Source organism: Diadema antillarum, unplaced genomic scaffold, assembly GCF_040938485.1.
Source record: "Diadema antillarum isolate AM-2024a unplaced genomic scaffold, OU_Dant_1.0 seq00001126_RagTag, whole genome shotgun sequence".
Taxonomy (NCBI): domain Eukaryota; kingdom Metazoa; phylum Echinodermata; class Echinoidea; order Diadematoida; family Diadematidae; genus Diadema; species Diadema antillarum.
The window spans coordinates 485,408-546,355 of NW_027271940.1; the positions used below are offsets into that span (position 1 = coordinate 485,408).

A 60,948-nucleotide genomic window follows, 5' to 3' on the forward strand; every position below is an offset into this window, starting at 1 on the left:
GGTTTAGTCTGGAAACATTTTTTATTATTACTATTGTTCACATTTTGTGTCGGTAACAATACTTAACATTGATTATACGGATTCAGCGTTTTACCAGGGAGGTGGGATCTCCCACCTCCCTGGTTTTACAGTGCGTGTTTCTATCCCTAACTCATATTTTTAACTATTTTAAGAAGTAGTGCTGGCTTTTTGTTTCATCTGAAAATGGTAAATTATGCCTATAAAGAAAGATGATAGAAGTCAAAGTTCAAATCAAAGTTGTTCTAGAGAGAGACAAAGAGTGCAGAGGAAGAAAAGACTGTACCTGCAGAGATCGTCGACGTACACGTAAAGTTGATCATCGGGAGTTAAGAAAGGTCGGAAGGCCGTTCCATCTGGTTTGGGAATGAATGTTAAAAGTACTTGCAATCAATATTTCAACACAGGCTTAGGGTCTGTGTAATGATTTGACGTCTTTACCACGATTTGAGTACAAAATCCTCTTCATTATCATCATGTGGCCATGACGGTTCCTTTGCGCACAAACCTACAACACTGGCACCACCTCTATCTATTACAGACGTTGCGCATGAATTACTCGATGCAAAAGTACCCTCAGAAAGAAAAAGAGAAAACCTTCCAAACTGTGCCCAATTATGCCTGTTTTGTCTAATTTCACATTGTAAGATGTACTGTAGAATTCAGAGTTGTCGGTTCAATAAGGACAAGATCATAATCTCTGCAGCAATAAAACCCCAGGTTAATGCTCTATGAACATGGTGACACCATGCATAGAGAATGTGCTCGAGATATAACGCGTTGTCATAGCTTGACATTTTTGGCTTCCCATGCATTTGATCATAAATACTCATTGAAAACAATTAAAATCCCTTCTATTTTTGTCTCAGTTTTGCTCTTATTTATGCGCATTGAGCATCTCCACAGAATGGATTTGTCGCAATAGTCCTATAAATTATTCATTATCACCATCATTATTGTGATCATTACGATTATTATTATTGTTATTATCATTATCATTATTATCATCATCATCATCATTACGATTATTATTATAATTATTATTATATTTAGTTATTCATTTATCAATTTTTTCTCATATTGTTCTAAGTAGTCTCTCGTGGCTCACCCGTTCCATTGATCATATTAGCTTCGTCAGTGGACCACCATTCGAGAGAGGTTTTGCCATCCCATTCCTCCACCTCGCCTAGGAGGTTGATGTCTCCCTTGCCCGTGTTGACTGTCCATGTCTCTTCAAGTGTATCGTTGGACTGGTGCAAGAACAAATCCAACATAGAAAATAACAAAACTCTGCTGTAGCTTTTGAATTATGACATTTTGCTGTGTCTGCTGCGACTTTCTTTCTTTAAATTGTTTTTTCTCCTAAAATAATGACTGCTTGGCAACAAAATAACAACATCTGACTTGAAAGTTGGGTCGAAGATCAAATTACTGGAATTATGTCCGTTAAGCAACCGGAACACGCCGACAAAACCTTCTTCAGTGTAAGATGTCTCAGTGTAGGAATGGACTCATATGACCGTATGGCGACTGAACACCTAAAACGGCAGTGTTGATCAAGTTAATTCTCGTCATCCGACAGTATATAGCATAAAACTATTTCATATTTCACGTCGACTAGAAATAGCTCAAGCAATTAGTATAATTTACATCATATATTTGGGTTGTTTTTTGCTCAGCACAAAACTCAGCAGCAATTTTAACAAAATATTGATACATGCCGTTGTATCAGAAAACAAAAACCGTACATATTCTCAATTTTGTTTGTTTTGTTGTTTTCTCTTGTGAAAAGTGCAGGACGAATGTCTAGCCTATATTCTTTTGTATCAAAAACTTACGCCCATGAAAATGCCGAACTTGGTGCTGATACCGGAGTCCTCCAGAAAGGGTTCCAGGAGCTTGAGGTAGGCGTCCTCGTAACCCCAGATCATCCCGCCCACTGGGATCTCGATGACGGTGGACGCACCGGACAGCGTGTTAAGCACGAACTCGATCGCCTCCAGGGTGGGGTCATTCTCAGCCAGGTTCGCTAGCGTCTGACAATGACACATTGATTTTGTGTGAATACATTACAGTGATGGAGTTTGAAAAGCCTTATACAGTGCACTCTCGTTATAAAGAACACGGCTTTACGTCATTTCCGTTACAACAAAATTAAAATTCAGGTCCCAAATTATCATCTATGTTCGGTTATAATGAAATTTCGCCAAAGCGAAAGAAAACTGCCGGTCTCGAGGACTTCTGCATAGGGGAAGTGCACTGTAGTAACACTCATTGATGTTGATTTCGGGTGATCTGTGAAATTTGAAATGTTCATTGAAACATGCTGCGCAGATTTGGTGAATCTTTACTCAACATCTGGGTCAGATATAAAGTGCGTACTTGTAATTTGGAACAACGAAGGTTAGGCGACCGTTCTGGTCTGTAATGGAATTTGAATTCTCAATTCAATTCAATTCAATTTTTATTTTCCACTCATGGGGTGGAACACCCTCGTCAGCCAAAGGCTGGTTTTCAGAGGGGTCCACACATTGATTAAAAATACAAACATTATACGTACAGTATGACAAGGATATACATCACATAATATGCAAAGAGCAAGAAACAAGGTATATGCACCATGATAGCTTGTTTCAGATATACAAAAGTAGAAAAGGAAAGAAAAACATTATCTACAAGGCCTTAAATTACAACATAAAGAAAAAGAAGAAAAAAAAATAAGGGCATGTGACACTGAATTTCAAATACAGAAGAGAATCGGTATTGCTGAGATATTTTGACTGTGAATTGATAAGTAAAAAAAGGGAATGGCTTAAACTCCATCCGGTTAAGCATCCTATATTTATACTTATTTTATGTATTTATGTAATTGTTTTTTGAATGTATCAATGGAAACATCAGAAGAAACATGTCGAACTAAATCATTCCATAAAGAAGCACCTTTATATACAAAACATCTTTTACCATAATCTGTTTTAGGGCGTGTAATATTCAATTGCATGTGGCCCGACCTTGTGGCATAATGTGATTGACGTACTCTAAAAAGTTGATTCAAATACGGTGGGGCAGTATGATGAACACATCGATACATAACTTGAGCTAAATGCTTTGATCTGCGAATGTGCTATCGATCTAATTTCAATGAAGAATACAATAATCTACTTGGGAATAACTGGTTCACTTTCAACACTGCCCTCAAGGATCGGTTTTGTAGAGATTGCAACTTATCTAAATTTGTTTTGTTGGTGTTTCCCCACACCACAGAACAATAATCAAAATGAGCTTGAATGACAAATTTGTAAAATAATTCAGCTGTTTTCTGAGTAATGAAATATCGTATTCTTTTTAATAGATACAGATTCTTCACTACTTTTGATTTCAGATATTCAATATGTCTATTCCATGATAAATTCTCATCAATATAAACTCCCAAATATTTACAAACATTCACTTTCGTAATAGGTGTGTCATTTATATACACACAAGAATCACCACTTATATTGTTCCATTTCTTCAATCTTTGTTTACTACCAATTAACATATTTTCACACTTTGCAACATTTAAAACCAACTTGTTAACGTTCAACCACTTTGAAATAATCTTCAAATCATAATTAATCATGTCATATATTACGTTTGGGTCCTTATTTGAATAAAACAAACACGTGTCATCTGCATATAAAGACAGTTTACACTTTTGTACTTTGATAGGGAGGTCATTTGTATATAATAGAAATAACAGCGGCCCGAGGAGCGAGCCTTGGGGTACACCACAGGTTACATTTCTCACAGAGGATGAAATGCCATTTATACATGTAAATTGTTTACTTTGACAGCACAAATAATTTTCGAACCACTTTACTTCTTTATCATCAAAACCATACAATTTCAATTTATGCAATAATATTGCGTGATCCACAGTGTCAAACGCCTTTTTCAGGTCTACCATAACAACACCAACTAATTCCCCTTTATCTATCGCTGAGAACCAATTTTCTGTTACATTAAGAAGAGCAGTCTGTGTAGAAAAATTTCGTCTAAAGCCGGACTGGCAGTTGGAAAGTATATTATTCTGTAATAGATAATGTTGTACCTGGTTACAAACAATTTTCTCCATTATTTTTCCAATTACAGAGATAACCGATATTGGCCGGTAATTACCCAAAATACTTTTGTCACCACCTTTGAATATGGGGGTCGCTCGAGCTATTTTCCATTGATGTGGTAAAATGCCTTCATCAAAGGATCGATTTATAACATGAGTAAGTGGTGACGCAATAATGTGTGCTATGGGAGGGATAACTTTGGCTGGTACATCATCGGGTCCGGTCGCCTTATCACATGGCAGAGCGGTCAAAAGTTTCATGACATCAATAACTGAAACGGTATTAAAAACAAAATTTGATGTTACTTTTTCAAAATGATCAGCTGCCTTTGATTCATGACTTCCGTTCTGAACACTAGTACCAATGTTTATGAAGAACTCATTGAAAGCATTCGCCAGCTCTTTGCCGTGAGTAGGCACATTATCGATCATAATGCTATTTATAGGCTGACTATTTTTCTTATTTGGCGTTATATACTTCAGCGAGTTCCATATTTCTTTGGAACTGTGTTTAGCTGAGTTAATCTTCTTGGTTATGAATTCCCTTTTAGCTTTCCGAACGGCCTCAGTTACATCATTGCGTGCCCTTTTGTAAATATCCCAGTCATGCGTAGAATTACTCTTTTTGGCTTTAGCTTTAAGGCGATCCCGGGAGCGAATCGAAGTTAGAATATCTTTCGTCATCCACGGTGATTCTTTTGTTCTTACCCTCCGCTTGTGTGCTGGCGCATGCTTATCAATGACTTCTATCAACAAAGATATAAAAATGTCATATGCTTCCTGAGGGCAATTGCATTCATACACAGAGTTCCAACAAATATCACTTACATCACTGATGAATGCTTCAGGGCTAAAACGTCTAAAATCTCGATTTATCTTATATCGATGGTTGTCTTGAGGTTCACTGGTTGTTTTACCAATAATACAATATATCATGTAATGATCTGACAGTGATATTTCAATGACTCCGCTAGAAGAACATTTATCCGGACAATTAGTAAATATCAAATCTACTGCAGTAGTGGAGGTCGCAGTTACCCTTGTATATTGCGAAATTAACTGAGTACAATTAAACAAATCCATTATATCAAATAGTCTGGTAGTTTGCCATGACTTTCTGTCACTCAATGCATCACAATTTAAATCTCCAAGTAAAATATAATCCACATTTAGATTATCTATGTTATTGATAACAATTTCAAAATCATTAAATACCTCGGCTTTGGAATTAGGAGGGCGGTACCAATTGATAACAAAAAAAGGTTTGCTCTTACTTTGTTTGATTTCGATAATAATCATTTCCAGTTCTGAATTATGCTCAATGAGATCTTGCCTAGCGACAAAATTGATCTCATTCTTTACGTAAGAAGCTACACCCCCGCCATGGCGATTTCTATCACGCCTCAGTAAACAGTAACCAGGGACAACAAGTTCACCATCATCTATGTCCGCGGACAGATGAGTCTCACTAAGAGTCAGTATATCAATATTGGTTCGCAGTATAAAATTTCTAATTTCATCAAAATATTTTAAAAGTGACACACAATTTAAATGGGCTATCTTAAAACCCTTCACCTTGTTGAATTTACATTCAGTGTTTCCTGTCCCTTTTGATTCACACTTGAAAGAATCTCCATTTGCCCCCTTTTGACTGGCTTGCACGGGTGAACTGAGTGTGTCATGGAACGATGTGCACCTTCTGTTTTGTGTTATGGTGGGTACATCTGGAGATTCAAGAGGTGGTAATTGATCCCACAAACAGTTGTCACATATCCAATCAGCATTTGATGCGAAAAAATCTAATGACATGTCAGAACATTTCAGATGGCCCCAGTTATCACAGTACACACATCTCATAGCGTATTGATTATTTTTTACCGATTTTCTACAAACAACACATGGAAATTTTACGGGCATGCCTTGTATGAATGCAAAACAAATACAATAACTACAAAATAACCATTTAAATATGAAAAGGCAGAAAATTATTACAAAAGGACGTCGAGTATTGATAGTCAAAAAAGACAGCAGACTTATTTGGAGGCAAAAATCGACATGAAGTCAGCACATGGATGCAAATCATGAAAGCTTTAGAGGGAAGAAAGGTCAGATGCGTTGCGAATCATTCTGTTTATTGTTCTGTTGTTTGTCGCTTTGACCTTCGCAATCACTCGACCATCGCTTGTCCAAGCAGTTTCCACTTTCGGGTGTTTTTGTACATTGTTGAGGAGTTCGCGATTCACTTTCGTCAGATGTTCCTGTATGACGACACCAGAGCCTTTCAATCGACGGCGATTTGAGATGACTAATTGCCTGGTCCTGTATGACACAAACTTGACTACGATTGGACGTGGCCGTTTCATTCCGTGCGGTCCATTGATGGATGCGGGCGCTTTGTTCGGGTTCCCAATTCGATGCGAACGGTCTATGTCACTTGCTGTCATGGTAACCCCCAGCCGCTTGTTGACAATGTCGCAGACAATGTCATCTGTGGATTCCTTTGTACTTTCGGCGATCCCGAAGAACTGGAGGCAGTTTCTTCTCGAGTATTGCTCGAGCTCATCCGAGGAGTGACGAAGATTGCCGAGTTCGCTCTGCTGCCTGTCAACAATACTCCTGAGACTCTTGATCTCCTGCGCCAAAGTTGTGTTCTCACGTTCCAAATCCATGAGCTTGCTTTGCTGCTCATCCAGGCGATCGTGCAATTTGGAGAATTCCTTTTGGACTGAATCCTCAATTGTTGCTTGAATAGAACGAAGCATATCCTTGTTCTCGGCCTTAAAGCGCGCGAACATCTCCTCAATCAGCCTATGTGTTGATTCTTGTGTCGATTCGTCAGTCGCCATTTTGGAAATGGAGTTCCCGAATGTAATTGATGCAAATACAGAACTTTGATAAGCAGTACAGGATACAGTTACACTTCAGTGTTAATTGAAATCGAATTGTCAAATTTCTATTGGTCACGCACCAAATAGTGAAACAACTGCTGAATGTGTAATTTTATTCAGGAACACTTGTCTTCGGGGTCGGCACTATCCAAAAAGAGCATCAGTTTCCAAAGTGACCAGGTACTTGGGGTACAGCAAAGTTGCAAATAAAGTATGTGCGTATAGCATATATCCGGTATGAGGTTGCAAATTATGAGAGTCTCAGAAATAGGAGCAGAAGGCTGATGTTGCAATGAAGTCGTAACAACAATGTCAGAGTCTCACATGTAGGATACTCACAGAGTCACTGCTTTCTTGGAGCCGTTGGTAGTGCATGTGGGACTAGCAGGACTCCTCAGTAGACGACGGCACATTCATTCATGTTGCCGTCCTTCACAAAAAGGTCGCAAACTTCACGTTATTTCCAACACTAAGTTCTTCATGAGTTCACATTTGTTCTTCCCAGGAAAAATAGTTACTTATCACATATTAAGGTCGTAGTTTCCATGAAGAGCCGACATTTTTCTTTGTAGAGAAGCTTAAGGCGTTACATCCATGACGCACTACCCTCTCTTTCCTCTGCATCTCGCAAGACCTTTAAATGTTAACCTACTTTTGCCGTACCATCACCCATCTACTCCTTTCTTGTCCTCATTGAATTGAATTGAATTGAATCGAAATTGAATTGAATTGAATTCAACTGAATCGAAATTGAATTCAACTGAATTGAAAATGAATTGAATTGAATTGAATTCAACTGAATTGAAAATGAATTGAATTGAATTGAATTCAACTGAATTGAAATTGGATTGAATTCAACTGAATTGAAATTGAATTGAATTGAATTGAATTGAAATGAAATGAATTGCTTAAACTGCACCTGTCTTTCACTCGAGACTGATCAGTGGACAGTTTCAGACACATTTATTTTCATATCTTACTTCACATTGATTGTTGATATGATGCATATACTAAACAGACAACAAACAAACAAGATACGAAATATAATATACAGTGGATTATGACGAAAAAGCGTGTCAGCGTAGGATTTCTACCTAAAATAATATTCACAGTAAGATGTAAAATATGAAGGAACCGCAAAAGCATAGCTTGTAACTGCGGGTCCAAGGAAACACACGCTAATTGGAATACGTCTCGCAATGGAGATAGGACACAGAGTGCTAATGACATAAGTATTATGAAAGCTAATATAGCAAGGTACAAAGGGCAAAAGAAGTATAAAAGAAGAGAAAGAAGACGAAGAAGAACATAAATTAGGACCAGGTAAAAAACAAACAAACCCTGACATTATTTATTATACACAAGTATACGAGCATATCTATCATCAAGTTCATAACGAATTCAAAAATATGAGAACCGGGTAATTATATTGCATAGAGTACGAAAGTAATTATACTCAATACAGTAAAACGAAAATAATCATACTAAATAGAGCAAAACGAAAGTAATCACAATTATCATAAATAGAGTAAAACGAAAGAATGATAATAATTTGATTTGCTTGTCTTTTATTTCATTTGAAATGGGAAGGTATTGATCGTCTTACGGATCATAATTACGTCTTTTAAGCTCAAGCATAATATTTTTTCACTATTCAGAGACGATAATACAAACGCACTGGCACGGAAACTTACAATGGCAGGTAAATTGACGGTGGTGAAAAGATCCGTATCTGGTCCCACGGATAGATCTTCCCTGAAGACGTACTTGGTCTTTGGGTTGAAGGATACCGTGTTATCTTCATTCCACGTGATGTTCTCCTTGGCCCGGAATTCCCTTCACAAATTTAAAATTACGTCATACAAAAAGCATTTACACATGGAATTCATTTCTCTTTAGAGATATGAGGTTCAAGGCGTGACATACCGTAGAAATAAAAATGTAAAGCAATGTAGTAAAGCAATGTCCATTCCTTCGAATTGTCCTAATGCATGGATAACACATGTTTAACCTGTTTTTATTTGTTGTTGTTTTCTTTTTTGTTTGCACATTATCTTTTTTTTGTATTCGATTGTTGAATAGCCTATACCTAAGGCTATACAAGTACGTGAAGACTTTTTTTCGTTTCTGTAACTTCTCTCAGAAAAATACTTTTTAATAATCAATTCATGCATTCGCTATCTGTAAGGCAACTGAAATACTTCTTTCTATCCGTTAGCAACCGTATAAATTACTTGCAGTCACAGTCAGTATCTGTAATGCATGTACTACAATCAACCCAGACGTTCAGATCTCGAGGTTATAGAAGTATATGTAACGTACTGGTAGGTATAGGGACCTTTCTCCTCCAAGAAGGGCACACCGCCGTTTAAGAACTCTTCCGGGTTTGTCAGGTCCCAGAACCAGAACTGCATAAAGACAGGCGTTGGCGGCACCAGCCATGATTCGTAGGCCGTGGTACCATTTTCTATGACAACATCCTGTGTAAGCAAATTCGTATAAGGGGGATAAAGAAGATTAAAAAAATACTGCCAAAGAAATTGAGGAAAAAGTATGTCTGTGAAATTGCCATAATGCTGACACAATCGTTAACATACACGCACATATATATATATATATATATATATATATATATATAGTGAAAACTCTGAGCAAAGAAAATGGGTTTTCATCGGGATGAAAACCCATTTTCTTTGCTCAAAGTTTTCACTATTCATTATTATTTGTTTCTGGTCAGTTTTCCCTTCCTTGTTTCAATATGATATATACTGTTTTATAAACCGGTATAAATATATGGGTGTGTGGGATGTGTATGTGTGTTTACAACAAAGTAAAATGACCGCTCGAAGATAATATGTTGATTTTCACAGGTATTAAAGTGGACTACGCAAGAGCGCAGTTGTCAAGTATAGCTTTTCCGGTTCCCAATTCCATCAATTGTTTTTTTTTTTTAAATCAGCATAATTAGGTGCCTACATTGAATTGAGAAATTGCATTACCAGCAAGGTTACTTGATAAACAATGGTATCCGTCACAGCAATGGTAACTTCTAATCACTGCAACCAACGAATTAACAAATGTTGGTGTCCTTGAAGCTGATTGGTTGTTGCTAAGGTAATCGTTGATACAGAACTTCACTGCTTACTTACATAATTCTAAGCAATTAATGTATAGGGTCAAGACACTAAAAAGGTACCAAGTTTATTAAAGGTAAGGCCTGACAGTAAAATCGATATTGGTATTACTCTTCCTTTATGTTCTATGCAGAAGTGAGTTTCCATCCCCCTTCATTCTATAGCTGACTGCTTATAAGAGATATTTCTGATGGAAGTTCAGAGTTTAAGCTTACTGAGATATCTAACAGGAAAGCAATCCTACACTATAGACTATAGCACAAAAGTGGCCGCTCGTGTTTGTCGAATCTAATATTTTTAGAAACACTTCAGCCTGTATTTGCCAATGACCGACTTTCTTTATCCAACGAGACCTATCACATAAAATTGATACTTAGTGGGTCTTGGTTATGACAGTAATAATTATAGAGGAGTAAAGTTTATTGTTTTGGCGGTGATGTTTGATTTTGTGATACGAATAGGATGAGTGGAGTTCTTAACCTTTAACTTAGATTGAAAGAGTCCTCATGACATGCATGATGGCAATATTTGAAATTGCTTATAAATATGTTGTTGTTGTTGTTGTTGCTGTTGCTGTTGTTATTGAAAATAATATTCCTGCAAATTAGGATACGGTACAAAGTGAAGCTCTGGAAAATTGACACCTATACGGGCTCACACCCGTGACTGCAATGGACGAGTTCTCCATACATCATGTAGAGGACACAAAGTATCGATACACGAAAACCAAGTAAGGAAGAGTCATAAAGAATCAAAATCGTTAGTTTCATGACAACTGAGGAGATGCTATATCAATGAAGGTAAATTCCTGATGTGATTCTCAAATAATCTCCAATAAAAAAAAAATCCCCACAAAATAACAACGCAAAACAGGACTAATTGTGGTCAAGCTCGCAATACAAATAAGCAAAATTTGAACTAAACAAACAAACAAGCAAACAAGACGTTCCTCGCAATTTTTGGGATTGCAGTGAAACAGGTTACATTTCTTAGACGGCAGATACACGAAACCTCGTTTAGACTCCAGTGAAGTTTACAGAATTGACGTTTCTTATCAATATTAAACCAACGAGTACATTTAAATGTGGGAATATAGACATAATCGAAATGGGTTTTCATCGGGATGAAAACCCATTTTCTTTGCTCAAAGTTTTCACTATTCATTATTATTTGTTTCTGGTCAGTTTTCCCTTCCTTGTTTCAATATGATATATACTGTTTTATAAACCGGTATAAATATATGGGTGTGTGGGATGTGTATGTGTGTTTACAACAAAGTAAAATGACCGCTCGAAGATAATATGTTGATTTTCACAGGTATTAAAGTGGACTACGCAAGAGCGCAGTTGTCAAGTATAGCTTTTCCGGTTCCCAATTCCATCAATTGTTTTTTTTTTAAATCAGCATAATTAGGTGCCTACATTGAATTGAGAAATTGCATTACCAGCAAGGTTACTTGATAAACAATGGTATCCGTCACAGCAATGGTAACTTCTAATCACTGCAACCAACGAATTAACAAATGTTGGTGTCCTTGAAGCTGATTGGTTGTTGCTAAGGTAATCGTTGATACAGAACTTCACTGCTTACTTACATAATTCTAAGCAATTAATGTATAGGGTCAAGACACTAAAAAGGTACCAAGTTTATTAAAGGTAAGGCCTGACAGTAAAATCGATATTGGTATTACTCTTCCTTTATGTTCTATGCAGAAGTGAGTTTCCATCCCCCTTCATTCTATAGCTGACTGCTTATAAGAGATATTTCTGATGGAAGTTCAGAGTTTAAGTTTACTGAGATATCTAACAGGAAAGCAATCCTACACTATAGACTATAGCACAAAAGTGGCCGCTCGTGTTTGTCGAATCTAATATTTTTAGAAACACTTCAGCCTGTATTTGCCAATGACCGACTTTCTTTATCCAACGAGACCTATCACATAAAATTGATACTTAGTGGGTCTTGGTTATGACAGTAATAATTATAGAGGAGTAAAGTTTATTGTTTTGGCGGTGATGTTTGATTTTGTGATACGAATAGGATGAGTGGAGTTCTTAACCTTTAACTTAGATTGAAAGAGTCCTCATGACATGCATGATGGCAATATTTGAAATTGCTTATAAATATGTTGTTGTTGTTGTTGTTGCTGTTGCTGTTGTTATTGAAAATAATATTCCTGCAAATTAGGATACGGTACAAAGTGAAGCTCTGGAAAACTGACACCTATACGGGCTCACACCCGTGACTGCAATGGACGAGTTCTCCATACATCATGTAGAGGACACAAAGTATCGATACACGAAAACCAAGTAAGGAAGAGTCATAAAGAATCAAAATCGTTAGTTTCATGACAACTGAGGAGATGCTATATCAATGAAGGTAAATTCCTGATGTGATTCTCAAATAATCTCCAATAAAAAAAAAATCCCCACAAAATAACAACGCAAAACAGGACTAATTGTGGTCAAGCTCGCAATACAAATAAGCAAAATTTGAACTAAACAAACAAACAAGCAAACAAGACGTTCCTCGCAATTTTTGGGATTGCAGTGAAACAGGTTACATTTCTTAGACGGCAGATACACGAAACCTCGTTTAGACTCCAGTGAAGTTTACAGAATTGACGTTTCTTATCAATATTAAACCAACGAGTACATTTAAATGTGGGAATATAGACATAATCGAGATTGGAGGCTTTAGGGACTGTGCAGGGAACACTTCGGCTACCACAGGGCCATTCAGAGTAGTGGGGTGGCTTAGTGAAATTATCGTGACACGGCGGACAAAAGCATGATTTTTTCACCAAAGGTACTTCATGATGTACCTTTTCAAAAAATAGGGTGCTCCAAGAAAATTGATGCTGGGAAGGAGGTCAGAGGTCAAAGGTCAATGACCTTTATTTGTGAAATAGGTTTTTTGGCTATTTCTCAGGTCAGGAATATCCAATCTGGATAAAACTTGGCAGGAAGAATATTGAGAACAAGTAAAATATTTTGATGGAATTTGGAGTGAATTTTCAAAAGGTCAAAGGTCAATAAACTTTTTCTAAAAATCATGTTTTTGTTTATTTCTCCAGGTAGGAAGATTCAATTTTCACAAAATTTGATATGAACGTTGTATAGAAGGTACCAAGAGTATAAACCAGGGGTCAAATATAATTGTTGATTTGTGCGTTGCCATGGCAACCCAAAACTAGGGTTTTTAATTGAAGTTAGTTTACAGGAGGCTATTTTCCAGTTTGGAAGAGATTCCATTTGAATAGGTACAACTGATCGACGGGATGTATAGAGGTTTGAAATACTTTTCATTAGTGTTAAGTGGTATGTTGCCATGGCAACTACATATATAGATTTTGGTTAAACTTAAAGGAGACTTCAGAACTTATGAATTTGAAGAGATTTCCGTCAGGGTTGGTATAATTGATCAACAAAAAAGTCGCCAGACAAAGATTTGTCACCTTTATAGCATGTGGGTTGAGTGAATGCAGCAACAGTAGTAGAACACATCAGTGAGAGTTTGAGGAAAATTGGACAATCCGTTCTAAAGTTATGAATTTTTGAAGTTTCTGCTCATGCAGTCGAGGCTGGATGAGAAGACTACTATACCTTGTAATGTCACATGTGTACAACGATATAAAGAATGAATAAAGAAAATTCAACATAAATTATTTTCGCTTACAAAAGGATACTCGACTTCTCTTTCAGAAGGCAGGGGGATTAATATTACCCTTGACATACGTCAGTAGCAAGTCAAAGAAACTATGTGAACTTTATTCAAAAAGTATGGTTTTGTGAAATTCTCATTTTATTTTCCTTAGAATGTGCGCATGTGACATCATACACTGTAGTAGTCTTTTCATCCAGCCGCGACTGTGCAGATACCTTAAAAAATCATAACTTTTGAACGGATTGTACGATTTTTTCCAAGCTTTCTGTGATGTGTCCTACTTATATTGTTGTATTCACTGAATCCACGTGTGCATGAAGGTGGACTTGTCCTTTAAGGACAGATTCTGAAAGAGCAGACTGTAAGCTTTAAAATGATGTATCACACAATTCAAAGGGATTCCCCTAACCTATCTAAATAATATTACCGGTACTGGAAAGAAAGCACACACTCTGTATAAGTATGAACTGAGAAAAGAGGCTGCATTGTCTATTTTAGCGTTAAATCTTTACCAAGCTGTCTCATGTCATTATGTTCATCTTTTCTTCCCCCCTCCAATTTTCATTTGAGTTTGTCATTATTAATTTTTGATGATAAGAACGATGCCACAAGGCATTGTTTCTTAAGAATGCTTCAACTGCTCCTTCAGGTCCAAAATCTACATCAATATATATATATAATTTTCCTGATCTCCTCAACATTTTCCAAAAATAAAGCATTCCTATACACCTTTTATGCATTGAGTCCTCCTTTTTGTGGATAATTAAAGGCAAAAACTCAAAATTAGTGCTTGAAAATTATTCTTAACCCGTTGAGGACGAGTCCCGAGTATACTCGGGCAAGTGTCTATGGGAAATGCGTGTTGTAGCAAAATCAAACCTTCCTCAACGGGTTGAGTGTGAGTTACGGATAGAAAGAACCTCTGTAAAAAATGAATCTGTATAATCAATGTTAAGCTTTGTTAATAACACAAAATGTGAACAATATTTCTATGATAACATTTTCCAGACTAAACCGTCCGCATTTATGCTTTAATGAGAAAAATACTGATATCTCTTTATGTGTTTGCTTTGATTGCAAAAACTGTATATGGTAGGATGTCTTGTGATACAACAGGGGGGCATTTCATGAAGCAGTTTGGTCAGATATTTTTCTGACAAACTGTTACAAACTACAGAAATCCTTGCATCTGATTGGCAAAGAGCAAATTTGTCCGACAACTTGTCGGACAAAATGCTTCATGAAATGCCCCCAGACCTACACATATTATGCATAAAATGTGATATCCTGAACATTTTTTTCAAGTCACTCTCCCAAATGTGTATATATAGGACCTTCAAGTTTTTCTTGTGTTTGTTCCTGGCAGATTACTAGTACACAAATGCTCCAATCCATGATGACCTAACGGAAATTAAGGAAATTAAAATGAATATACTGAAAACCAAAACTACAGATACTAATAACTTACTTCATTCTTCTCTCCCCACCCCACCCCACCCCTTCTTTTTGGTTTCTTGATATACTAGTAGATCTAGCTGACTTTGATAATTGTCATTATGTAACATCATCTTCAATTGACAAGGCGATAAAACTTAACAATCATTTCATTATGCTGCTGGTGGACTAATGGGGTTAGTTGAACTATATTGTTTTTAATGTACTATACTTTTTCCTCCTATCAATCACAGGTATTTTGGGTGGAATGTATTTTGACATAAAGCATCATAGAATCAACCGCCTTTGGGGTCGGGAATTTGTCTATTATATTGTGATTTAGATCTATGCCGATTTTGTTTTATTTCTATCAACTTTTTAAACTTCCCCATAGACTTTGTTCACCAGCCAACTACATCCCACCCTCTTTGGATAATGTGAACCAATCAAACATTGCACTTACTTTTTAATAACATGTCTATACATAGCTATCAGACCAAAAATATTCAAACCGCTTTAAGTCTTTATGAGTGAAATTACAAATATCAATATATTTTTAAAAATATTCAAATTGTCTAAATTCAACTTCATCTATGAAAACAGACTTTTAACCTTTTTAAACATTTGAATAACCCCCATAAGAAATAAGAAACATATAGAGAGGGGAAGTGCGGACTATAAAAATCGCTTACGGGAACCAGGTAATCCCTGCGCTAAACCTATGGAATTCACACAATCTTGGAGGAAACGGGTTAAATTTGTTAGGAAATATGTACGGCAATACCCAAAACCTTAAGTTCTCAATGGAATATGCAGCTCTTCTACTGGTAAACTAGTAGTTCTGGGAGAAAAAATGAGCTGTGACATAGTCCTACACCTGGCTCAGTCATTGCCCAAGATTTAAAGTATCTGAGCCAGAGTCATATGTCACTCTTTGCCATTTCTCTACAGGAGGTAGACAGTACTAAAAAAAATCCTTTACCAGAAATCATATCAAATTATTTAATGAAAAGGTGCTTAAGAAAACTGGACTATTCCAACACACCTCCCTCAGGTCTGCAACACAGACTAACCACCTGTTACCATAGGAAAACCAGTAAAAATGGTTTATTACTGTAAACATGCACATAATATGTCGTATTATGGGTCTGAATTTTAAGACTAGCAACCATGTAAATTGCATTGCATTGTACAGAAACCTGGCGAATGCCCTGTGTATAGTCTTTGAATTCAGATATTATTGTTATGTACAAATTAAGGGCATTTTCTCATTTTTTCTGTTAGCGGATTTCTTGGAGCACCCCCTAATTTTGATCCTCATATATATACAAATGTCTGAGGAAAAAATGACACTTTTGTCCGGCGTGTCACGATTATGAGTATATTTGTCACTAAGCCACCCCACTAGAGGAAGTAGTGTCCATCTTTTTATTGACGGTAAAGTTGGCATCTATACTTTTAAATTTGCAATGAATTATTCTAGACAAGGAGACAAACTTCTGAAATGATTTATTTTTCTACTTTCCCTCCCATCAACGTGTAAGACTTCTAAAATAATGCATCAAATAGTGAACGTAAATGTGAGACTATAGTCCATGTTTTGAGTGTAATGTCGATTGAGATAAAACAGTAAATACCAGTAGGAACAAGCATTTACAATGTATTTCTATATGGCGTGCACTCAGCAGACAAAACAAACTGTTTACTGGTGATAGATGTATGTACCTACATCGACAGTCATCTAAGAAAGGGAAGATATGCTTGGATAAAATTGATGTAACATGATCGACGAAAAGTGAAACAAACTTTATCAATGTTTACTTGTGATATATCTACGACTTCATAAGTATTTATGTCTTCTGCTGCCTTCTTCTCGTGTGGTACCACGTGCATGGTTGATACCGTTAGGTGACTATTGTTAGTAAACCAGGGGTGGACTATGAGGGGTCGGCACTCCAGCTTGTTTTCCTTTGTAATTTTTTGATACACCACTTCAACGGGTTTGTTTTGTTTGTTTTCAATTATTTATATCTGACAAGATGGCTGGATAGCCCATAATCAGCTGCTCGATTTGGTCTTCCATTAGGGTCCAGTTGTGAGTACTGGGGGTGGATCACTCCAAAGAGTTTGTACCGTACTCTTTGCAATGATTAACTGATGCAGGATTTGACTGTACGATGACACATTAACATTGCTCAGCCAAATTCACTGGGACTCAAACCTGAGCGACGTGATTACAAAACAGACATGGTGCCAACTGACCCACCTCGCCGCCAATATTACCCCTTCAGAGTTGAATAGATACACCCGTATTAGCTTGTACCAGCACTTGCTTCGTCATACTGAACGCTGAACCTTCTATTTTCCCTGACATTAGAAACTGATTGCACAAGCATTAAAAAAAGACTTAGACATACTGTTGACATTATAAACTGGTCGAGACGTCTTCTGTAGCAGTCAATTGATTGAAAAGCGTGTAACAATTATTAAGTAATTCTTTCTTAATTTTCCAGAAACAATATTGCAGATGACAACTCATCAAAAACGTTCTGAATGATTTCCTGTCTTGCAAACATCCAATTGAATCATTCGTAGATAGAGGAACCTTGACCAGACACATAAAAAGAGCTCGTTGCCAGAGAGCATTATTTTGATTTCTTAATGGTTTTGAGGAATGAAAATGAATATTTCTAAATAATAAGTGTGTCATAGTAGTATCATATATTTATTTGTATCTGGTCAATTGTGTGAGTGCTTGTCCATGTGCATTTTGGCTAGTTCATGGTTTTTTAGTTTCCTAAGCTGTAACGTGTATAAACCATTGTGTTATAGTATAATCATAAATATGTTATTATTGTTATGGTTATCATTAATGTAAGTACATCACTATAACTATTATTATCATTATAAGAAGAAGAAGAAGAAGAAGAAGAAGAAGAAGAAGAAGAGTGAGTCTCGCGTGCGCCATTTTTAGTTCCAACATGTTTGTCTAATAATCAACAAAACATCATTGTACACACTATAAAATGACGAAAGCAAAAATTTTGTTAACAAAAACCCTTGTTGGACCTAAATATGGCTTATTCGAGACTCATTCTTTTTTGATAATGATAATGATATCCTAAGTCTTACACTATTCTAAGATGAACACCCCCATCCACCAAATAGGGACCCATATACGTATGTTTGTATGCATGGATATATATACATGTATATATATATATATATATGTTATGATACATTATGTTATATTGTATTCTACATATATATATTATATTATATTCTATTCTATTATATCATATTATATATATATATAATATTATATTATATTATATTATTATTATATTACATCATATTACATTATTTCAAATCATATTTGTATAGAACACAAATGATAGTTCAATGCCAGCCAGACCAGTGTGATCGTCCTACCGCAATGACGAATCCTCTGACGATGTCCTCCCCGACCGGGATGAGCACACAGCCGAAGACGAGGAGCACGGCACCCACAGTGCCGGTCACCAGCACCTTGGTCATCGTAGGCTTGCACATGGTGGAAGTCGAAGCGCTCGTAGATCGGAAGGAAACGGAGATCGATAGCTGTATCTGTTTATATGGACTGCGCAATAGAGAATTTATACCGTACAGGATGATAAACCCTCTTGGACATGTTAATCATACAGTGCTGAAGAATTCCTGTTTCAAATTGACTTTGATAGTACAATGTGGAACAAACTGTAGAATGCCTTTCATCAAATCAGATGTAAAGGTTAATCCGTTGAGGCCGAGCTGATTTAAGCACAATTATGCTGTAACACACATTTCTCGTAGACACCTGCCAGAGTATATACTCGAGACTATCGGGTTAATGAGACGGTAATAAAATGTTAAAGATTTACAGAGTTTCATGAGACTGTATACATCGTACACAATCACTAATTATGCAAATAAAATTGGGTGATGATGATATTGCCTTACAACACAACGCTCCCAGACCAATTTGCCAATTTGAGATGCGGCAAATTTATTCCAAAAAAAAAAAGAGAGAAAAAAAATGTCATCTTTTTGATCAGTAGTTTCCCCCGGGAAGTAGTTTAGTGAGGATTTGCGTGTGGGTCGATGACAGCATTCAGAGGCCTGTGATATACATTGATCTCTTTGGTTAGCGGCCTTTGAACGAAGTCACTTCTTGATGGAAAGCATGTGAACCAGAGAAAATAATCATGTAGATGTTCTTTTTCATCAATAAGATTTAAGCGTTCTTGGATCTTGCTTTTCTCGAAGTCATCTTTTAAGAAAAGTAAAATCAAACATAGAATAGAATGGAAGACATTCAGACATTCTGTGAAATATAATTCCGTGACGATTTCTGCTGATTTTTATGAATAAAACAATATTCACGTATTCAATAATTTAAAAATAATTGTTTGATCCAAATACATGTATGCCAATAATGTTGTTAATCACTTTATTTCTTTATTTTTCACGGACCAGTTTTTCATTTTTGATTATCTGGTCTTTGGAAGGTCATCAAGAGTAAAGTAAGTTGAAATATGCGGGTACCCTTTATGGGCAAATAGATGCAGAAGCTTACAATACCAAGACAGGTGTTCATGCACACCACAATACCACACATTTTCTTGGGGTACTGGAACATTTTCCACATTTTCCCAAATGTTATTCTGAGACCTACGCTTTCTATTGTCATTTTGTGCATCAGTTGAGGTTGATGAAAGTCAAGAAAAGTTGTCCTTAAGGGGCAGAGCTTAGTGGGTCCAAAAAAATACACATAGACATATAATATATACTATTTATATTTACATAAAACATACAAGAAATGCAAGCAAGTATAAGATGACAGTAATTGTATTTGGTCCAGTTTTAAGTGAAATACAAGCATTACTTTAATCAGACAGATGGCGAAAAATGAGGGAAACTATAGAGTCGACAAAAATAACTTCCTTATTAATAGTGATTTTTGTATCAAACATAAAAACCATGACTTTGATTTCAGTTTTGTCTGAATACGAGCAGAAAAAAAAATAGTGACAAAGGTGTTGAGGAAAGAACTGGTCTATCTGTACAGAAGGTTCAAATCTTATCTGGATGCAATAAGCAGGGCAATACACTAATAATTCATTTTCAAGTTTTCCTTTTTCAAATTAAGTACAAGGAATTGAATTTACTACGGGATTCTACTTGACCAAGACCATTGACATGCAGCTACTTTCAGAGAAAAGATGGGATGACAATGAATCTACTTACGAGTTTGAAATGAAGGCTGGTAATTCTAGGTATCCTGGTTACCCGTTGTGGTTTTCAGATGCAAATGACAACGTCCATGATAGTAGGGTTAATTCCAACCTCGCAGTAGCTTGAGTTCCTAAGACTTAAGGTGTGTGGGTTATCGTATAAGAGTTGGGACAGGGTCGAACGGAGCAAAATCTGAACGGTGTATGACAACCGCTCATTTACTGGGGACAATGATTATTTTGCTGATCGCAGATAGGAATGATCTGATGGTTCAGAAGTCCGAACTCTTTGGCAGTGGTAGATAATCTGTGTTTGTTTGTCTTCTGAGTTGTGAGCAGATCTCTAGCTGCTGCACACTACTACTTTTTTATTCTTCTTCTCTTCCTCTTCACGTTGATAAAGGCAAATGATAATATCATAGTTGAACAAAGCACTTACACAAGAAACATGTTCGACCCTGTCATATTATATCCATGTCGTCAAGATTAAAAAACAAACAAACAAACAAACAACAAGAGGCAACAGCAGCAAATACACCTTTGCATCAGCACCTACAATCACAATGAACCAAACGACTGAACATCTAAACAACGGCGCAGCATTGTAGGTAAATATGCAAATAGAAACAAAACCTGGTGTGATGAGAGGATAGTTCCTCACCGTTAGGATCCCACTTTTCACCTACATTCTTCAAAAATGTGCCATGGTAGTGTTCGAAAGCCTGGTAGCCACTATTCGCGATCTCCTCGTCGATATCACGATCCCTTCTGAATAAACAGAGCTGCAGTATTTGTCATTTTCATGATCGAGACAAAGTGGGCGGATCCAAAATGCCATACGAAATTGATCGAACCCGCCCAGTGGAAACATTTGGGACTCTCAGGCTGCCAGAAGAGAGAGCAGCTGCGTAGTCAGGGTAACTAGTAGTAACAAGTAACCAAGGCAACAGTCATAATTAGTCTCTAGCGCTTCTTCTTCGGCTTTTTACGTATAGCTGTGTGTGCTCTGAGTGTTTAACAACTTTTTATTTCACTTTCTACCCATTTGCCTTTCAAACAAGAGACCTTAATGGTGACAACACCTGAGAGCTCCTAATTTCGTTTCCCTAAAGAACTGCTAGCAGTTTTAACAATTTGCTGTGTCAAATTGTTGAAAGATGGAGAAAACACAGTAGATGACTGTCTGCTATCACTTACCATGTACCAATGAATCAGACATTTTCATAATTCACTGTCTCTGGAATTTGCGTAGCGGTATATATGCAGGAATTAATGCACAAGTCTATCACACTGGCTGAATGATATTCATTCTCATCACCAGTGAAGTGATATACTGCCATATACACAGACATAATATTAAACACCCCGTCTTATTGAAATCCCTAATATAGCCGAGGTAAATATATGTCTCGCTTTAAGACAGTGTTACCGCATATTATTGTTGTTGCGCATAATAAACGCCCTTGCGCAAGCCATTTAATCAGATGCAAATGAGTGTATTTTTTCCACTTTGCTCACTTGGATTTTGGACCCTTTCATTAGGCGTATTTATTTAGTTGTAGCTCCTTGGAGATAATGGGCCGTTTTAGACACTGCGCCCTTAGGCGGGAATAATTAAGCAGTCGATTAATCTTATCTGCGATAACACAAAGTTTGTATCTCCTGCAGACTACTGCATAGAGTGTGGGCGTATTTAACGGGGCTTGTACCAGGGAGATGGAGAATTGATACCCTTTAAAGATAACTTGTTTTAATACACGTTTGATTGGAGTACGACGTACTGTACACAATAAGAAAAGTTACTTCAACTTTGTACCTTTGAAGGTGCAGACCAATGTCAAACTGGGACCACTCTTAAAAGTGCTTCCTTTGTGACACTGGTCTGAAGGGTGCAAAATTGTACCGGTAAAGGTGCTCCCAGTAAGACATTGGTAAAGGTGGAAGGTTGGACATATTTTTCTTAGACTGTTATTCAAGCCTTGGTCTCTTGTTATAATTGATAGGATTTACACCATGCGGAAGTCCTATCAAAATATTATCGATGAATATGGAAACATTTTGAAAAGGGGGAATCTGACGGCTGGGTGAACCATGACTGAACAACAACAACAACAACAAAAATAAACCGACAAGTCTGTGATAGGCCTAGGTTTTGTCTTGACGTAATGAGTGAAGTATTGATATGTTCAATCCCTGAAAACAATCCATTTACCTCTCCGTACAAGGAATTTGACAATATATTTCATTTTCATCTTATTTATAGTTCAGATGAAAGCATATTTATAATGAGTTTTGCTGAAGTCCGAGACACACCCACCTAAAATCGATAACAGTTCCCATTGTCAGCCTCTATTTCGAAGGGATCAAAGTTGATACTCATTGTGATAACTAATCACTATTCATCAGTTCAAACCAGATACACTTCATGATAAGCACGCCACTCGAAATTACGAGCAGTATACATCATGATAGTACATGTACTATCACAAGTCATTCTGATTAAAATACACAGTGATTGTATACACTACCTCGAACATCATCATGCTAATTATATGCTAAATTGCTATAACGGTTATCATTGAAACACGTTTTGTTTTTACGTGATTGCAACTGAGGAACCAATATATGTTCGTAAGTAAGGAGGCATGGTATACCAACTGCCTTAGCTATTCACAAAATGAAGTGCAACGTTGAAGACAAAGCGCATTGCATATAGGGTAACAGACTCCCAACCACTGCATAGGGGAGCCGGACCAGGGACTTTGTTCAAGTTCAAATTCAAGTTCAAATTTATTCCGTTTTTCTACAGTAAAATAATTTGTAAATGATAGTCACTATCAATCGCAAAATTTGTGATTGATAGTCCGTGGATTGTCCTGTGAGACACAACAGCTCCTGTTATAAGATATCACTCTCGTTTATCCTCATTATTTTCCTTATATATCATCACTATCTTTTCATCATCATAATCATCACAATCTATTTGACATTGGTATACACTAACGAAGTGACCCAAGAATCATAATGCAACTCTTTCTAAATTGGCTATGGGACGTTATCGTTCACTTCAAAAGATATTGTGTACATTACGATGCTGTTTAATGTGAGGAACAATAAGGTGCGCATGAAAAAGGATTAGATATTGTATGCATTTCAATGCTCAAAAGTTATGGGCGATAACATGGCAAAAGAAAACGCAAAGGATCGCCGAATATACCAAAGCGACCATCCATTATTCATGTTATCACAGATTCATAGACAGAAAGACATTAATGTTCAAAATGTTTGATTTTAATAAAAATATTTTAGTCGAACATCTATCAAATCCATGCGTCATCATCCCTGAAAAAAAAGGCTACAACTATTCCAAATATCAAATTCATGAAACAATATAATGAAACGGCAAAAAGAATATACCCCTCTTTTTTACGGCATACGGAAAGAACGTTTGACTTATCTCCTGCATAAGGCAGAGGGTAATAACATTAGAATCTGTCCTTAACAAAATACATGTCGGGAACAAGTCATTGAAGTGTGTTCTGGGCATAAAAAAGGAATGTATATATATATATATATATATATATATATATATATATATATATATATATACATATATATATATGTATATATATATGTATATATATATTTATATGTATATATATGTGTGTATATATATATATATGTATATATATATATATATATATATATGATATAATATAATATAATATAATATATATATTCATTCGTGGAGATTGCGATGGGGAAGGGGATTCTCAGCATTTTCTTTTAATGGCACCAAGGAGATACTAACATACACCTTCTTGGTGGAATGACGTGCTTTGTAGTCGCCCTTTCCAGGGACAAAAGGATGGTCCGAGTTAACAAAACTTTTAAAAACTCCTTATCTTTAAGTGTCCACATTTTTGACTGGTATGATCGTCTATTGTTGAACACAGTGTGCTAGTGGTAAACGCTCCCTCTAACAAACTGGTCTTATATATATATATATATATATATATATATATATATATATATATATATATGTATATATATATGTGTGTATATGTATATATATATATATATATAGTCTATACCACAGCGTACATTTACATTTTTTTTTTCGTAAAACCGACACTTTGAAGAGCCATCCATGCTCACGTTCAACACGATTGACAGAAAAGAGTGTAGGGGGCGCTATGACACATAGTGTTTCAGTACCTTTAAAGATATACGGCACTATTAAATGTGCCTCAAAGCATGTTCATTTTCAAGCGAGAGATTACACAAAATCCATGTCCATTTCTGTCAATTTCACTTACGGTCAAAACCATTTTCTTCATTTTACCTTTGCATTCTACAAATCAACAGCACTCCTTAATGAGATATTGTTTGTTGTGTTTGTTTGACTAAAAGTTTTCTCCCTTTCTCAACTTGACCATGCAAGAGTGATTTTCCCTTTTTCACTTCAAAGCAAGAGGGGACTGATGGATGGCAAAACATCAAGCTTTCTTTTGAAATTTCCTCGGCAACCACCCGCTTCGTATAATTTCTTCGGGTTTAGCTTGTTGAATGAAACTGTGAATGTCACCTCGAACTCAGACGACAGAGGGACTGCCAAACGACATCCTGTGACGTAATAAACCAAACAATCTAACCCCAATCAATGAAAGAGTAGCGAAATAACTATCCCTACCCTCGTAACAAAATCCCTTGTCTTCACTGGTGTAACCCAAATTGGTAGTTCCCCCAAACCTCTCCTCTCCCGCTCGACCGAATGGGTGCCGTAAACGTTCCTAGTCAACTGAATCCTTTCAGAAGTCGAATACCATGCAAATACGTACAAAATTCCCTGCTTGTTGCTATGTGGGGCAAGGTTGGTCGACCGAATATGAATGTAGCACACGCAAATGTACGAGTGACAAGGAAATGATAACTGCCATCATCATAAAACTAATTCTTCGAAGAGTTCGTTCATCTCCCCCCCCCCTCAAAAAAAAATCATATAGTCATTCGTTTATTGACTGCACACGAAGGATATTTTTATCAGTTATCAATGTTTAACCACTTACATTTTCTTCTTCTTTTTCATTCAAAGAGAAGAATATTTATTAAAGACTTGTTCACAAGCAAACAAGAGATTATTGAGGTCGTGACATCACCCCAATCTAATTTGCCTATATCGACGTGACTGTGATTGACATTATAGTGTACATTTCTGGGAAAACATATGAAAAATTAGAATTCCATAGTTTTGCTATATTTGTCTGACTGTATTCAAACAATCTTTGTTGCGTTTGTTTGAGTTAGTTGTTGCTTTTATTTCTCTCATTTTTAAAATCAACCTGACCATGGATTGATTTTTCCCTTTAAAGCAAGAGGGGAACAAGAGATACTAAATACCTTGGCATTTCAGCCATTTCAGCCACCTTTATATTTATTTCCCCGGGTGTTTTTTTTTTTTTTTTTTTTGCTTGTTTTGTTTAATTGTTTGTTGTTTTTTTTTTTTTGATAAGGCGTGAAAGTCACATTCGACATAGACGGTACGATGGGTGTGCAAATAATATCAACGTCTTAAACTTCCTTGGTCTGACCAGGGGTGCTTTATAGTTGAATCCGAATTCAGAGCACTGTAACTTATGGCGGCCATAACTGCAGGGCTTCCAAAGAAGATTAAAAACATTTTCAAAGGGCTGTACAATGAGTCAGGTGCGTTGCTATGTCAGTGCACAAATTGTCTTTGTTAGGCGTATATATACTTGAAGTCCCCAGTTAGAAATTACCATAAAAACATACCCAACTCGAATTTGTCTATAGATGGAGTGACAACTCTTTGTAATCCATGCAAACACATGGTTAGGTTCTACGGCGTTACTCAAATTGGGATGTCTATACATTCCTTTTCGTTTTGAAGTCCTGCACGGCACCGGGCTAGCTCCAAGACGAAATCCGGAGTCGAAGAAAATGCTTCTCATTTCATTGAATTACAAGCTCTACTTCAACGTCAAAAAAAAAAGTAGATGAGACTAGTGAGAAATGTTTAGGAGAGATATCAAATTCATCAAAATGTATTTCTGTACTCCTAGTCCAATGCGCAAATCGAAATGAAATGAAAGTAAGGTCAACTATAAAAAAGTACATTTCTCCATAATGTGCCCATTTCCGCATGTTAGCTTTCTACCTTTTAATTTGGCATATTTGACCTTCATATAACATTCGTGTTCCAGCGTATTTTTCTGCTTTTGCTGTTAAAAGTAAATTTTAACATTGCATTTTGAATCAAGTCTCTGCTCCAAGTCAAAGAACCCATATTCACTAGTATATTGGCAGCACATAGAGAGAGCGAAGTGCAGTAGCTTTGGGGAGGTCTTTTCTGCTCAGTGACAACGCTGGTCCTGATTACTGATGCCCTCTTTTGTCAAAGCACCAGCTACCACTTCTTGGCAGTGCTGAACATGAGTTTTAAGAGAGCAGGAATTCTTAATCCATCTGTAGGCCTGCAACACCTCCATGGTATACAGAACAGGTAGGGGCCTACTTGCATTCCTATCTATTGCAAATGCAATGATGAACTATCAGTCTTGGTATAGTTTTGGTTGAGATGGGGCTTCAGGTTTCCAACTTTTTTGGTGAGATAATGAGAAACCTCGTATCAATTATAAAGAGGAATTCGAAGTGTGTGTTTTTTTTTTTAATGGAGATTGGTTTTGAAATGGCCGAGATATATCTCAAAACAAAGACGTCCTGATAAAAGGTCGGACCCACCTTTTGTTAGGACATTGTTAAATTTTGTTTGCTTCGTGTGGTCAAGAAGCTGTATGCACTCTATCGCAGGTGTTAATGAATTGCTGTGACCAAAAAAAAAAAAACAAAAAAAAAAACAACCTTTAGATCTGTTTAGGCCTAAGTACATAATTCCTACAACACCTTGCCAGCAGCATGCAGTTCGCGGTCCCGCTCAATATTTTCGGGAGCAATTGCTTAATAGTGCACAAAGAATATATAGGACACTCGAAGAATGTTACTGCATTTCTTTAAAATGCTACTAAACACGAAGAAGCACGCATTATACTCAATCATTTAGGCCTAATTCGGAAGATTTAACGTTACTTAACTTGGCGCACAATCATTTTATGCGCAAGTTGGTTATTTTGTTAACTTATCTACGAAAGATTAATACTTTTTTTAAACCCTTCTCTAACATCTCCCTGTCTAATAACTGCCGAAAATATTGAAGGGGACAGCAAACTGCTGATGGTTTGGTATGTGGTAGTTTTTAGGAATGAAGCGTTGTCTTTTGTCAAAGCAGTAAGAATTGTGTTACTTTCCAACTGACTAAGCCGGTGGCGCTATCTTGCGACCACAAGACTTGCGACCAGCGACGCGACGCGACGCGACGCGAACGAGTGCGATGAAGATGTGTTGTTGTTTGCAAAGATCCGTTGTTAGCAGTAGTAGCAGCGATCGTGTCTAGGATTGAAGGGCGCAGATAGGTGTTTCCATCCAGCAGAGACCATTGTATTGAGAGAAGCCATTCTGAAGGGTAAGATGCAGAAAATGATCCTCATAATCCGTATAATTTTCGGTGTTAATGACCGTCCAGGCACAGGGTTGTATTTAACGGTTAGTTGTATCTGGAATCTCCCTATTCATGCTGTTATACTAGGTAACAGTTAGGTGCCTGATCATAGTCCCACATGAGTATAATCACGTAGGGTCTACTTGAAGTACATGGATGATAAATGGTGGAATAATAACTCCACAGCTCCATCATCTTCCTTTGCTCTTGATTCTTGAACTACCATTTTGAAGAGCCCTTTAGCTCGAACTGCTCAAGTATTAGACCGAAGACGAAAAAACGCTCTGTAACTACCCATATTGCTCGATACGTTTTGATGTATTAAATTTCATAAATTAAAACTTACTGTTAGTGTAGAGTAAATACAGACAGTTCTGCAGTATGTTTATAGAACCTCGAGCAGAATCCCACTCCCCAACCAGCACAGCACAGCCACAGGACAGGCTTCTTTGCCTTCCTTTTGTGCATATTGAATGTAATGATAAGAGTCATATTGACATCAGTCTTGGTTGCATTAAATATGAATGGGCAATAGGAAAGAAAAACATGTCAAACGTTGCTCTCTCACAAGAATTCCTTCTGATTAAATAGAGGTGTCTACTTCAGTTATGGTCTGTGGCAGGGGGAAGGCCCAAGGTCTAGAGATCGAGCTACATCATCCACATTCTTGTATTTAACGTAGATATGTTGTAAGGTGAGAAGTAGGCCTGCTAGAAAAATTTGATAGATTGACTTTACTACTAGCATTCTTGTCAATTTGCAGAGCTCATTGTCATCATACCGTTTAGATCATTACTCATTGTTCTTTCCTCTATAGTTACGGCTTGTTTTTGTGACACTTAAGTTCAGTTAAGGATTGGCTAGCATAAGACATATTTTGTGGCTTTGATCATTTATTGTGCCTGAACTCGTGTGCAGCAGATAATGGAGCCCTGTTGTAATAGAGCTTTTCAAACCAGAGTTACCTTGCACAGAGACAATATCCAGGCAACCTTTTTAGCTCACCTGAGCCAAAGGCTCAAGTGAGCTATTGCGATCGCCCTTCGTCCGGCGTCCGTCGTGCGTCGTGCGTCGTCCGTCGTCCGTCGTCCGTCGTCCGTCGTCCGTCGTCCGTCGTCCGTCGTGCGTCGTCCGTCGTGCGTCGTGCGTAAACTTTTTACATTTTCATCTTCTTCTTGAAAACCCCAAGACCGATTTTCATCAAACTTGGCAGGTAGCATCCCTAGGGGGTTAGGAACTCAATTTGTTAAAATGGGCACCATGCCCCACCCAGGGGGCCCCCAGGGGGGCCCAAACCCCCCAAAATTAAGGAATCTGTAAAAATCTTCTTCTCTAGAACCAGAAGTGATAGAGCTAAGTTAATACTATGAGTTAGTACATTGATGACTGTAGTTTCAAGTTTGTTCATGGCAGAATCAGGGGTGCCCCCCTTGGGACCCAGGGGAGGGGGGTGGGGAAGGGTTCTAATGGGGCCTAAATTGTACATTTTCATCGTCTTCTTGAGAACCCCATGACCCATTTTCACCAAACTTGGTAGGTAGCACCCCTAGGGGGTTAGGAAATCAATTTGTGAAAATGGGCACCATGCCCCACCCAGGGGGCCCCCAGGGGGCCCAAACCCCCAAAATTAAGGAATATCTGCAAAAATCTTCTTCTCTAGAACCAGAAGTGATAGAGCTAAGTTAATACTATGAGTTAGTACATTGATGACTGTAGTTTCAAGTTTGTTCATGGCAGAATCAGGGGTGCCCCCCTTGGGACCCAGGGGAGGGGGTGAGGAGGGGTCCTAATGGGGCCTAAATTGTACATTTTTATCTTCTTCTTGAGAACCCCATGACCTATTTTCACCAAACTTGGCAGGTAGCATCCCTAGGGGGTTAGGATTTCAATTTGTTAAAATGGGCACCATGCCCCACCCAGGGGGCCCCCAGGGGTCCCAAATCCCCCAAATGAAGGAATCTTTATAAATCTTCTCTAGAATCAGAAGTTATATATAGAGCTGAGATAATACTATGAGTGAGTACATTAATGACTGTAGTTTCAAGTTTGTTCATAGGAGATCCAGGGGTGCCCCTCTTGGGTGGGGGGGGGGGGGGGGGGTGGTGGTTGGAAGGGTCCAAATGGGGGCCTGAATTGTACATTTTCATCTTCTTCCTGAAAACCTCATGATGGATTTTTGTCAAACTTTGCAGGTAGCATCCCTAGGGGGTCAGGATCTCAATTTATCAAAATGGGCACCATGCCCCACCCAGAGGGCCCCAGGGGGCCCCAATCCCCCCAAATTAAGGAATCTTAAAAAAATTGGGCCCTTATTGTACATTTTCATCTTCTACTTGAGAATGCCTGGTCAAATTTTGGTAGAGCTGTGAATAATTTAGATTAGTGACTGCGTGAAAGGTGAACTTGCGATACTCAGGTGAGCGCTAGACCCGCGGGTCTCTTGTTTGTTTACCTTGCCTGTTCAAACGTTCTCGCAAAATGTTGCTCGCATCATGTTGTCACTGTAGCTTTTAGGTTTTCCAAATTTCTACCATTGCCAGCTCGGGTAATTACCCCAACATTGCCCTGATATTACCCCGAATACGCTTCTGTTAAAATGCTGTCATGGTAACATTCCTGTGATACCCTCATCATGCATGAGCAATAGTCCAAACGGAATGACACTACGCTTGCCAACCACATGCATGGATTGTAACCACCCCCTTCATGCATGAACAGGTAAGAGTATCGGTTGTTATGGAAACCTTCCCGAATGAGGATTTTGGTGTTTGTCTGTTCAAAATGGCACCCCTCGCTCTCTCCTGTAGTTTTATTGCCAGAGGCCAGGAATTTTATTCTCTGGACATTGTCTCGAAGTTCTCAGGGCAAGGTCTGTTAAAACAGGGCTTGAGACAGGTTGATTTGTAGTGCTGTTAGCCAAGGTTTTAGTGGAAATGTTTGACACAGTATGCCAACTGCACTTATCATTCACCTGGTAGACCATGGAGCTCCCTACAACTTCTGCCCCAGTGAGCTCCCGGCCAGAGTCTTCAACCAGCATCACCTCTGGCCCCGAAGCTGCCACAGCATCTCAACCCACAGCATACGCCACCACCAGTGGCAGCAGTGTGGCGACAACAGTGTCTCCCGTGAGCGCCAGCCAACCAGTTACAGTGCTCGGCAAACAAGTGGTAATCTTACATGTTGCTCTGTTTATGAATGCTTTAATTTTGCTCTGCAATAACCAGTTTGTTTGTTTGTTTGTTTGTGTTTTTGTAGTTCATTTATTGTTTTTTGCTCTGCTCTGTGAAAGTGATTCCATTCTGTGTTGTAATCCCCAGTTAACCCGTTGAAGACTAGTCCCAAGTATACTCAGGCAGGTGTCTATTGGAAGTGCGTGTTACAGCAAAATCAGCTTGTCTACAACGGGTTAATGTTGGTCCTCACTTGTACATATGCACAGTGTTTGATTTGCAGCTCACATTCTTTGAAGAGTCACATAGTATTGTGCTAGGAAATGTAGCTTGTATTCCTTCAAAGATATTATAGTCCTTATGAGAAATTACGAATGTGTAGAAACACATCAAATCTATTTTTGCATGCATTCTTGTACCTACATTTCTGCAATGATGTCATCATAGAATGCATTGGACATTATTTCCCTTGTCTAACAAAACTGTTTAACAAGAAGAAAAAAAAAAGTAGACTTGCGAATTCTCAACAGTTTTAACAACCTCATTAAAAGAAATCAACTTATTTAACATGGGGCATACCTCAAAACAGTTTCCATGAACACTTTTTGTACTTGACAAGCCTGGAAAAAACTGAGACAAAAGTAGTGACTATGAATTTAAAGGTCCAGTTTACCTCTGGGAGTAGTGATTTCAAAAATGTTCAAGATATCACATTTGGTGCATATGTGTAGGTCTGTTGTATCAAAACAGTTCCTACCATATAAAATTTTCACAATAAAGCCTAAAATATAAGGAGATATCAGCATTTTTCTCAATAAACCATAACTGTAGACGGTTTAGTCTGGATTCATTCTTATTAGAACTATTGTTCACATTTTGTGTATTTAACAATACTTAACATCGATTGTACGGATTCAAATTTTTACAGTGGTTGTTTCTATCCCTAACTCACATTTTAGAACTATTTTAAAGCACTAATGCTGGGTTTTTGTTTCATCTGCAAATGGTAAATTATGCCTTTAAGCAAGATGTCATCAGGGCATTGATTTTTTGTTCTTATGTTTAGCTTGTTTGTTTTTCCTCACACCTCATTTCCACCTGTTTCCCTCTTCTACCACCCCATACCTGGCTCTTGTCAGGACTTGAACCCAGCAGCCATGGCCGGGCTACGCTCAGCCTCCCCATCCCCGAGCGAGGCCAGCACTGGGTCCAGCAACCACTCCCTGGACCTGATGCGCTGCAAGAACTGCAGTGCGGAGGGCTGCCAGGAGGTCCTGGTGGTGGCGGGCAAGAGGCGCAAGGGACCCTGGATGTGCAACTACCACCGCAACAAGACTTACAAGGCCAAGAAGAAACAAAAGGATCAGATCGCCACCTCCATGCAGATCTTCAAAAAGAAAGTAAGTGCAGGGCAGATATTGGACACAGATACACACTTTTATATGGGCTGTGAGTGGGAAATTAGGGAGAGATTGCTGGCTATGTCTTTTCAAGAAACCAGGGATTGTTTTTTGTTTGTTTTGGGGTGTGTTTTTTTTTTGTCTTTCTACAAATGTCCTTTGTAGCGCCATCAATACAAGAATTTTGTTTCTAAGTTCCACCTAATTGAACACACCATTCTCTTTGAGATTAAATTCAACCAGTTTTCCAATGCTAAGAAAATTGACATAGTGCATATTCCATCAACGCTTTGTCTACAGGTGTTGTTGTTGAACAGCTTTATTTTCTAGGGATTGTGCTTGAAACTTGGGAAACATGCCAAAATATTTCAGTTGCTCCAAGGAATCTAGTATTTGTGTAGGCATGCAAAATGTGTGCTCATTTTTGGTGTAACCAATTACTGACTTTCATGTATTAAGATTGAATTTGGAATTCTGTGTCTGTGGGATTTCATTTTCTGTGGCACACATGAAAGGGAATTATTACACTAATCATTGAAGGTACTGAACTTGTCTGCACTGTAACAGAAAAAAATTCCTTCCTCAAGTTTGAGATTGATAGTTAAGTTTTTGCTGTTAAGTTTTTGATAGAGAGGAGGAATTCCCCACTAATATGTCATCACTAGAGACCAGTACATATTGCTCATGCCTGTGTTTAATAAATTTTATCACACAGCAAGAAGACAGCATCCCCAGGTCTGCCAACCTCCAAGCCCTCTTGAATGGAGACCAACCCCCACCTAGCGATGGACTCCCCAGACTGGATCAAGTCCTCAATGAGAAGAAATTGGTAAAGATACAGTGCATTTGTAGGGCCTATACAGGTATTGTCTGTAGCCAATATAGCACTGGTAAGAATCCAATGTTTATAATTGATCTATCTGCTGCAGGTTTTTTTTTTTTTTCTTCTTCTTCTTCTTCTTCTTCTTGTACTTTCTGGGCGGCATGAGAAAATAATTGCTGGGCAGTGAGCTTGAGATGAGTTGCTGGGGAGTGAGACATTTGTCCATTGTTTAAATTCAGTCCATTGACTAAAATGAGCATGAAATAGGCATTCCTTTTACATGTGGGTGTCAGTGCATGTTCATCATTGGATATCTGTTGGTGTATGTGATCTGCCATGCACATTTATGCAGACAGGAATTTATAGCATAATCCATGGGCTCACTTTAAACTGCCTTTGTGAATGTGGGCCAATAAACCCAAGCTTCACGATTCATCCAGGATTTCACTCTTGTGACACATCCTATTCAGGCTCTCCTGCGCTCGCCGACCATCATCAAGTTCCTGAAGGAGAGTCAACAGCAGCTGTCCCACAGCCACCAGGCCAAGGCCCAGGCCACGCCTATGTTGCCAGGGGAGAGGGGGGATCATGTGCACCTCATGTCTCCTCACTGAGGGGGATGAGGAGAGGTGGTACAGGTGTTTGACAAGATGCTGCCCATAGAGGGCATAGTCAGACAGGTCACGTTTTGCAGCAGGATTTGAACCCAGATCATTTGTGCGATGTGCCTACCACTGCTTGGACTGGCTGCTATGAAGAGAGGGCTGTGTACCAGTCAGAGATAGAGCGAAGCCTGTTTTCCGCTTTGTATCTCAGTCACAGGCCACAGGGATGAGGACAGATGGTAGGTAGTGTTGTGCTGTTATTGCTAAGCTGCATCACCATGGCTGCAGAACCTAACTTGTCATCATTACTTTATTTCACCTGTTGGTGGGCACATCATGAGAATGGGTGTCTAGAGTCAGTTTTGGTAGGATCCCTCGTTCCCAAATTGAGTGTGCACTTACCACGCTGCTCTTAGCAAAGATCTTGGCAGAGAACATCTCCTAGACATCATCACTTTTCCTGTGAACAGTTGTCCCACCCCACAGTGACAAGCCTTCACCAGTGTGTAAAACTAGAAAAGCACTCGGAGAGCGCAGACTTCCGCCAAGGCGGTAACTCATTTCCACCTACACACGCATGCAATTTTCCAATATAGAATCCTTCTTGTTTACATTATCAGCTTTGCGGTGCCTCCCCTGAGCAGAGCATGTGCTTTAGTGCGCATATGTAAACCTCCAGTATGCACAGCTCGAACTCCCAAGTTCAGTGACCTTGTATGCCAAAAGATCAAAAAGTCATTCAAAAATCCATAAAAATTCCCACATCACTATCAAAATTTAAATATCTGTTTCTTGTGTCATTATCAACTTTTCCTGTAAGTTTCATCCAAATCTGTGTACAAGTTTTTGAGTTATTTTGCAGACAGACAAACTAACGCCAATGATCACTTAGCCTCTTCCTTCCTTGGTGGAGGTAATAATGGAGCATTATAGAGTGTTCTACCTGCTTTTGATGCCAGTCTGCCTGGTTGTGCGAAGAGTCTCTTTTCTTAAAAAATTCCCCATACAGTGCTTGCTGTACATGTAATTACATTCTGATATTTCAGTATCAGTTCTGTTGTAATATCAAGTGTTGTTGACTTTATATCCCAATTGTCACAATTACAACTAGAAAAGCACTCTGAGAGCGCAGACCTCCGCCAAGCAGCTACTTTCCACTGATGATCTTGTAAAGAGATTTTTCTCCTCTCCATCACTGGGGAAGTTCAATGCTCTTTGGGCTCTTCCATAGAGATGGGTGATATCCACCGATAGGTATACATACATGCTGAAAAAAAATCGCCCAATTTCCCAATATAGAAGCCTTTGTTACGTCATAAACCCTCAGCTGCACGGCGCCCCTCGCCCTAGCAGAGACTAGAGCACGCACTTTAGTGCGCGCATGCAAACCTCAAATACGTGCAGCCTGAACTCTGAAGTTCATTGACCCTACCTGCCAAAATATCAAAAATCCTTCATAAATTCCCCCAAAATTCTCGGATCACTACCAAAAGTTAATCGTTTGTTAGTTGTGTCATTCTCAACCTTTGCTGCAAGTTTCATCCTAATCCGTTAACTACTTTTTGAGTTATTTTGCACACGGACAAATGAACTAACGAACTAACAAACAAACCAACGGTAACGAAAACATAACCTCCCCCCTTGGCGGAGGTAATGAGAGGAGAGCACTTCTATTTCACCATGTAACCGAGTGACCTTTTGTGCAGACCATGATTTATTAATGATTAAGTTAAGATGGCTGTTACTTGACAGGTCATGCAGTGTATCTACACATAGGGGACTGTCATCATGATGAGGTTGAAATTTTAAGGATGTGCCAGGTTATACATGTATTTCTTATTCGGTTCCTGGTCAGTTATCATTGCAAAAGTAGAGAAAAGAAGTGTGCTAATGAAACTGCATTTTTTTTTCACTCCCTATTATTGACATCTTCACAGAATTGCACATGTATATGATAAAGGGACAACCCTTTTATAATGATGTCATCAGGACCGCCGATTTCACCTCATTATACATGTACCCTGTTAACATACATGTACATTTGTACTGGAAATTATGAGATCAGCTGTATGCAGTACCATAGTGGAAAATGTGGACTGCCAAATACACCTCGTTACAAGCGATACTTTTTTGTAAGTGAGCTCTTTATGGTTTCCCTGTACCCTGATTTATGTTCTAAGCTGGCACAATATCTATTGCATAGGCCATATATGTAGCGAGTCTAATGTTTTGCAGTTCGGGACTCCCAAACAATTTCCCCCGAGTGGTTAAAAGGACATTCCAGACGATTTTCATAATTTCACATCATGTAGTACATAAATCGACAACTCCATGTATAGATTTGTGGAATTTATTGTGGTTCTTGAGCAGAGAAACAATACTTTGAAAAACCTTAGACAAATTACACTGAACAAGGATGACATAGCAGGTTAACATATTTCAGAAATGTAGCAGTGTAATTCCATTACAATACTGCTTGCTTGCGAGTTCACCCGTGTATAATCTATGCATGCCTTCTTCTTTTGTTCTGCTTCCTTGAGCCCCAACTCATGCATTCTTATGGTGACTCTGCCATGTCATCATCCTTGTTCATTGCAATTTATTCTAAATTTTGAAATTATTCTAATTCTTCATCCCAATTCTCATAAATTCTGAAACTCTGTCCTTAGTATAACTAATATATAGTTCTTCAAATGTAAAAATCTGAAAATCATCCAGAGGTCTCCTTTAAATTCACAATCATAGAGTACAGTTATGATTTGAGAAAACGTACATGTACATGTTGTATTCATGTCAAGATGAGATCATTTTGTGTGATTTTTCATTTGCGAACAGCACCAGATTTGTGAAATATATGGGTCAGTCAGTATTTGAGTGTCCAGTTCCTGATTAATCAGGCGAATATACAGTACTTCTTTATAAGTTTACAAGCCTAACTTTGCAGTGGAAATGGCTCCTTGCAAAAATCATTCATGCTGATGGCATACTGAGTAGAAAAGAAACATCAAAATATGAAATAAGGAAATATCATTGAGGGAAGTAGAATCTTGTTTTGGGCCCGAACACCCACCGTTTATTCAAAATAACTAGAATATTCCATTCTAGTCACAATTATTCTGAGATTCTGTACAGGGACAAAATAGCAACTTATTCATACAACAAAATGAAAATTAAGTTGACACATACACATAACAATCTCACATTGGTACTGAACTATCTAACTGAACAGACCAAATTTCCAAAGCTGTCTCATGTCCCCCCCCCCCCTTTTTCATGGTAAAATTCTTCATACGCTCAGCACCTTTCCCTCATGATAAATTCTTGACGCAAAGAACACTATGTATCTGTATTTCCCACCCATTCAGTGCACACTCCTTAAGTTCTGTGTGTTGATCCCTGCTGAAATACAGGTTTGGAAATCAAATCAAATCAAATCAAGAAATTTGTAAGAAATGGTACACCATGTACCTGTGGGATTCAGGGATTTATGAAAACCGGACAGGGGCCTCCATTTTAATGTTCCTCTCATGAGAAAATCACAAAGAATCATGCCGAAGTAGGAACACACTAAAAGAAAGAAAGGAAAAAAAAAAACCCAAGTAGACCAAGACTGCAAAACCATGAGTCGTCTCCAGAGACGTTAACAAACTGTACTGAAATGACATTACCTACCATAGGATGTGGTAGAGAACAGTCATTGGGGTTCATATTTGATGGTCACGAAATCCACAATAATGGCGACAATTATTAAAAGCCATGGAAATGATCACTTTGATTTTATCCTGTCATCAATTATTCAGTTGAATATCTAAATATTAGTGGGAAATGTGATAGCCCTATGAGACTTAATTTAAATATCTGAAGGGTGATACATGAAGTCACTGGTAGGGGCTTCTCATAAATATATAACTTTTATCAAATGAAATTAAACAAATTTCCAGTTGAAATGCCATCTCTGTACATTTCCACAGGTGATATTCAAACACTGTTTTACAGAGTTAGGTGCATACATTGCAAGAGTGCCCACATTCTAATAAGAGTATCTGGCTGACAACTCCACAGACTTCGCACAACATTCAAGTGCTTAGCTCTTCAATTTTGAGTCGTAGCAGCTATTATTATTTTTTTTTTTTGGTCTTAATTTCTGGACAGGTTGATGTAACAGAATAATTGTAATGGATAGAATCTCTGTGTAAATGCAATTGCAATAAATTTGTTCGCATCAAACCGCAGCCGAATTAGGTGTTGTTTTTTTTTTTTTGTCCTTGCTTTGTATCTTGGTGTGCAGAGACAAATGTATCTGTGATGGAGACTACAGTTTGTCATGACCTTGTCAAGGAGACAATTGAAGACAAAGAGCTACATCTGTGTGTATGAAACCTGCAGTAATGTTCAAGTGCATATCAAGCAATAATAGAACCACACAAAAAAGGAGTGGGGATTAAACTTTGAAGGGAAACCTTTCACACGCTTTGGAAAATACAATGCGTATTAACTAATTTTGTTGTTCTACTGTTGCTTACCTTTAAAATATTTGGGCCAGAAGTCTTACCATCATTTCATATTCTTTCTATGACTTTTTTTTCTTCCAAATGTCCAGTTATATCTGGTTCCAAATTTCAAACTTCCCATGTACACAAGAAAATACGTGTATGGTATCCTGAGGTAACAATTTTACAATGACACACTATCACTTGCCAGTACACATTGTCTCCCTTTAGCGACAAACATCACTAGGCCCATCTGTGTCACGATGTGAATGGTTTCTATTACATTTGTGTGTTTACTGTGTGAAATGGATGTTGCTTTATTCAACTGGGTATGAACCATGTGTCCGCAACTTCACATACATGTGTGATGGAGAGGTCAATGTGTATTTTGCATGTATGCTGAAAATTGTTATCAAATTCTCTTGTAGTGACAATTTATTTTGCTAGGTCCAAGCTGTTTGTAGTATCACAATTTGCCTGTATTCACCAAGGAATTGATTCAAAGGACTCCACGGAGCTGAAGGAGTTTATGATGTGATATTAACAGTCCACTGTATCATCTCGTGAGATGTGTCATCCAACTGTATCGCTGAAGCCCTAGCTTCAAAATAATAGCAATGACAACAGAACCACACTCTACTGACATGTCATTCCTGAAATGAAATGTGTAGCAGTCATTTAAATGCACTAAGACTTGCAAAAAAACAACAACAGAGCAACAAGAATAAATAAAGAATGAAATTCTGAATATAAAATATCCCCCAATGAACTTGACTGCAGTACAAACTATTTTGATCTGGAGTACAAGTGCACAGTGCCTACACAAACTCCACAATGATGACTATTAACGCTATAAATATCAATTGGCACCTGCCTCAAAACATCCCTTCATTTACATATTTTACATGACTTGTTTTCTCATTTTCTTTAATGCATGGTTTGGCTCATGTTTATTGTGCAATTTCTCATCTTCTCCCTGTTCAAAGGTTGCAAACCTCTGCTCTTCAACTGCACAACAAAATTCCTGGTGTAGCACGTAGTCAGCTCTGCTTCATACGACAACAAATATCCTCTTCAGACACACACTTGCCAAAAACAAGCAGAGTGGATACTTGAAGTGCATACACTATATTCCTGACATTCAGACTGGGTTTCTGAATACATGATAGTGAAAACCATGCCCATCAGTGCCATCAGTGTTTATCATTACATAAGTGTTCAACTCACACAATCTTCATGCAGAGCATTATTTTTGTGGACATCAATGATTTATAAAATATGAATATTTCGCCCCAGAAAATGGCTGTGGAATGCTAGCATGCACATACATATGTAAATTACAGGTGTAGTCATCTTGATGTAAAGCAAGACCCATCTTTCAATGAAGCATGACCCTGAGAATGTCCAACTAGTACAAGGTTTACACCGACTTTCAAAAATCAAAATTCTAATTGAATGAACAATTTCAGAAGCAGATTTTCCTCATAGCGTCACATACCCACTAACTTGAGTTCCAAGAATGGATTTTGTGTGTTATAAGACAACCTCAGGACTAAAATAGAACACAGTTTATAATATCCTCATCCTCATCTCATGCATTCCCATCACTAAGTTTACAGTTTTTTATCATGTTGTAAACAACAGTAGATCTTCCTGGTTAAACAGCAGCCCCTTTTTAAACTCATTTGCAGCCCCCTTATTAAACTCATTTGCAATTGCATTACTTGAAGAAAAAAAATATCCTCATCCTCATCTCATGCATTCCCATCACTAAGTTTACAGTTTTTTATCATGTTGTAAACAACAGTAGATCTTCCTGGTTATAACAGCAGCCCCCTTTTTAAACTCATTTGCAATTGCATTACTTGAAGAAAAAAAACGTAACCTCAGAAACCCTATTAAGTGGGGTTTTGGATGGATTGGTATTTCTTCCAATTTGATGGCATGACTTCAGTAACATTTATATCCCATTGACATTGTATATGTCTCTTTGTAAAATTTTTCATTTTTGTCTGTTTATTTCTAATTTTTTGGCTGTTGTTTCTTTTTTTTTGAGGGGGGGGGGGAGGAAATGAAACTAAAGAAATTCTTTACAACTCTCCTTCATCCTCCTGTTTTCCTGCTACAATTCCTTCTATCACCAACATGGGTCCATTATGTATTTACATGATGCCATTACAGAAATCCAAGTAATTGTCATTCTATCAAGGTACCAAGGACAATAATTACGCATGCAGTGAGAACAGGAGGGGAGTGTAACTGTCACGTGCAGCCCAGTTTTGGTGAAGGTAGAGTTGTGAAAAATTCCAACACTTGGGTCTTAATTCCACATGGTTCGAGGAGCAACTATTGGTTGGGGGAAAACTCTCTTCAATCTGACTGGTATGCATCTGCCACCAGTGAAGAGTTGATGTCGTCCTCATCGGCGCTGGCAGCATCGATCACTTCGTACTCCTCCCCCATGTCGCCCGACTTGTCGCGGTCACGGCGAGAATGTCTGCTGCTGCTGTGTCGGTGACGGGAACTGTATCGGTCGTCCTCTTCGTCTCGCCTCCTGGAAGTCAAAGCACAAACATCATGGAACCCACATGATAACACTACTCATGGTAAGGAGTTGGGTGTATCAGTACTGTGAATACTATGAAGAATACACATCCAGTATTATTAATCACATGCAACTGCTGCTGAACCACTGGCTTGTATCAAAGGACAACCATATGTCAGAGACAGATCTATTGCAAGTGCTTCCCTGGGAAAGAATTAGCTGTTTCCATTCTTTTCTTTTTAATTAAATTTCCAAGAGAGATGGTATTGCAAGCATTCAAGATGGCTCTTCAGCATGCAATGGTACACACTGACCGATAGAAATGATTCACCAAAATGATTACCATTACCTCTTAGAGAAATTGAATTTCATGTAATTTGTAAGAGATGACGTTTTCTAACTGCTTCCTGAGAAGTCATTAACAAACGTGTCACAAGATAATCCAAGAAAGGACAGAATGATATTGACAAACCTTTTATCAAAGCTCACCTCCGTGATGATCTGTGCTTGTCATCCTTGTACCGGTCCCTGCTCCTACTATCCCCCTTGCTGCTCCCCTCTCTTTCCTTGTACCTCTTCTCCTTTTCCCGCTCTCCACGGTCCCGTTCCCTCTCCCTCTCCCGATCCCGGTCCCTGTCTCTGCTCCTGTCCTCCCGTTCTCTCTCCCTGTCTCGATCCCGGTCCCGGTCCCTCTCCCTGTCTCTGTCACGATCCCGGTCCCGATCCCGATCCCGATCTCGGTCCCTGTCCCTGTCCCTCTCCCGGTCCCGGGTCCTTTCCCTGCTGCGGTCTCTGCTGCGGTCCTTGTGTTCCCTGCTTAGCTCCCTGGCCCTATCTGCTTCTGCCTCCCTGTAAAGAGCCAATACAAGTCAGATTTCATGTCATATGGTAGACGATAACGAGTTTCTTCTTGTGATTATAATATTAGTAACAACAACAATGACAAGAACGTAATTTTACTGCTTACAGTAATGACACAACCAATATCAAGAACAAAAATAGGTCATTAATGCAGGCAGCAACTTTCATAATATCTACTTTGTGTAACTGATTTTCATTTTAGTGATGCACAACTCCAGACCTCAAAGAAAAGACAAAGATAATTTACATTTTTGATATCATCAACTGAAGTACTACAAAGCAGGTTGGGTCCACACTTATAAATATAAATGCCCAACTACTGACAAACAATTATAAACAAGCCTCCACACATCCTCATGACACCAGATGATGAAACAGAGTAGAGGTTCATAGTCTTGCATCTAGCCTCTCATTATATAATTTTCCTTGAACGGCCACATCTCTTTCAAATTACACTCTCTCCATTATTATTTCATGTTCCCATTTAGAAACCTGCACAGCTACAAAGATGGGTATTCACAAAATGAATAGAGAGGAATCAGTGTAGGAAATTATCACGCTTCAATAATTCTTTGTGTCACTGTATGGAGTAACACCTGATTCTGCTTACCATAAATAGCAGTGTATTAACCACACTTTTTTTCCCGCTGAAAAAGGTCAAAATTCAGGGTGCGGTTTCTACACCATTACAGCCAATACCTACCAAGCGTTTGCATAAAGTGTGCAAACAATGTTCAATGTCTGAAATAAGTTTCTTTTCAGTCAGCATTCTAGTGTATATTTCCTTTTCTTTTATGGCACAAAAATCCACACTTTTTCTCCCCCTAACACTTCACTCAATTCAATCACCATGTTGGCAGTATCTCCACCCGTTGCATGACAGTATCCACGCTCCTTGTCCACGCTGTCAGTGAACTGTCATTTTTTCTTTTGATGGATGAAAAAAGGGGATGCGGTTAAAACATTGATGCAATTAATACACTGTTATTTACAGTACTGTACTTGTTTATGCAATGGCGGGAACCATTGGTGTGGATGTGACGGGACCTAATACCCACCTGTTGAGAAACCTGCTGAATTCCCGGTAGTCCCTGTCGTAATCAGACTCCTTTTTGCCCTCCTCCCCTCTGAGGATCAGACGAGGAAAACAAAACTCGGGTAAATCACTAACACAACACCACTCTTCCTTTTCAGTTTCATTTTTGTAAGGCTCTACTTTGTGCATTCTTCAACATAAAAATAACTCTGGTCTTCATGTGCTAAAAAAAATTAAGATATTCAATTACAGTAGACTTTGCCTGAATTGACCTCGCAAAAGTGATATCATTGCCTAAGTTGAAGGTCTTTTCAAGTCCTCTTCTCTTTATATTCTATTGATTTTAATCCCTCGTAAATCAAGTTTTCTCTACGTCAAAGCTATTTCTTCAATCTAAACAGATTAACTTAGGCAAGGTTGACTGTATTTCAGATATTCAGACATAAAAACAAGGTTTGCGACATATGCTTGCTAACCATAATGCGCCATCTGAAATTTAGTTCGAGGCAACAGTGGCAAAGAACAGGAATTCGGAACTCGTCTCCAATATCTCAGACAAAGATCTACACATAGTGACTCTCATAAACCAAACACAAACATGCAGAGACATAAGGACTGCTTTAAATGCTGTACTACTTGATGCTAACAGTTTTTTTTTTCCAAAATTAAACTTGTGTATGACCTGACAGGAGATGTGTGAAGGAGTGAGCCAAGAGAATTACACACTTACTGCAGGAGTACATGTTGCTTTCTGCCTTGTACATGTAGACATTTATTCCTACCACACATTTACCTCTGTCCTTGTGTGACATATACTTGTATGCTATCACCCAATTTGGATTATATGTCATTCTTACAATTCAGCAAATAACAAATAAACAGTTTTTACAATGGAGTACCAAAGCGTGACATCATAGACATTCATTGCCATGGAAACTAGCTGTAAACAACATCACAGAACCAGAGTACAGCTGTATATATGAACACAGTGGTTGCTAACCATGCTCATACCCAGTTCCAACCCACTGCCTGAAGCCTTGTGCAAGGGTATTTGGTGCAAACCAGCACTATGCTAGAACAAAAGAATGTGACATCATTACTTTGGTATTCTCTTTAAGATGGAAGAAGCAAGATTTACAAAATTGGGACTAAATTTTCAATTCAGCAAACAAAACTTACGAGCTGATGTCACTCTCTGAGTCACTCCTGTCCTTGGCCCAGTTAGACTTGAAGTGTGCGTAAGACTTGTTCTCATGCACTTCATGGCCCCTAGATGAGTCCATCGGCATGGGCGATGGGGGCGGTATGGGTCCTGAGCCAGGCGGGTGAGGAGGAATGGACATGGGCCCTGCTCCCGGCACTGGACCGGGGCCTGGACCTGGACCTGGGCCTGGCCCGGGCCCTGGTCCTGGACCCATGGGAGGCTGGTTGTAGAACGGAGGAGGTGGACCATCTGTATAACAAAAGCACAAAACATATATTGTATATATAGCACTTCAAGAAAATACCTTGCCTTAATAAAAGCAATGTAATAAACTGGCCGATTAGCTATGTTTGCATACTTTATGTGAAAAAGTCCTCAAAACTGACAAGTATTAGTCAGCACAGAGCACAGCTATTTTAAAAACTAACCTGGCCTCCCAAAGGGATGTGGTGGTCTATTCCAGTTGTTGCCTGGTGGTGGTCCCATGGGCGGGGGACCATGAGGGGGTGGCCCACCCATTCCTGGCGGGGGGCCGTGCATCATGTTACCCGGAGGAGGGCCAGCCCCCATGGGCATCTGATTGGGTGGCATGTTGCCCATGGGTGGAGGCGGGCCCATGTTCGGAGGCGGGGGACCATGCATCCTCATGGGGGGAGGAGGCCCCTGCATGGGTGGAGGACCCCCGGGCGGAGGCTGCGATGGTGGTGGGTACCTCACATCTGTGGAAGACAAGACAGAGTTTTGGTAGCAGCATGAGTTCAGTATCCAGAAATAAACCACTGAAAAACACATCTCTTTGCTAGATTTTGGTAACATTCATTTCATTCAGTTGCCTCATAATCAGCTCTCACGCCTTCAGAATACAGCTGCCCCTATAACTCTCACACACCCACACACACACTCACCAGATGACAATACCCCTGCGCTTCAGTCATTACATTTGTTGCCCAAAGATGTACAAATTCCATTCACAATACTATTTTTCATGGTTTATTGTGTCCATAGAACTGGCCCCTGACTATATTTCTCCCCAAGCAATATATCTCTTTTTAGTTTTAGGAAACTATGCTCATCAGACTTCACTTCATACAGTTGCACCAAAAGTTCAAACCAAGTACTTTTTTTTTGTTCTATATTGTTTGACTCTTTACTATGTGATGTTCCCTATTAGTATCACCTTCCATTTTACCTTCTGTTCAGCACTTTTGTGGATATATTGATATATAAGTAACCATTATCATTATTCAACAAATCTGTAGAATAGTTTGTCATGCACATCATGGCTTACCTCCAAACCTTGGGGGTGGTCCTGAGAAGTTTGGAGGGGGTCCACCCATGGGTGGAGGTACATTCATGTTGGGTGGAGGACCGGACATGGGAGGGGGAGGACCAGTAGGAGGTGGGGCTGGACCTGTGGGAGGGGGACCTGTAGGGGAAAGGGGAGAAACAAACAGCAGTTTTAGGTCTGTACAAAGTGCTGCACATTAAAGGGGATGGCTAGTAACTGATTAGTGGGAATCAGTGGGAATGCCGGGGGATGATTGTTCCGATCCTTGTGGGATTCATTTAAGAGTACATTTTATATCTATTCTTGTGTGAAAATTATTTGCTTCAGAATGGTCTCATATTCAAGTAATGTGCAGTTTAATGCTTCCAGGTAAGCGTCCCTGGTCAGTGACGGGGCATTAATCTGCACATTACTTGAATATGAGACCGTTCTGAAGCAAATAATTTTCACACAACAGTAGATATATAATGTACTCTTAAATGAATCCCACAAGGATTGGAACAATCATCCCTCAGCATTCCCACTGATTCCCACTGTTCGGTTACTAGCCATCCCCTTTAAAGGGGCGTACCAGACGTTTTTTTATAATTTCACATATGTAGTACATAAATTGACACGTTTCATGTATACATTTGTGGAATTTATTATGGTCTTTGAGCAGAGAAACCAATACTATGAAAAATCTTAAACAAATTACACTGAACAATATTGATGACATAGGAGCCTCACAAATTTCAGATATGTAGCAGTGTAACTCCATTACAATACTGTTTGCTTAACCAGTTCACCTGGGTAGAATCTACGCATGCATTCTTCTTTTGCTCTGCTTCCTTGAGCCTCAACTCATGCATTGTTAATGGTGAGGCTGTCATGTCATCATCCTTGTTTATTGCAATTTGTTATAAATTTTGAAAACATTCTTATTCCTAATCCCAATCACTATAAATTCTGAAACTCTGTACGCAGTATAACTAATTTATAGCTTTTCAAATGTATAAGTCTAAAAATCAACTGGAGGTCTCCCTTAATATACTAGATTTGCAATATATCTTACACTTTCATTTACTGGATATATGACAAATATATACGGTAACATTTCATGGTATACATCCAACAAATTTGGTGGCCTAACCTCTACTTGTACACCATCAAACAGATGACACAGAGCCACTTTTTTTTAACACCTGTTAGGACTACAGACCAACTATTCAGACTCACAAAACTTATCCTCATGACCATGATCATCGCTACCCTACAAATGAATCATTAATGACTTATTACCCACATTTTTCCAATCTCAAATGTTCCTGCTTCCTCACAGATGAATATCTCTCTGTGGGATGTGAAAATCAGCTTGATCCATAGCTTTCACACTGGCAATCACATATTCACATTTTCACATAAAGGCAGCTTAACATGATGTAACCAGACAGGTCTACTCAAGTGCAAAATTCTGAAGTCAAACAGGAAGGCCACTGCTACACTACATGGACAGGAATATATTCAATCCCTCGTGTTTGATAGAAAGCTTCAAGACACCTGTGCCACTTAGCAAACAGACCATAGTAAGGGATAAGGATAACTGATACACTTGGAGAGCATCTCATTTGTACTTCTTTGTTTGATGAGGAGTGGAGGGAAACTCACCTCTGGGTGGTAGACCTGGAGGAGGCTGGGAAAAGTCTGGTGCATTGTGATGCATCATACCGGCCGGTGGAGGTTGGGACATGGGCGGGGGCCCCGCGCTGACTGAAGTGGGGGTGATAGGCGGGGGCTGGCTGTAGGTAGACTGGATGGGTTGGCCTGTTGCCATGGTACTACTAGCAGAACTGCTTCCACCACCACTGGTGGAGACTCCTCCACTGCTACTGCTGTTAGTGGAGTTAAGAGTAAAACCAAAATTCTCACTGTTTCTGGCACACACAATTTGCAACTCATATGTTTACATATCGCACAAGTCACATATAAATATATCGCACAAGTCACATATACCCTCACAGCATATTCTAGTTCTTTTGTACAGGAGTGTCATTTCTTCAATCTTCAATGCTTCTATTCCCAGCAGTGAAGTTACACCAAATCTGTGACACATCACAATCATAGAACTACTTTACCCAAACACAGTTAATTCTAACTGCCTGATTGATTTCAGTCCAATCAAATCAATTCACAACTGATGACTTATCTTCTGACATTCCAGTATGGTGCCCTGATTAAGCTTGTAATCATAGCAATCACCAGAGGTACATTTGGGTCTGTTTCAAGCTGAACTTCCAAACTTAGACCGATGCCATTACTCACAAATTTGGCACTGAACTGCTGGACGACCCAAGAACTGTGATGGCGCCACCCATATTTTCCTTGTTGTCGCGCTGCCGAACTCCCCTCCCTCCGACGGTTGATATCGTTGAGCCCACGGTGGGGCTTTTGTAGCTGGATGTGCTCCCGGTGCTTTCTCGCCGCCTAAAGGACTGAGGCGGATGTGACGTCTCTGATGACATCAAAACAGAAAAAGGATAAAAGATGAATCAGTACCACATTGCCTACCAAAATCTAGTGGGTTATATGCAAATTCTAACGCGTTTTCAGGATCTCAAAACAGATTGACATACAATCTTTTCAAACACATACAAATCTCATTTATGATCTTGTCAGTGAAGTATGATGGTCATTTGTTCAACTGTTCCTCATAACTACAACTTTTCATTCATCAAAATTCCCCAAAGAGCAGGTAAGCTTTGGAAGCTAAGCTGAGTTTGAGTCATCAAGATGTGCTGTGAAGACTGCATCATGATTGTCTATCAAACGTATGAAACACACACATTATCCCAGGTAAAGACTGCAGCTGCATAACGCCCTCTGGATCCAACAATGCTTAATTAACCTGTTGAGAGGACGAGCTGATTTTGATATGACACGCATTTCCCAGAGACACCTGCCCGAGTATACGGGGAACTAGTTTTCAACAGGTTAAGAAAGGAAGAACAGCGAATGTGGCACAGTGAGGATACTCCAGACTTACGGCTATCTGGGGTACTTGGTTCTCTGGATGGCGCTGAAGGAGATGTATACTGGCCCTGCAAATAAAACAGGCACAATTATTGAGTAAAGACAATGAATTTGCTTTCTGGGCTCATTATAAGTAAGACAAGATGCGAGAGGATAGCAACAATATCACCAATGGACTAATGGGCTAGGGAATAGGATAGAGTGAAAGTTTAAGTTGAAATTGTTATGTGAAAGATCATACAGCTGCATATGAAGTATAGTAAACCCCTATTACATCTACATACAACATACTAGTTGTGTTGATCTGATTACTAATTCTTCACTGATTATATCTGTTAAAGGAGAAACCACACAGGTCTAGAAACATATGACATACAGGGCATGTGACAGTTTTCCCTTGCCAAAGCAATTCCTTACAGTCAACATTAGACAGCATACACCAACTTCAAACATACGAACCATTCAAACATTGCTACCATAAAAATGACAAGGGTGAACCATGTTCTGCTTCTATCTATAAAGGAATTCCCATAATGAAGCCCTATATCTAAAATACATCTTAACTTATTGACACTTGACAGACAGCTTCAACAATTCAAATCATATGTATCTTTTTGTCCAAAACACAAGCTTGTACTACAGATTTTAAACAGCACATTCACAAACAATTGACTCGAGTGCCAATCCGCTGAATGTTTTGGTCTGTCTATCATGCATACAATTTTAGCATCACAGATCACGAGGTACTCACAAAAGGCTTTGAAGGAATGTTCAGACTGCCTGTTTCTGATCTCAACCTCTTCTGCTTCTCACAGTACTGTCTCCACGTATCCTCGTTGAACCCATAGTTGAAGTAGTCCGTCAAATCGGCACCTAGGCGAAATTCACAAAATACGAGGACTTTGCTGGATGAGCACTGTAAGGGACATAACGTGTTGATACCCATCAAAAGCAGTGTGACATTCACGACACCCATGACTGGTATATCCCACAACTACACAAATTTAGCAGGCTGAATAAATTCAGGTAATTTCAGACTGACCTACTCCTTGTTTTGTATACATTATCATTTAGTCAATTACTCCATTGCCTGTCACCTGGGATTCATAATCCATCATCCATCCATTAAGTCGAAAATATATATATATGTTTTTTGAAATATCTGCTATGGTAAAGAGATTCAGCATTTGGCAGTCAAGATATATTGTCCCATGTAAGATCTGAAGTGAGATTCTTATGACATCTAGCAGCTATGAAAAATCATCAGCAATGAACCATACAAAGAATAACAAAAAATGAAATAAAAGAATGCATTGGACTAAGAAGATACGTGTAGAGCATATTTACATAATCTGACAAACTGACTCCAGTATTTTCCAGCCTACCTGGTTTTCTCCATGGCTTGTCCTCCACAGTGTCCAGGTCAAAGGAGTACGTGGGGACGCCATTGATGGCACTCTCAGCCTCAATGTCCAGTCCCTTGCTGACCGGCTTCTGGTGGGTCGCCGCTGGTGGGGTCACTGTGGGGAGTTTTCCATGAAATAAGCCATCAAGGATGGTACAGATTTTCACGATTTATCAATCTCTCTTCAATGCTAACATATAATCACCACAATATCTGCCAATAGTGTGTTTCCCACACAGAGGATAACTAGGTTAATATGTTCATTGATTCATTTCTAAAGCAACTTCAGCATAATTCTGATTGAACGCTATACTCATGTGGTATTCTTGCAAACTTTGCAGCAGATGAAACAAGGAAAAGTAGAAATTACGCGGTGCGTAATATATGTCCCCGCCGGAAGTAGCATTTAGTAGCAAAATGTACAATATAGGTAAAAAGATCAAGGTCAAAGGTCAAAGAAGTCAAAGGTCAAAATTCTATGTAGAAGTTTTGAAGCCCTCACCTAGTGCCATCACATAAAGCAAACGGAATCGAAATCGGGTTAGAAATGGCGAAGGAGTAGCATTTTGTAGGCAATGTACAATATAGGTCAAAAATCAAGGTCAGAGGTCAAAGAAGTCCAAGGTCAAAATTCTGTGTAGAAGTTTTGAAGCCCTCACCTAGTGTCATCACATAAAGCAAACGGAATCGAAATCGGGTTAGAAATGGCGAAGGAGTAGCATTTTGTAGGCAATGTACAATATAGGCAGGGCTGCACACTGGCGCCGGTCCGACGGTCAAAGACCGGTGAAAGTCACTGTCGGACCGGTAACTTTTCAGGAAATCCACAAGTTACCGGTCCGACATGACCAGTAAAAAAAAAAGCATTGGTGGGGTCAGTAGAAAGGAAAAGAGCAGCCCCGATCAGGGAGAAACAGAATGCAAGATATCGCACTGTTCAACAAGTTTTACGCAAGTTTTCGTTTATGTCTACCGGTGCAATTTGTACAGTAAACATAGTTTTGAGCACTAGCAGTCGACCAGTTACATTCGCGCTCGCTTGCGCATTTGGCGCTGCTCACGCACTGGCGTGCAATGCAATACATGCAAAGCACACGATACAAAGCATGTACAGTGTAACTGCTTCTCGTTTGCTTGCGATCGGCGGTCATGCCAGACAAGAAGCATTGAAAGAAGCGCACGCATTTCTGGGTCATTTTACTCATGATTTTTTAACTCAAGATCGATCCGATCCCGGCTTCGCAGCAGCGTGGCAGTTATGTTAGAACTAATTTACTTGTGTCGATTTTTAGAAAAAGTAAAAACACATTCGATATTCAGCGATACAGTAAATGGATCTGATTGCGTTTATTTTCACTTTGCACAGTCATTTCACAAATTAATATTTTCATTCGCTCAGAATGTTCTCATAACGAAGATAGGCGCAAAGAGGATCACGAAATCGGCCCTTCCGTGTACTTTTTAAGAACGCATGCACAAAATGTGAAGAGATAATACTTGGAAGAAAAAAAAATCATGAAATCATGGCAGTCCCGCTTACATATTTCAGGTGGAAATCGTCCTAAAAAGGATCATGAATTCGACCGGCCGCGTCGTATCTTCCAAAAGATTATGTACGAAATGCGAAGAGATTATAGAGGAGAAAAAAAAAAAAATAAAGGACACATTTTGGTGAGTGCATCATAAACGATTACAGCCGAATAACAATTCATGAAATCAACGCAATCCCGTTGAAATTTGAGGAAATCATAGGCGCAAAAAAAGGATCTTGAATTCAGTCCTGCATGCCGTCTTGGTTATCAAAAACTCATACACAAATGCGACGAGATTATCGGGAGAAAAATAAAAAAGACATTTTTACCCTTCTGGTGCGTGCATTACAAAAGATTACATCCGAAGTAATTCATGAAATCGCCACAATCCCGCTGATATTTGAGGTAGAAATAGGCGCAAAAAGGATCGTGAATTCGGCCGTGTCGTATACCTTGTAGATAAGAACGCATGTACATGTACGAAATGGGAAAAGATTAGCAGGAGAAAAATAAAGGACACATTTTCACCCCTTTTGGCGCTTGCATCATATAAATCACAGCCGAATAGTAATTCATGAAAATTTCGCAATCCCGTTGGAATTTGAGTAAACAATAATAGGCGCAAAAAGAATTTCGAATTCGGCCCTGCATGCAACGTATAATTTTGAAAACGCCAAATACGAAGAAATTATCGGGAGAAAAATAAAGAACGCATTTTCAACCCTTCTGGTGAATGTATCACAAAAGATTACAGCCGAAATAATTAATGACATATCGCAATCCCGCTGATATTTGATGTAGAAATAGGCGCCAAAAGGACCGTGAATTCGGCTGTGACGTATAGGCATGTACGCAATGCGAAGTGATTATTGGGTGAAAAATGCAGCACACATTTTCAACCCCTTTTGGCCCGTGCATCATAAAGATTATAGAGCCGAGTGATAATTCATAAAATCATCTCAATCCCGTTGAAGTTTGAGGAAACAATAGGCGCAAAAGAATCATGATTTTTGGCCGTGTCGTGTATCTTTTAAGAACGCATTTACAAAATGCGAAGAGTTTATCGGGGAAAAATAAAGGACACATTTTCAACCTCTTTTGGCGCGTGTATCATAAAAGATTGCATCCGAAGTCATAAATGAACTCATCGCAATCCCGCTGATATTTGAGGTAGAAATAGGCGCAAAAAAGATCGTGAATTCGGCCATGTCGTATACCTTTCAAGAACGCATGTACGGAATGCGAAGAGATTATAGGGAGAAAAATAAAGAACGCATTTTCAACCATTCTAGCTGGTGCGTGCATCACAAAAGATTACATCTGAAGTAATTCATGAAATTGCCACAATTCGTCTGATATCTAATGTAGAAATAGGCGATAAAAGGATCGTGAATTCGGCCGTGTCGTATACGCATGTACGAAATGCGAAGAGATTATTGGGAGAAAAATACAGGACACATTTTCAACCCCTTTTGGCCCGTGCATCATAAAGATTACGGCCGAATAATAATTCATGAAATCATCGCAATCCCGTTGAAGTTTGAGGAAACAATAGGCGCAAAAAGAATCATGATTTTTGGCCGTGTCGTATATGTTTAGAACGCATTACGAAATGCGAAGAGTTTATCCGGGAAATATAAAGGACACATTTTCAACCCATTTTGGCGCGTTTATCATAAAAGATTACTGCCGAAGTTATTCATGAAATCATCGCAATCCCGCTGATATTTGAGGTAGAAATAGGCGCAAAAATGATCGTGAATTCGGCCGTGTCGTAGAACGCATGTATATGGAATGCGAAGAGATTATGGGGAGAAAAATAAAGAACGCATTTTCAACCATTCTTGCCGGTGCGTGCATCACAAAAAGTTACATCCGAAGTAATACGTGAAATCGCCACAATTCCGCTGATATTTGAGGTAGAAATAGGCGCAAAAAGTATCATGAATTCGGCTGTGTGGAACATCTGTAAGAACGCACTTACGAAATTGGAAGAGTTTATTGGGAAAAAATAAAGGACACATTTTCAACCCCTTTTGGCGCGTACATCATAAAAGATTACAGCCAAAGTAATTCATGAAATCGTCACAATCCCGCTGATATTTGAGGTAGAAATAGGCGAAAAAAGTATCATGAATTCGGCCATGTGGTGCATCTTTTTAAGAACGCACTTACGAAATTCGAAGAGTTTGTCGGGAAAAAATAAAGGACACATTTTCAACCTCTTTTGGCGCTTGCATCAGAAAATATTACAGCCGAAGTAATTTATGAAATCGTCACAATCCCGCTAATATTTGAGGTGGAAATGGGCGCAAAAAGGATCTCGAATTCGGCCCTGCATGTCGTGTACCTTTCAAGAACGCATGCACAAATGCGAATAGATTATCGAGAGAAAAATAAAGAACCCCTTGTAGCGCGTGCATCAGAAAATATCACAGCTAAAATAATTCATTAAATCGTCGCAATCCAACTGACCACCAAGGGTAGGTTACGGAGCAAGTTCGTGTGCCGATGTCTAGAAAAAGTCACAAATGCATTTGATACAATCTGATTTTGTTCATTATCATTTTACACTGTAATTCACAAACAAACATTCTATTTTTTCCTATCTTTTTCTTTATTTTTTTGTGCAATAAATAATGCAAGTTTTAAAAAAAATACTAATCTGTAAAATGTACATGGGGTGGGGGGTACGTCCATAAAAAACAAGAAAATACGTTTGCAAGTCATTTAATGTTTTTTTTTTAGGTTGTTGTTGTTGACCGGTAAATTTTCTGTTTGGACCGGCAAAAAATGGTAAAACGGGGCATCTACCGGTCCGACAGAGACAGGTTGGACCGGCAGAAAAAATGGGTTAGTGTGCAGCCCTGATATAGGTCAAAAATCAAGGTCAAAGGTCAAAGAAGTCAAAGGTCAAAATTCTGTGTAGAAGTTTTGAAGCCCTCACCTAGTGCCATCATATAAAGCAAACGGAATCAAAATCGGGTTAGAAATGGCGAAGGAGTAGCATTTTGAAGGAAAATGTGCAATATAGGTCAAAGGTCAAGGTCAAAGGTCACAACTGAAATTCTGTATAGAAGTTTCAAAGCTCCCATGTAGTGCTATCATATAAAGCAAACAGAATCAAAATCGGGTTAGAAATGGCAAAGGAGTAGCATTTTGAACATTTTGATCACACACGGACGCACAGACGGACGGACAGACGGACAGACGGACAGACGGACAGACGGACACACGGACACACACACGTACGGAGCCCGTTTCATAGTCCCCTGCTCGAACTCGTTCGGCGGGGACAAAAACCTCTGGTTTTCTTTGGGTACAGGCATGAAATGCAAAAGAGAAAAATACACTATAAGTTTTTCAATGAAGTTTCAGAATAAACATAACTAGTATACATATATTTAAATGATCAGTAATTCAAAATTCCACATTTTATCAGAAATGACAACAGAGGCATTCATTGTGTACCAAGGCCTTTATCATGAATTGCTCATAAATTGAGTTGAGTGTTGTCTTACCTTGTTGACTCGCAGTGGCTGACACCTTTGTGTATGGAGATTGCTTTGGGACAGGCTGTCCATATGGCCTACAGAGAATAACAGATGGTGGGGGAAAAAAAAACACAAATAAACATCAGCCACATATAAACTTTGACAAGTAACATATGAAGATCAAATTACAGCTAAGTACAATTCTGAGGCAAATGATTGTTTAAGTCACAGATGAGTTCACTGACATGAAAATGTGTCTAAAGTTCACTAACACACTTGTTTTATCTACTCTCACAGGTGTAGCCGCTTCAAACAAAAGTTAGTTGTACATACTCTTCTTAAAAACTCCTAACAACATATTACAGACATGTCAAGATGAGTGTATCTATGCTGTCATCCAGTAGAATCAAACAATGGCTGTGAGAGGAAACCACTTCAACATTGTTCTTGATATTCATGCCAGCCATTTCCTGCATCTTAAACGTACCTGTCCGCTGCATTTATTCAACTTTTAAACATGCATAAATTGGCGTATTTATTTCGAGCTTAACACTGACAAAATGGTGTATATATATATATATATATATATATATATATATATATAAAACATAAATATATGAAAGAGAGTATAAACATCATTTAGTTTACCAGTTTCTGACGGATAAAAATGCATTGCTGCAAACTATCACATTCATTCTTCAAAGACAGTCAAGAGATGGTTTCACCACAGTAGGGCTCTTCACACCCAACATCATTTCAACACAACAGCAACTTACACGTAGGTGTTGAGGGGACCCGTTTTGATGTCGCCGATTGTGACCTCCACCTCGTCATCTTCGCTGTCGTCGCTGTCATCATCTTCGTCGTCGTCACCACCCCCTCCCTCCTCATCATCGCCTCTATCCTCTATCTCAGCTTTAACGCCTTCTTGAGGGAGGGTCAGCTCTTCAGGCTGACCCATGGGGGCCGACCCCTACAAAAGAATCAGGGCACACACTGATTATATAAACAGTATCCAGTACTTCAGTGACATAAATTGATACACAACAAATTTACTTTTAAAAATATTAATCTCTTTGTGTACCAATACAACCTGGCTGATTCATTTCATGGGCATTTTGGCAACACAAAAATCAACATATTGTTATCATGGAATGGTCCAGCATAAGGGCATTAGAGTGAATCTATGGATTACGAGGATTGCTTAATCCCTCTATTCATTGACAGTTAATTTAAGGACATCCACGCTGATCCGAAAACAAAGCACCCCAGCGGATGTGAGGATCAGAAAAGCAAAGGAGACAGAGCATTACAAATCTTGGAGACTGGCTATCCCTTATGTAATAAATGACCTTCTTTGAACAGAGCAGAGGTAAAAGAGAAAGAAAAAGGAAAGAAATCAGCTGCCTTCTGTTTCATGTCATGTAATCTGCACCTCATTCCTGTCTATGGCTCCTGCAGAAGCCCAAAGTTCCAGTTGCTGAAATGTGACCTTACAATCATACATCACGAGACAAAAGGATAAAATTCTGCCATTTTAAAGGGACTGTACAGTAGTGGTTGAGGTGGGGATTCATGTTTTGAACATTCCTAAGTGAGATAATGAGAAACCTCTTGTGAAATATGAAAGAACATGTGATTTTAAGAAGGATTCAACGTTTATTTGACGAAAATTGGTTTTCAAATGGCTGAGATATCCCCAAAAGTGATAATAATAAAAGGCGACATGCCCCATCTTTATTAGGATATCTTTGTTTCACCTTGTTTTTGGATATCTCAGACATTTCAAAACCGATTTTTATCAAATAAACTTTTAATACCCCTTAGAATTGCATGCTCTTTGACATCTCATAAAGTGGTTTCTGAATATCTCGCAAAACGTTAAAAGCTAAATCCTCGACCCGACCAGAACTGTACACACCCTTTAAAGCACTATATTTCATCTTTAACATCAAGGGTCCTTGTGATTAAGTTCACCAAACATATCTTAAATCAGCAAATCATGTAATGTAGTTCTAAATCCATCACACATGTTCATAAGGTTTTGTATCGTGAATACAAAGGTGGGGTGTGTATCAAATATTTACTCCCTTTTACTTAGTGTGCCAACTTGGCAATAGAAAGACAGCAGATGACACACATATCCAGGAAGAGGGGAGATGAGCATAATTATTGCTTACCAGCTGATCTTTGGCAGCAACATCCAAACCAGAAATCTTGCTGGTAAATGGCGCCGCATCAGCAGACAGAATGCTTGCAGTAACAGCCGCACTTGAATTCAAAGAAAAGTGTGTGTCTGAGTTAACAAACTGGGATAAGAAGACATCTCACGAAGATGATGGCCTTAAGATATAACTGTCAATTGACTTACTACTCAGCAAACTTTTCACACTTGTTTCTCAATCACATCACAACATCTGTTATTCAGCATACTAATGACAAGGATTAGATTACAATGTACTGGTATTCCTGATCATGGAAGGCAGACACTGTTTTAAAATGCCTAAACTCTTCATGAAAAGACGGTCCACAGCATACAAAGAGTCACACTCAAAGCATGCACTTCTATGTAATCATGGCCATTCTAAAGAGTCCTATTGTCATGCAAGAAAGAGCTATAATCCAGTAAAACTTTCAATATTTTTCCCTTACAGGAATCAAGAGAGCAGTATGGGCTTAAGTTTTTATCCCGACAAACCTTTGCAGATTTTGAACCCAAACAAAGTAGCTAATTTAGCTGCATTACCTAAACACATTGTTGTATGACCAAAACTGAATTATCAACGCGAGTACAATACTAGAATGCAAGATTTTACACAACATAGTTAATTACTGTTTATGTAATTGTCATTATTATGATCCAGTGTTATTGTAAACTAATCAACAAAGTATTCTTCTCATGTATAGGAACAAGTAGAAATCTATGATCTAAGCTTCTCTTCGCAAACCATGAAATCACCTGCCATTTTGTACATACCTCTGAGTGGACTCTGCCGGAGCAGGATCTTCACTGCTTCCTACAAAACAAAGAATCAAACACTGAATCATTTAATATATAATCACATGCCTGCAGGGTAAGAGAGCAAACTTTCATGGAAATGCATGAAAGTAAGCTAATACTGTGCACAATCTGATCTGCACTAAAATTCTGCATTTCATGCAATCTGTGAAATTCTATTGTAAATTTGTGTGTATGTGTGTGTGTGTGTCGCAATTTTCTAATTTTCTGCAAATGGCCACATCAGTGTTTAGGGTTACTTTTCAAACACAGTCAAAAATCACATGCTTTCTTTGCATAGCAACAAATAATCATTGGTGTTTATTTAGGGTAAAACCCCTAGTGTTCTGGTCATTTAAACCCTTCTGCAAAATATATATATATTTTTTTTATTCGGTGACCAAATACTGGTAGCCTTACCAGGGGTCGCACTTAACTTTTTTTTTAACTAGCCAGGCGGACTACTTAGAATCAATTTTGACACTGAAGCAATATTTTGGCTAGCCAGACGGACTAGTAACTTCAGAATTTTACGATTTTTAGCTAGTCCGACGTGATTTTGGGTGGCCAATGGCCAGCGGACCATTGCCAATTTCGAACCCTGCTTACCCTAGTGTATTATCCACTGGATACAAAGCACTTTGAGATAACACCCCAGGATGACCACTGGAGTAGAAAACTACCAGCCAGTGACAGTATATGCTTAATAAATATTATGTGGTTTCAGAAACCGTCTTTTAACTGTGTTTGGATTGTTCAACTGTTGGTGAAGATTTCAAATGATGATTTCAGTTTTAGAGTGATCCAGGACAGAAGAAAGCTGCATCGCCAGCTAGATTGTGTTTTTTTTTTAAGTGTGGCATTTGAAACTTCTTTCTTTTCTTTTCTTTTTTCAGGCCAACATTCAAAATCAGAGTCCTGCATCACTCATTTCAGGGCACCACAATAGTTCTCGATAGTTTCCAAGCTACTGGAACTACTGGGTGAAAGGAAGGACAAAAGATGCTATTATTAGTATTAATGTATTATGCTGTGGAAATCAGCCCCGCCAATTTATCAATCGCGCGTAAACGCTGTTTGGTGGGGCTATGGGGTTGCATTCACGAGTATTCTGTCAGCGCCACCCACTGTGCTTTTAAAGTTCTGTACAATTGAACGCCACATGGTGGGACTGAACTCAAAAGTATTAACGGGCAAGCTGTACGGCATAGCATAGTAGACACCGTTCTACTGTAAACGTGGAAATTTTCGCGGTGTTGAAATTTTCGAGCATTTCACTCAATCAGAATTCAGAAACTAGCAAGAAAATATAAAACTAGAAAAGCACTCTGAGAGCGCAGACCTCCGCCAAGCGTGCAGCTTATTTCCACCACTGATCTTGTTCTTCCATAGAGATATCATACGTACACACAGCATCGGTGCTGAAAGTCACCCGATTTCCCGATATAGAAGCCTTTGTTACGTCATAAACCCTCAGCTGCACGGCGCGCCTCGCCCCAGCAGAAACTAGAGCTCTATAGCAAACACGCGCTTTAGTGCGCGCAGGTAGACCTCAAATACGCGCAACCTGAACTCCCAAGTTCATTGACCCTATCTGCCAAAATATCAAAAATCCTTCATAAATTCCCACAAAATTCTCGGATCACTACCAAAAGTTAATCATTTGTTACTTGTGTCATTCTCAACCTTTCCTGCAAGTTTCATCCCAATCCGTTCACTACTTTTTGAGTTATTTTGCACACAGACAAACTAACGAACAAACACACAAACCAACGCCAACGGTAACGAAAACATAACTTCCTCCCTTGGCGGAGGTAAAAACACAAATATTTTTGCTTGCCATATGTTCAGTAGTTGATGTCTTGATTTTGTGGAATTGAAAACAAGCGAAACTAATCTTACATACAAGGCCGAGTGCGAAAAATTAGTCGCGCAAAAATATCCACTTACAGCATACACTACGTTTAAAATTACAGAATATAGTACGGACACACAGTGCAGTGGTGGGGCCTATTTCACGAGGACGAGTATGCCTTCTACAGAACATTTCTATCATCAAGATCCAGTGATTAGTTCCAATTTAGTTCGGAAAGAGCTCAGGGGTTTATCTCAACATGATCAAGCGCAAGCGGACCCACTGGCTGCATTGCCATGCCTGGCCTGGCCTGGACACCTTGTGGCGATAGTATGGTGGCGGCTCACACAGCACTTACTTCGGTCCCATGCGTGCTATTTCAATGTCGGTTGTGAGGATTGCCCACTGTCACTGAGCTAGGTTACATGTTTAGAACCCCCAGGGCAAAAATCAACCCCCAAAACTCACAGCTGTAACCCTCGTAAGATAATTAATGTTAATAACATGTCATTATCAACATGAATCATGCAAGGGACTATCGAGGCGAAAGCGAGAATCGTGTTTAAATTTCATTACCGTACAACCACGAATCTTCGTCCTCTTCGGCCATGTTGCGCTCTCTTCACAATAGCTGTTGATGCGACGTAGATGGCGTTTTCCAGTATCCTCGTCACTGACTTTGATGTTGCGCTCAGTGATGTGTCTCTGTCACTACATTGCCATGGTATCATTATCCACCGGCTTTGTGTTCATGACCAAAATTTTTATGATGAATATTTTGTGAAAAGTGATGAAAGTAAGGATATGATAACATTCCTAGCCATTGAGATGAGTAATCGACGTACATAATTATGCAGTCATAAACTCATAAAGCATGTAGTGTTCATGGCTGATGTAAAAAAAAAGGTTTGTAAATAATAATAAAAAAAATTATAAAGAAACGATTGCAGAAGACATCAGCTCCCTCCCTCCCGCAAACACACATACACTCCCCCCCCCCCCCCAATATTATGTTTTATTTCTGGTTTCATATAATCCAAATGGACATTTACACAATATTATTCTGAATGTGTTAACAAATTGATTCAAACAATAATGGATATATGGGATTATTTTGTTTCTTATTATAGGGACAGGCTGTCGGCCTATTACAATTA

At 38.8% G+C, this 60,948-nt stretch overlaps 3 protein-coding genes across 3 annotated transcripts in view; 1 reads left to right on the forward strand and 2 right to left on the reverse strand.

Moving 5' to 3' along the window:
• LOC139743974 (lysosome membrane protein 2-like) overlaps positions 1 to 18,797 on the reverse strand; it is a 24,751-nt gene extending 5,954 nt beyond the window's left edge. The window contains exons 1-6 of the mRNA XM_071654440.1: positions 18,678 to 18,797; positions 9,334 to 9,491; positions 8,706 to 8,847; positions 1,857 to 2,054; positions 1,127 to 1,268; positions 305 to 374 (exon numbers count right to left, since the gene is read on the reverse strand). Coding sequence (XP_071510541.1) covers positions 305 to 374; positions 1,127 to 1,268; positions 1,857 to 2,054; positions 8,706 to 8,847; positions 9,334 to 9,491; positions 18,678 to 18,797 — 830 coding nt within the window. The remainder of the gene's footprint in view (positions 1 to 304; positions 375 to 1,126; positions 1,269 to 1,856; positions 2,055 to 8,705; positions 8,848 to 9,333; positions 9,492 to 18,677) is intronic.
• A 9,167-nt stretch (positions 18,798 to 27,964) lies between these two features.
• On the forward strand, positions 27,965 to 34,083 carry LOC139743975 (regulatory factor X-associated protein-like). The gene is made up of 5 exons (XM_071654441.1): positions 27,965 to 28,037; positions 31,052 to 31,243; positions 32,386 to 32,646; positions 33,362 to 33,475; positions 33,940 to 34,083. The coding sequence occupies exons 2-5, from the start codon at positions 31,055 to 31,057 to the stop codon at positions 34,081 to 34,083; spliced, it is 708 nt and encodes a 235-aa protein (XP_071510542.1). The 5' UTR covers positions 27,965 to 28,037; positions 31,052 to 31,054.
• Positions 34,084 to 40,887: 6,804 nt separating this feature from the next.
• On the reverse strand, positions 40,888 to 60,403 carry LOC139743976 (uncharacterized). The gene is made up of 16 exons (XM_071654442.1): positions 60,368 to 60,403; positions 57,916 to 57,955; positions 57,119 to 57,209; positions 55,715 to 55,911; positions 54,966 to 55,033; positions 49,893 to 50,027; positions 49,259 to 49,380; positions 48,521 to 48,575; positions 47,800 to 47,989; positions 47,146 to 47,369; positions 45,499 to 45,636; positions 44,639 to 44,929; positions 44,186 to 44,459; positions 43,029 to 43,097; positions 41,599 to 41,958; positions 40,888 to 41,118 (listed from the first exon to the last, which is right to left on the reverse strand). The coding sequence occupies exons 1-16, from the start codon at positions 60,399 to 60,401 to the stop codon at positions 40,935 to 40,937; spliced, it is 2,472 nt and encodes an 823-aa protein (XP_071510543.1). The 5' UTR covers positions 60,402 to 60,403; the 3' UTR covers positions 40,888 to 40,934.
• Between the last annotated feature and the right edge of the window lie 545 nt (positions 60,404 to 60,948).

Coding starts and splice junctions, on each gene's coding strand:
- LOC139743975 (XM_071654441.1), top strand. CDS start 31,055: ATGGAGCTCCCTACAACTTCTGCCCCAGTGAGCTCCCGGCCAGAGTCT. Junction 32,647..33,361: donor TGCAGATCTTCAAAAAGAAA/GTAAGTGCAGGG, acceptor TTTATCACACAG/CAAGAAGACAGCATCCCCAG. Junction 33,476..33,939: donor TCCTCAATGAGAAGAAATTG/GTAAAGATACAG, acceptor CATCCTATTCAG/GCTCTCCTGCGCTCGCCGAC.
- LOC139743976 (XM_071654442.1), bottom strand. CDS start 60,401: ATGGCCGAAGAGGACGAAGATTCGTGGTTGTACG. Junction 44,460..44,638: donor ACATCCCTTTGGGAGGCCAG/GTTAGTTTTTAA, acceptor TTTGTTATACAG/ATGGTCCACCTCCTCCGTTC. Junction 43,098..44,185: donor TCAGAGAGTGACATCAGCTC/GTAAGTTTTGTT, acceptor TCTGATCCTCAG/AGGGGAGGAGGGCAAAAAGG.